The 71,466-nt window shown below is 41.7% G+C and overlaps 4 protein-coding genes across 6 annotated transcripts in view; 1 reads left to right on the top strand and 3 right to left on the bottom strand.

Moving 5' to 3' along the window:
• Positions 1-5,614, bottom strand: part of slc35g1 (solute carrier family 35 member G1) — an 11,440-nt gene extending 5,826 nt beyond the window's left edge. Inside the window, exon 1 of the mRNA XM_014179259.2 lies at positions 5,223-5,614. Coding sequence (XP_014034734.1) covers positions 5,223-5,514 — 292 coding nt within the window. The 5' untranslated portion in view covers positions 5,515-5,614. The remainder of the gene's footprint in view (positions 1-5,222) is intronic.
• Positions 5,615-6,283: 669 nt separating this feature from the next.
• LOC106589372 (leucine-rich glioma-inactivated protein 1) lies at positions 6,284-19,735 on the bottom strand. 2 transcript variants are annotated; one of them, XM_014179257.2, is made up of 8 exons: positions 19,193-19,732; positions 18,899-18,970; positions 18,193-18,264; positions 18,027-18,098; positions 13,690-13,761; positions 13,390-13,559; positions 7,884-8,048; positions 6,284-7,704 (listed from the first exon to the last, which is right to left on the bottom strand). In XM_014179257.2, the coding sequence occupies exons 1-8, from the start codon at positions 19,381-19,383 to the stop codon at positions 6,884-6,886; spliced, it is 1,635 nt and encodes a 544-aa protein (XP_014034732.2). In that variant the 5' UTR covers positions 19,384-19,732; the 3' UTR covers positions 6,284-6,883. The 2 variants fall into 2 exon arrangements, with proteins under 2 accessions (XP_014034732.2, XP_014034733.2); XM_014179258.2 differs by lacking the exons at positions 18,027-18,098; positions 18,193-18,264 and having other exon boundaries at positions 19,193-19,735.
• Positions 19,736-34,144: 14,409 nt separating this feature from the next.
• fra10ac1 (FRA10A associated CGG repeat 1) lies at positions 34,145-49,180 on the top strand. The gene is made up of 14 exons (XM_014179256.2): positions 34,145-34,254; positions 35,156-35,235; positions 35,337-35,429; positions 35,524-35,569; positions 35,838-35,914; positions 36,025-36,108; positions 36,188-36,272; positions 37,278-37,323; positions 45,292-45,405; positions 45,684-45,726; positions 45,868-45,995; positions 47,544-47,594; positions 48,152-48,239; positions 48,347-49,180. The coding sequence occupies exons 1-14, from the start codon at positions 34,225-34,227 to the stop codon at positions 48,387-48,389; spliced, it is 1,008 nt and encodes a 335-aa protein (XP_014034731.2). The 5' UTR covers positions 34,145-34,224; the 3' UTR covers positions 48,390-49,180.
• A 313-nt stretch (positions 49,181-49,493) lies between these two features.
• LOC106589370 (cone cGMP-specific 3',5'-cyclic phosphodiesterase subunit alpha') lies at positions 49,494-69,091 on the bottom strand. Of its 2 annotated transcripts, none has more exons than XM_014179255.2 (22): positions 68,456-69,091; positions 66,981-67,133; positions 61,508-61,597; positions 61,132-61,272; positions 60,913-60,987; positions 60,732-60,799; positions 60,555-60,621; positions 60,382-60,429; positions 60,030-60,179; positions 59,782-59,925; positions 59,457-59,522; positions 59,191-59,337; positions 58,641-58,748; positions 56,620-56,729; positions 56,399-56,486; positions 55,747-55,847; positions 55,527-55,634; positions 55,311-55,374; positions 55,085-55,159; positions 54,880-54,963; positions 54,366-54,510; positions 49,494-51,495 (listed from the first exon to the last, which is right to left on the bottom strand). In XM_014179255.2, the coding sequence occupies exons 1-22, from the start codon at positions 68,921-68,923 to the stop codon at positions 51,446-51,448; spliced, it is 2,550 nt and encodes an 849-aa protein (XP_014034730.1). In that variant the 5' UTR covers positions 68,924-69,091; the 3' UTR covers positions 49,494-51,445. The 2 variants fall into 2 exon arrangements, with proteins under 2 accessions (XP_014034730.1, XP_045566377.1); XM_045710421.1 differs by having other exon boundaries at positions 49,494-51,492.
• Between the last annotated feature and the right edge of the window lie 2,375 nt (positions 69,092-71,466).

Raw genomic sequence — 71,466 nt, 5'->3', positions numbered from 1 at the left:
GACCTTTTTTTGGAATTACATACATACAGTGCCTTCAGAAATGATTTACACCCCTTGACTTTTTCCACATTTTGTTGTGTTCCAGCCTGAATTTAACATTTATTAAATTGAGATGTTTTGAGGCCTACTGAGTGGTGCAGTGGTCTAAGGCACTGCATCGTAGTGCTAGCTGTGCCACTAGATATCCTGGTTCGAGTCCAGGCTCTGTCTTAGCTGGCCGCGACCAGGAGACCCATGGAGCGGTGCACAATTGGCCCAGCGTCATCCGGGTTAGGGGAGGGTTTGGCCGGGATGTTCTTGTGCCATCGCGCACTAGTGACTAAGGCACTGCATCTCAGTGCTAGAGGCGTCACTACAGAAACCCTGGTTTGAATCCAGGCTGTATCACAACTGGCTGTGATTGGGAGTCCCATAGGGTGGCGCACAATTGGCCCAGCATCGTCTGGGTTTGGCCGGTGTAGGCTGTCATTGTAAATAAGAATTTGTTCTTATCTGACTTGCCTGGTTAAATAAATAAATAAAAATAAAAACATGGAGGATTTCCAATGCCTTGGAAAGAAGGGCAGCTATTGGTAGATGGCTAAAAATAAAAAAGCAGACAGTGAATACCCCTTTGAGCATGGTGAAGTTATTAATTACACTTTGGATGGTGTATCAATACACCCAGCCACAACAAAGATAGAGGCGTCCTTCTTAACTCAGTCGCTGGAGAGGAAGGAAACCTCTCAGGGATTTCACCATGATGCCAATTGTGACTTTAAACAGTTACAGAGTTGAATGGCTGTAATAGGAAAAAACTGAGGATGGATCAACAACATTGTAGTTACTCCACAATACTAACTTAATTGACAGAGTGAAAAGAAGGAAGCTTGTACAGCATACAAATATTCCAAAACATGCATCCTGACTGCAACAAGGCTCTAAAGTAATATTGCAAAAAAATGCGGCAAGTTATTCACTTTTTGACCTGAATATATGTTTGGGGCAAATCCAATAAACACATTACTGAGTACCAATCTCCATATTTCCAAGCATAGTGGTGGCTGCATCATGTTATGGGTATGCTTGTAATTGTTAAGGACTGCAGAGTTTTTCAGGACAAAAAATAACTGTAATGGAACAGGCAAAATCAGGCAAAATCCTGGCCTTTTCTGCTTTCCACCAGACACTGGGAGATTAATTCACCTTTCAGCAGGACAATAACCTAAAACACAAGAATGTGAATGTTCCCGAGTGGACGAGTTTCCGTTTTGATTAAATCTACTTGACCTGAAAATGGTTGTCTAGCAATCATCAACAACCAATTTGACAAAGCTTGAAGAATTTTTAAAAGAATAATGGTAAAATGTTGCACAATCCTGGTGTGGAAAGCTCTTACAGACTTACCCAGAAAGACTCAAAGCTGTAATCACTGCCAAAGGTGCTTCTACAAAGTATTGACTCAGGGGTGTGAATACTTGTAAATTAGATTTCTGTATTTCATTTTCAATACATTTCGCAAAAATTTCTAAAAACATGTTTTCATTTAGTCATTATGGGGTATTGTGTGTACATGTGTGAGTGTCACGTCCTGACCATAGTAAGATGTTATTTTCTATGGTAGAGTAGGTCAGGGCGTGACAGGGGGTGTTTTGTGTTTTTCTATGTTTTGCATATCTATATTTAGGATCTAGTTTTCTATTTCTATGTTGTTGTTTTTTGGGATGATCTCCAATTAGAGGCAGCTGGTCCTCGTTGTCTCTAATTGGAGATCATACTTAAGTAGGTTTTTTTTCCCACCTGTGTTTGTGGGTAGTCTTCTGTCTTCTGTTTAGTCTATGTACCTGACAGAACTGTGCGCTTTCGTTTTTCTCTTTGGTATTTTTCCTTTAGTGTTTTGAGTTATAATAAATATTCATCATGAGCAATAAACACGCTGCGCTTTAGTCCCCTCTCTACGACAGCAGTTACAGTGAGGGGAAAAACATATATTTAAACCATTTTGAATTCAGACTGTAACACAACAAAATATGTAATAAGTCAAGGGGTATGAATACTTTCTGAAGGCACTGTACTGGCCGTAACGGGAGTAAAGGAAGATACAGTGGGGGAAAAAAGTATTTGATCCCCTGCTGATTTTGTACGTTTGCCCTCTTACAAAGAAATGATCAGTCTCTAATTTTAATAGTAGGTTTATTTGAACAGTGAGAGACAGAATAACAACAAAAAAATCCAGAAAAACGCATGTCAAAAATGTTATAAAATGATTTGCATTTTAATGAGGGAAATAAGTATTTGACCCCTCTGCAAAACATGACTTAGTACTTGGTGGCAAAACCCTTGTTGGCAATCACAGAGGTCAGATGTTTCCTGTAGTTGGCCACCAGGTTTGCACACATCTCAGGAGGGATTTTGTCCCACTCCTCTTTGCAGATCTTCTCCAAGTCATTAAGGTTTCGAGGCTGACGTTTGGCAACTCGAACCTTCAGCTGCCTCCACAGATTTTCTATTGGATTAAGGTCTGGAGACTGGCTAGGCCACTCCAGGACCTTAATGTGCTTCTTCTTGAGCCACTCCTTTGTTGCCTTGGCCGTGTGTTTTGGGTCATTGTCATGCTGGAATACCCATCCACGACCCATTTTCAATGCCCTGGCTGAGGGAAGGAGGTTCTTACCCAAGATTTGACGGTACATGGCCCCGTCCATCATCCCTTTGATGCGGTGAAGTTGTCCTGTCCCCTTAAGCAGAAAAACACCCCCAAAGCATAATGTTTCCACCTCCATGTTTGACGGTGGAGATGGTGTTCTTGGGGTCATAGGCAGCATTCCTCCTCCTCCAAACACGGCGAGTTGAGTTGATGCCAAAGAGCTCCATTTTGGTCTCATCTGACCACAACACTTTCACCAGTTGTCCTCTGAGTCATTCAGATGTTCATTGGAAAACTTCAGACGGGCATGTATATGTATTCTTGAGCGGGGGGACCTTGCGGGCGCTGCAGGATTTCAGTCCTTCACGGCGTAGTGTGTTACCAATTGTGTTCTTGGTGGCTATGGTCCCAGCTGCCTTGAGATCATTGACAAGATCCTCCCGTGTAGTTCTGGGCTGATTCCTCACCGTTCTCTTGATCATTGCAACTCCACGAGGTGAAATATTGCATGGAGCCCCAGGCTGAGGGATATTGACAGTTCTTTTCTGTTTCTTCCATTTGCGAATAATCGCAACAAATGTTGTCACCTTCCCACTAAACTGCTTGGCGATGGTCTTGTAGCCCATTCCAGCCCTGTGTAGGTCTATAATCTTGTCCCTGACATCCTTGGAGAGCTCTTTGGTCTTGGCCATGGTGGAGAGTTTGGAATCTGATTGATTGATTGCTTCTGTGGACAGGTGTCTTTTATACAGGTAACAAGCTGAGATTAGGACCACTCCCTTTAAGAGTGTGCTCCTAATCTCAGCTCGTTACCTGTATAAAAGACACATGGGTGCCAGAAATCTTTCTGATTGAGAGGGGGTCAAATACTTATTTCCCTCATTAAAATGCAAATCAATTCATAACATTTTTGACATACGTTTTTCTGGATATTTTTGTTGTTATTCTGTCTCTCACTGTTCAAATAAACCTACCATTAAAATTATAGACTGATCCTTTCTTTGTCAGTGGGCAAACGTACAAAATCAGCAGGGGATCAAATACTTTTTCCCCCCACTGTAGTTGATCAGTGAAACATATTTGGTGAGTACAGAACGTATTTTGATATTATAACACTTGCAGAGCTGGTGAATGGGAGAGCTTCCTGGGTGTTAGAGAGGTCTCTAACGCACATCAATTTTTGTCGTTTCTCTATGAAAAAGTGTAATATGAGAGTAAAAAACAGAAGTCCCATACCAGGATTTTTTTTTTTTACTGAAAACAGAATTTGGGAAAACACAGAAGATAATTTTATGGCGCCTGTCATTCCAAATGCTGTTTATTAGCCATTACACTGAGTGTACAGAACATTGCCCTTGGAACAGCCTAAATTCGGCGGGGAATGGACTCTACAATGTGTCGAAAGCGTTCCACAGGAATGCTGGCCCATGTTGACTCCAATGCTTCCCACAGTTGTCAAGTTGGCTGGATGACCATTGGGTAGTGGACCATTCTTGATACACACGGGTAACTGTTGAGCGTGAAAAACCCAGCAGCATTGCAGTTCTTGAAATACTCAAACCGGTGCGCCTGGCAGCTACTTATCATACCACGTTCAAAGGCACTTCAATCTTTTGTCTTTCCCATTCAGTGAATGGCATTCACCCTCTGAAAGGCACACATTCTCCGTTTTCTCAAGGCTTAAAAATGCTGCTTTAACCTGTCTCCTCCCCTTCATCTACACAGCTTGAAGTGGATTTAACAAGTGACATCAATAAGGGATCATAGCTTTCACCTGGATTGACCTGGTCTGTCTGTCATGGAAAAAGCAGTTGTTCTTAATGTTTTGTACACTCAGTGTATCTTACCAGGTATAACAGAGAGCACCTCTTGTTGCCTACACCAAGTACCCGGGGAAGAGTTGCAGGGTAGAGAAGACAAGAATGTTCCTATTTGAAAGCTATATATGAAAATATATATAAGTAGCTACTACAATTTTTTTTAAGTTGAAAAGGTTATAAAAAATGATAGAAAAGGTTGGAGACCCCTCCCTGCCTTTTAAATTATAAGTGAGAAACCCATGTTACATGTTTTTAAATAAATGGCGAGGTATTTCCTGGTGTAAAAACTGGGTCCACCATCCATCCTAGAGGTTTGAGCTACATAATATAATTCATCCTGGTAGGAAAATGCCTCGTCATCCAATTTGAGGATGATGAAAATGTTTCAACGGATTACCATTCAATAATTCATAATCAAACAGATTAAAGTGGGGGTGAAGCGGCCACAATGATGCAATATAGGCTATTAGGTAGTTTAATCTGAAAGAGTTTGTGAGGCAATATTTATTACCAGCATAGTAATTAGAGAACCACGATTACGTCCGTTACATAATGTGCTGCTACGGAGGTCGTCATTGGCTACTCCACTGGTTATAATTTCTCATTCCCATCTACCTCAGGTCACACACCTTTACCTAGATGGATGCAGATCCAGCCATATAATGGACTGTGTTAATAAACCACAAACAAGTGTGTTCAAGTGGTTATGTTGGTAGACCTCTAAAGATAGCTTGCTAAATTATATAAATGTTCTCTAGTTTTAGCTTGAAGGCTACCTTTGGCAACTGTGTCTCCTGCGTCCGTTGAGATGGGATCCCCGCCGCCGCCAATTCTACAACACAAGGGAGGACATAATCTTTGCTTCGCACTACTTTCCACTGTTCTTGTCCTTGCCTCTTCATTACCCCGCTCATCATGACTGTTACTTTTTAAATTAATCCTCTGAGTAGTGTGTTCATCGTCGTCATCGCCAATTTTGTGAAATACAACTTTAATGTCCTCCTGTCTAAGGGGAACGGCCGATAGAACTCTGTCGTCTATACTATTACTGTCCTTCAAATCCCCCATTGTAAAATGCAACTGCAACAGGTGAGCATGCCTTGGATGTATTTTACACCCTTAATGTCAGAGAGTGAGTGAGTTGTCACACCGGTTTAATATGTAACCTTAGTGGCCACTGTAGAAGCATGCAATAGTTACTTTAACCACGGGGGGCAGCTTCAGTGGGCAGCTCTCCAGGGTCATGGCTAGAAGGGATCCATCTTTTGTCAAATTAACCTCAGATTTGACTTTTAGTAGCAGGTTAGGAGAATTAGTTTGAGGCTAGGAAAAAAGTTAGGGGTAGCTAAAATGCACAAAAAAATACACTTTTGACGTTAATTTGACAAAAGATGGATCCCTTCTAGCTGCGCTCAAGCCAATGACATACCGGTAAGGGGCAAGCCAGTTGGCCAACCAAAACGTTACACTAAATGCAGGTCTAGTTCAACGAACGGTTCAACCTTCACCTTATTCAAAAAATCTGAAAGAATAGTGGACATTATTGGGGTACTTAACTAAGGTGCTGTTCTTGTTATAGAATTATCAAGATTTGCATATGTGTAGGCCTGTGGAGACTGGTGGGAGGAGCTATAGGAGGATGGGCACATTGTAATGGCTGGAATGGAGTTTTTGGAACAGGGTCAAACATGGTTTCCATATGTTTGATACTGTTCCAATTATTCCATTCCAGGCATTACAATGAGCCCGTCCTCCTATAGCTCCTCCCACCAGCCGCCACTAGTGTAGGCTAATGCAATTGTGGTGTTTTATTAAACAAGGACATGAAGATGACGCATTTATGGTTTTATGAAATGTGTTTATTACTAGCCTACTATACATAAAATACAGCTAAATTAAAAACAAAAGACACTCTTACTACAGATTAGAATACACATATTTTTTGTAGTATTGCAGTTACATATCTTGGCCTACATTAGGTTAAATTCAAAATGTAATTTCAAAATCTAAAACTAGCTCCATATGAAAGATATAACATGATTGGAGTGGTCCCCTCTACATACAAAATGCAGTATTGTATAAATTAATTGACTCATTATAAAAATGTAAACATCTTATTGGCAAATTGTTTGTCAATTAAATGTTAAATTTAACATTTGAGTTACATTTGAATGTATTCTCGTTATTTGCTTTACCTAAAGCACAGCTATTGCCGTAGTGTAGGGCTTAGTTGCAGTAAGTCAACAATTGCTTTGTCTACGAGGAAGAAAAGAGGAGAGTGCTGTGAAAGAAAGGGATACAGTAGATGTTTCTAGCAAGGCATTCATCAGGAATTCTTATTAGTGGACTATATCATGCATATAGCCCGATAGTATAGTCATCCCCTCCAGTGTTCACTGCATTTATCAACTACACACTCCTTAATTGTTTTCATTAATTAATTATTACTCAGGTCAATCATTAGGTGCTCGTATATCTGAGTTTTCCCTCTAAAGCTGGAGGCCAGCAGAAACTCTCTGTTGTCAATGGACACCAGAGAGAATGCCCTTGGTGCCTGGATGTTCAGGTCCTGGAAGTGAACAAATTGGCCCCTCTTCAAATCCCACTGATAGACCTGCGTCAGGGAGTAGTCGCTGCCGAGGATGGCGTACTGCCAGTTGCCGATGGAGACTGGCTGGAACACCATGGAGCCCCGCGAAGGCATTGTCTGTACCTCTTTGAACATGGCGCCGTCCCACCTCATCACCTTGGAGTCCCCAATAAAACGCGTCAGGCAGATGAAAAGTTCATTCTTCACCTTGAAGTGCTTGACCGCAAACACGTCCTCCATTTCGGGGATATCAGTGCGCCTGTCGAACTGCTTCAGACTCTTGCTCCACTGGTAGACGACAGGCCTCTGGGAACTGCTGGCTAGGATCAGATGGGGCTTACCAGAGATCTCTAGGTACTCCACGTCTGTGTCACGGTACCAGAGATGGAGGGACTGGTGAGAGTAGAACCCATAGCCGTTCCACTTGTACACTGTGGTATAACCGGCCTTGGAGCTGTCTGCGATCACGAAGAAGGACTCACCGTCTATGAGGAAAGTCTCAATGTCATTAGGTTTCCTGATTTTTAGGATGTCAATATCCTGGATTTTGATGAATTTGTTGGCTGAGATGTCCCGCTTGTAAATGTGAGAGCCACCAAAGAGCTGGGCTACGAAGATGAACAGCTGATTATCAATCACCATGGGTTTGCATGCCACAGTGGATGTACCTGTAAAACAAGGACCAAAAACAAAGTATTAGAACATAGGAACATGAAGTCAATATTCGTGAGAAACACTAAATACATATGCACTATCAATTTTAGGATCCACAAGATATAGTATGACACTGTATTCACACATGGCATATCATTTTGACATCTAGTGATATAAAACAAACATTGCTTACTTTGAATGCTGTCATAGGCTCTGAAAACAGTTTCAACGTGATCCCATTCCAGGAAGCTGCACGTTCCAGTAAAGGGCTGGGCAAACACAACAAATGTATCCATGCCAAAGGTAAAGGACTCCACTGAAATGGACTCAAACATCAGTGGCTGATAAGAGGCAAACTCTGCAATACAAAACAGATTTAATGTTTCAATGTTTATTCGCCACGTGCAAAACCGGTGTAAGACAGTACAGTGAAATTCTTACTTGAAAGCTATTTCCCAACAATGAAGCAATAATAATATAGATCATAGAAAATTGAATAAAGAAACACAAGAAGTATGATGTAAGTTGAACACAAGAATGCAAGTACAGTGCCTTCAGAAAGTATTTATACCCCCTGACCTTTTCCACATTTTTTGTGTTACAAAGTGAGATTAAAATGGATTAAATTATAATTTTCTTGTCAACAATCTACTCAAAATACTCTGTCAAAGTGAAAGAAAAATGGAATACCCCTTTGAGCATGGTGAAGTTATTGATTACACTTTGAATGGTGTATCAGTACACCCAGTCACTACAAAGATACAGGAGTCCTTCCTAACTCTGTTGCCGGAGAGGAAGGAAACGCTCTGGGATTTCACCACAATACAAAATTCAAAAGGCACTCGCACATCTGAGCTATCTTTTTTGAAGGTGCATGTACTGACAGTCATAGACCGTTTTGCCAACATGAAAGAGAGGAGGAGGCATTGGCATTCACAGGGCCGGCTACAGGCATAAGCAAAATAAGCGGTCGCTTAATTTTCATTTTTTTGGAACTCCGTCAGGGTCTCAAATTACTATTGAGAGTAAAGAATAGTAGAATACACCAGGTGCAATTTTATACATGTCGTTTTACATCCATCAGCAGTTTTTCTCTTAGTATGTCAGTCACTGAAAGACACTAAATTAGCCATGCCAGCTAACAATCTTTAGATTGGTAGTTAATCTGGCGTGACTATCTAAACTTGTAGTATTCGTGGCCGAATACTGAAGGGCACGCAGGGCACGTGCCCAGGGCCCTGACATCCAGGGGGACTCCATTGATTTTGTCAGTCATTCTCACTCAGATATGATATTAACATGGCATAAGTCAAAAGTTAGAATTGTAGGAAATTCATATTTTTCTCTCTGCCCCATGGTAAAATTAGTCAAATTTACTTTAAATCCTAAATGTTTCTCTCCGCTGTCAAGAGGGCCACTAAAATGTCTTGCCGCATGGTGGGTGGGGGGGGGGGGCAACCAACTCTAGTTTAAGGTACCCAAAAGGCTAGAGCTGGCCCTGGACATTCATCTAGTGTACATGTAGGGTGAGTCAACATGTTTTTTCTACTTGCTCGCACGGCGCACACACACACACAGAGAAATCAATACCATGGACCGCCACATGATATTTAGCAACGTTGATTAGACTAAATCGTTTTTGGTATCTTTAAGTTTGTTTTCCCTGTATTAGACCAAGCATAAATCAAATCATAAAATTGAATTTGTCACATGCTTCGTAAAATAACAGTGAAATGCTTACTTACGGGCCCTTCCCAACAATGCAGAAAGAAAAAGAGAAATAATAGAAAAATAATAACACGAGGAATAAATACACAATGATTTTTTGAAATGTTTGCAAATTGGCAGCAATTACAGCCTCCAGTCTTCTTGGGTATGACGCTACAAGCTTGGCACACCTGTATTTGGGGAGTTTCTCCCATTCTTCTCTGCAGATACTCTCAAGCTCTGTCAGGTTGGATGGGGAGCATCGCTGCACAGCTATTTTCAGGTCTTTCCAGAGATGTTCGATCAGGTTCAAGTCCAGGCTCTGGCTGGGCCACTCAAGGACATTCATAGACTAGTCCCGAAGCCTCTGCTGCGTTGTCTTGGCTGTGAGCTTAGGGTTGTTGTCCTGTTGGAAGGTGAACCTTCGCCCCAGTCTGAGGTCCTGAGAGCTCTGGAGCAGGTTTTCATCAAGGATCTCTCTGTACTTTGCTTCGTTCATCTTTCCCTCGATCCTGATTAGTCTCCCAGTCCCTGCCACTGAAAAACATCCCCAAAGCATGATGCTGCCACCACCATGCTTCACCGTAGGGATGGTGCCTGGTTTCCTCCAGACGTGAATCTTGGCATTCAGGTCAAAGAGTTAATCAGACCAGAGTTTCTCATGGTCTGAGAGTCCTTTAGGTGCCTTTTGGCAAACTCCAAGCGGGCTGTCATGTACTTTTTTTTGAGGAGTGGCATCCGTCTGGCCGCTCTATCATAAAGGCCTGATTGGTGGAGTGCTGCAGAGATGGTTGTCCTTCTGGAAGGTTCTCCCATATCTACAGAGGAACTCTGGACCACTGTCAGAGTGACCATCGGGTTCTTGGTGACCTCCCTGACCAAGGCCCTTCTCCCCCTATTGCTCAGTATGGCAAGGGCGGCCAGCTCTAAGAAGAGTATTGGTGGTTCAAAAATTATTCTATTTGAGAATCATGGAGGCCACTGTGTTCTTGGGGACCTTCAATGCTGCAGACATTTTTTGGTACCCTTCACCAGATTTGAGCCTCGACACAATCCTGTCTCGGAGCTCTATGGACAATTCCTTCAACCTCTGGACTTGGTTTTTGCTCTGACATCCACTGTCAACTGTTGGACCTTATATAGACATGTGTGTGCCTTTCCAAATCATATCCAATCAATTTAATTTACTACAGATGGACTCCTATCAAGTTGTAGAAACATCACAAGAATGATCAATGGAAACAGGATGCACCTGAGCTCAATTTTGAGTCTCATAGCAAAGGGTTTGTATACTTACGTGAATAATGTATTTCTGTTTTTTATTTTTAGTAAATAATGCAAAAATGTAGAAAAACCTGTTTTCACTTTGTCATTATGGGGCGTTGTGTGTAGATTGATGATAAACATAAATCGTTTAATTATTTTTTGAACAAGGCTGAAACGTAACAATGTGGAAAAAGTCAAGGGGTCTGAATACTACTAATGCACTGTAGGTGGGCTACGAGCTGGACTAAGGTGTCTGGGATGATGGAGTTGATGTGTGCCATGACCAGCCTTTCAAAGCATTTTATGATTACAGATGTGAGTGCTACAGGGCCATTGTCATTTAGACAGGTAGCCTTAGAATTCTTGGGAACAGGAATGATGGTGGTCAGCTCGAGACGTGGGGATTACAGACTGGGATCAGGAGAGGTTGAAAATGACCGTGAAGATGCCTGCCAGCTGGTCTGCACATGTTATGAGAACCGTCTGGCCCCGTGGCCTTGCGAGTATTGACCAGATTAAAAGCTTTACTCACGTCGGCCTCAGAGCGAGATCACCCAGTCCAATGGGATGGCGGGGGCCCTCATGCATAGCTTGGTGTTGTTTTTATCGAAGCGTGCATAAAATGCATTGAGTTTGTCTGGTAGAGAGGCATCGTTGGGCAGATCACAGCTAGGTCTTCCTTTGTAATCTGTAATGGACTGTAGCCCCTGCCACATACGTCGAGTGTCAGAGCCGGTGTAATAGGATTCCCATATTGTCTTTTTGTCTGTTTGATGGCTTTGCGGAGGTTGTAGCGGAACTTCTTGTACGTGTTCGTGTCAGCCATAGTGCCCGGGGTTGGCTGTGGTAGCCCTGTGTGTGCAATAGCTCTGTCCTTTATTTTAGCACTTACCTCAGTGTTAATCCAGGGCTTTTGATTGGGGAAGCAGCAAACCTTCACTGTGGGGAAAACGTTTGCAATGCGTTTCCTGATGAAGCCGGTGACTGAGGTTGCCAGCTCGTTGATGCTATCGGTGCAGTCCCAGAACATATTCCAGTCAGAGCTAGAAAAGCAGTCCTGCAGTATAGCTTCTGCTTTGGGGATCATTTATCTACCGCCATTGTAAATAAATGTCCACGGAATGAGTCACGGGTACTTCCTCTTTGAGCTTCTGTTTGTAAACAGGAAGCATGAGTATAGAGTCATGATCTGATTTGCCTAAGGGGGGATAATGGTGGGCCTTGTATGCTTGCTTGTGGGTTGAGTAACAGTGGTCTAGGACTTTATTGCCCTTAGTGGCAAAGGAGACCTGTTCATAGAATTTGGGAATCAAGCGTCTTAGTGACACGGAAATAAAATTACCGGCAACAAGAAAAGCATCCTCGTACAGTTCGCTAAGTGCCAGCTTGTTGTTGTGGTAGGCCTGGGGTGGAATATATACAGCAACTCTCTCGAGAGGTAGAAGGGTCTGCATTTTACCATCGTGGAAATTCCAAGACGGGTGAACAATACATTGTTGGTGATGAAGAGACATACGCCTCCCCTATTGATTTCCCAGAATACAATGTCCTGTACAATCAGTGAATGGAGAATCCATCGAGTTGGATAGCTGTGGGGGGTCTGAAAGCCATGTTTCAGAAAAACAGAATATTGCAGTTACGAGAGTCCCGTTGACAGCAAATCTGCGATCAGTCTTCCATCTTATTATCAAGTGGCCAATAGAATACAGGGAAGTGGTGCCGGTTTTCCCTTCGCCTTAGTCCCACCAGGATGCCCTTTTTCGCCTGCATTTCCTCTTGGGTAGCCCGAGAAGGCAACATTACTGGCATTCTTCCTTGGTGACTGTTTTTAGTGTTCTTTAGGCTACTCTAGGTACATACTCAAGAGTATTAGTGTTATCAATTTCACTTTATCCTGACTTGTAATTAATTTACCGTCTTTGAGTCTATTGTGTAATGGCCACTGCTGAATAGCATGAAACAGCCGTGGTTAAGGAAATTAACATTGCAAGGTGTGCATTGCATAGTCACTTTAACTCTACCTACATGTAGATATTACCTCAATTACCTCGACTAACCGGTGCCCAAGCACATTGACTCTGTACCGGTGTCACGATGTTTGCAACTGGTTGAAGGTAAGTCAGGTGCAGGAGAGCAGAGATGGGTGATAACAGGCGCACTTTATTCATGCCCAAGGAAAACAGCGATAACACCCAAAGTACACAAACGGTACAATAAACAAAACACACGGGTGAAACACATACCCGGTGCAAACCAGCCTGATGTGAACCACACATAACAAACAAACAATTCCACACACAGACATGGGGGGAACAGAGGGTAATATACATTTAGACAGATGAGGGCAATGTGAACCAGGTGTGCGGAAAACCAAGACAAAACAAATGGAAAATGAAAGGTGGAGAGGTGATGGCTAGAAGATCGGTGACGTCGACTGCCGAACGCCGCCCGAACAAGGAGAGGGACCGACTTCGGCGGAAGTCGTGACAACCGGTACCCCCTGTATATCACCTCGCTATTGTTATTTTACTGCTGCTCTTTAATTATTTGTTACTTTTATTTCTTATTTTTTACTTATCTATTTTTTACTTAACATGTATTTTTCTTAACTGCATTGTTGGTTAAGGGTTTGTAAGTAAGCATTTCACTGTAAGGTCTACACCTGTTGTCTTCGATGCATGTGACAAATAAAATTTGATTTGATTTTAAATAATTGCCCCAATCACCTGCAGTTATGCAGTCAAAAGACTCGGGCACAAGGTCATTGATCAGTTTCCCTTGGAAAAGCGGGGGCCCACTGCAGGGGATCTGATCAACCATCGCATTGGTGGTATGGATCCACTCCACCAGCCACTTTAGTTTGCAGTCACATTCCAGGTTGTTCCCTTTCAGATCCCTGGTAAAACAGGTTAACACAGTTAGCATAAATTAAAACCTGAATATTTTTGAATGAAAATTAAAACTTTTTTGTTTTACACAAGTACACTTTAGATCGTGGTTATGTGAAGAAAAGAAAAAATACTCACACTTTAACCAAAGCATCCATGCCCTTGAAAACATCTTTGGGTAATGTACCCAGGTTATTATAGGCCAGGCTCCTGATTAAAAAAGAGGAAAACATTGTGTTTTAGACCACAAAATACAGTATGTCCTGAATCAACACAATACATTGTGTCTGACTTCCAAAAAAAGATGTTCTTGGAACTCAGCATTATGTTTCCCCCTGTCACTGGGTGGGCCCCGACCGTCATTTCAGTCCAGACAGTATGAGTAAGGAGGAGAGCTTAAGGTTACAGAGCAGATATCATATTTTGTTTTGCCCCCCAGGACATATCGTTATTGGTTATAATTAGATTTTCAAGAGTACACAGTACACTCAGACAATCTACTGAAAATAGTGAAAAGCGATACATTCTTTGAATAATGATTGGGCAAACTTATATGTCCACTCATGTTTGTCTTTTTTCTATAGAAAGGAGTGTAGGGGAGACCGGGGATGGTGGTAACACGGGACAGTTGTAACACTTGCAATTCCTCCAATCAGGAGCGAGGTAGAATCATATGATTCACTGTGCACATGCTCAGTTTAGTCCTGAATCCTCATGTGAAAAAGCAAGTCACTGTGATAAACTCTGCAGATTCTATTGACAGAAATCAGATTTTGAGGTAAGAAAGTAATTATTTTGACCAAATATGTTTTTGTGATTGTATAAAAGTGTAGTTTCATTCACCAAACTTATATCAGGTTTATAACCAGCCTGTGTAGAGATATTTGATGCAACTTAGCAATGGTAAAGTTTTAACATTTAGCTAAAATGGAAGCTAGCTAATGGCTGCATGGGTCAGGGTTAGTTGTAACATGTTACAATTAACCCCGACTAAAACTGGATGTTTTTGGTACATATTTTCTTTTACTTTCAGCATGCCTAGATCATGGAAAAGAAAAACAGACATGGGGAGTACCTCTCCACACTATGAAAATAACGTAAAATGAAGTAACAGAGCAGGGGAAATCAATCAGATCAGTTGCAAAGTTGTATGGCATATGTCATGTGATGCTGTGCAGATTCTGCAAAGAGAGAAAGAAACCACTGCAGAAGGGGTCGAGAGAGCTTGTAGGCTACCGTAGTGGAAACAGGGTCTTCATTGACAAGCAGGAGCAGAAGTTGTCAGAGTATCTCTTGAGGGCAGCTGATTTATGCCCACTGTGCCCACTGCTATCCATACCCCCTCTCCAGCTGCCTCCCAGGCCACCTCTCCAGCTGCCTTCCAGACCACCTCTCCAGCTGCCTCCCAGGCCACCTCTCCAGCTGCCTTCCAGGCCACCTCTCCAGCTGCCTTCCAGGCCACCTCTCCAGCTGCCTTCCAGGCCACCTCTCCAGCTGCCTTCCAGGCCACCTCTCCAACTGCCTTCCAGGCCACCTTTCCAACTACCTTCCGGGCCAACTCTCTAGGCCAGGTGGAAACGCCTGATTACTCTTCTGATTTCAACCCAGTTGATGTACACCCATTCAAGCACTCAGAAGGCAAAACAAATGTTGCTCTCCCTAAAAAAAAACTGATCGAAAGAAGCAAGCCAAAACAAACCATACCGAACAACAACAAAAACTGTCCTGCTTCAGAAAAAAATACAAAATAAAGCAGATTGAATCAGAAGATTCAGATTCCTCCAATGAGGAAAACTTCTGCATTGTGTGCATGGAGCACTTTAACAATTCCAAGTCCAAGGAGGTCTGGTTGCAGTGCTAGGAATGCAAATTATGGAGGCACCAAGCCTGTACCACTGTCGCAACTGTGACTCTGATTAAGTGTCTGATTAAATGTCCAACATTCAATCACACACACACACACCATAAATGTTCAGGTGTTTAGTTTAGCCTAGTTGTCGTTTGGTTGAGAAAGACCATTTAGTGGAGGGTTAAATAACTTGCCAAGTTAAATAAAAAATAACAAAAATGAACATTTTATTATTATTTCTGCCAAACAAAATGTTAAACATGGCAATGTTGCTCTCATGGTCTAAATAAAGGTGTTCATGTCTGTAACGCCCTGGCCATAGAGAGGTTTTTTTTGTTCTCTATTTTGGTTAGGCCAGGGTGTTACATGGGTTGTTGTTCTATGTTTATTTTTCTATGTTCGTTTGTTTCTTTGGGTTGTCCGTGTGTGGCTCTCAATCAGGAACAGCTGTAGTTCGTTGTTGCTGATTGAAAGTCATATATAGGAAGCCTGTTTTTCCTTTGGGGTTTTGTGGGTAATTGTTTTCTGTCTAGGTTTGTGTTAATCCTGACAGGACTGTTTGGCTGTCGTTTCTTTTCGTGTTTTGTTTGTAGTGTTCATTCGTTTATTAAAATCCTTTATGATGAACACATCCTCCGCTGCACCTTGGTCTCATTGCGACGACGGCCGTTACAATGTCATGATTTATGCACTTTTTCAATCTGTTACAATTCACCCCAAGCACTTTTACAACTAACCCATATCATGGGGTAGAATGTAACACTTCACTCCTTGTATTTAAGACAACACCATGCATTTGCAGTTTGATTTACATATATAATAAAGTGTTACAACCATTCCCGTTCTCCCCTATGAGCAAATATTCTGATATGAAAACTGGAAGTATTCCCAGTCAGCGAGGTCACCAAGTTTACATAGACCCACCACAGTGTCCTTTGGCAACTTGATATGGCAGAAGTGAGGGAGGCTAACCTTGCTTAATATCACTGGAATGGGATTTGCATCGTATGCAGTTTTCACAATAATATAGTGGGCACAACTGAGGTACATTTGCTTAATATTTGAATGTACCTATAGGAGGCCTCAGTGAACAATGGTTTTGATAATGCTATGCACCACGGGAAAAGCAACAGAGGTGCGGACTAGAGTCACATGACTCTGACTTGAGTCTGACTCAAGTCACAAATTTGATGACTTGAGACTGGATTTGGAAACTCAAGACGTGGGACTCAACTTTGACTTGAGACTGATGACTTGAAATTATCTGGCCAGGTTGTGTAATGTTTTGTCATTCATTTTGTGGCACACTCACTCTCCATGCAGCCAAAGAGACTTTTGACCAATGACCAGACATCAGCATTGGGGAGCAAAGGCGGGCGCACATTTCCCGATTAGTGACCATAAAGTTTCATTTTCTCTGGTTTTGCTTGTCAAAAAGCTGAGTAGCCTGCGTTTATATTATCCATATAAAATACAGTTTAGCAATCTGCAACGGACGCATCATTGCCAGAACAATAGGCTACCTGGTGATTTAATTGATCATTTTCATATTTCAGATGATAGGCCTTGGGTGGGTGAATTATATTCCTCAGTGGTGGGTACTGGCAATATGTCTAAAGATAACTGTAACCTAGCACTGCCTTCAATACTTATAGGAAATCAGATGTAGCATATTAAATAAATTACGATATTTGTGAGGAACAAAAAGGCTACAGAAAGACCATGCTTTCCAACTGATCCTCAACCTCCGCTGCATAGCCTACAGGTAGGCGGTGACAGTGCAAACATGAATGACGTTCAGCTCAAAATGCTGGTGGAAAACCTCGTTTATTTCTTTATATTGCGTTTAAAAAATGCATCACCGTGTACGGATGTAACGACAGGCAACATTCGCGCAGTGTGCGCGCTTTGCATGTATGGCAATCCTCTCCCTACAAAACTTGACGTTTGCGCCGCACCCGATCCTATAGCTGTACAGCAAATCAGCAATATGTTCGCTAGTTCATAGGTTCCCAAACTTTGATCCGCAACCTCTAAAAATGACCGTCTCAAAGCTTGCGGGTCAAAAAGTTTGAGAACCTATGATTTGATGTACAGCTATAGGATCGGGTGCTTCAAATTGTAGGGGTTGAGGATTGCCATATGCAGCTCTAAAAATTATTTGGTGATCAAAAATATTAGGCTAACTGTTTACTTTGCAATCTCACCCGCAATGTGGCTTCAAGCAACATTTACTAGCATAGGCCTACTGTTCTTTTGGTCAATATTGCTTGAAATTCATAATTTACTTATGAAGCTTGCATTTGGAATATGTTGTTAAAAGGAATGATTAAATCATCAAAATGTGTTGTAGACAAAATAATGATAAGGCTGTCTGGTAGCCTCAATTGACAAATATTTGTATTTGAACAAGTCTTTGCATGTATAGATATATATATTTTTTTACTTGATTTGAGACTTTCTACTTGGGACTCAACTTGAGACTCAGACCTTGAGACTAGCTTGTGACTCAAAAAATGTTCAAGTATGGTTAACACAATATGCAAATGACACAAGGCCATTGTTCTAACACATTTTCCATGATTTCGGATTGTAATTAAGTAAAAAAGGACATTCTTATACTTACAGGTGTATAACTGCTTTTAGGCCCCGGAATGCATATTTTGATATTGATGCAATTTTGTTGTTTTCGATAAACCTGTGAATGAGTTAACATTTAATAACATATTTTGAGATTTAATCATCATATGATGCATTTCAGGATCTTATCCATTAGAGAGAGTACAACTCACAGGTACTCCAGATGTGGTAGACCTAGGAATGCGTCCTCATCAATTGAGTCAAATGTATTGGCAGTGAATAGGCTGTTAAGAAATTAGTATACATTCCATCATTTCAATAACATTTTTGCTTTTATTACACTTGAATATAAATAGTTCACATTGTGGTTGAGTTTCCAAGCAACCCACTGCTAAAAAATGTGAACCACTTCATTTTCACGTAGACTAATCCTTCAGTTCACACTTGTAATGTTTTCTTAATCTGAGTTTCAAAAACAACTCTGTTTCACAAGCCAATAACAATAACATATGTGGTCCCCCAAAGAATTGTCATAACATAGCCTATTCAGTATTATTAATATTGCCCACAAACTCATTTTGCATCATTAGGCATGAGGAAAACCACCATGCCAAGATGCATGTTTTCCTGAAATGTTTTCACACAGTAGCCTATCATGGTGAGATATGGGTGGGTCCTCAGACAATCGATTTACTGCAGTGGAGTAACAGTATTCCGAGAAAAGTTTTTGGTTTCATTTCATTGAGCAGTTTTTATTTCAGCTAAGCAGCCAGTATCGTACGCCCAACTGAGTTCATGTTGTGTGTTATTACATAATCCTGCTCTTCCTCTGAGGGAGCAGAGCTGTGCTTTGTTATTGCCCATGGACCATCATGTCAACATATATTATAAAACATCGTTTAGTAACGTCAAACTCACAGAAGATGTAGCGCTGGAGAGTGTAAGAAGCTTCCTCCAGTGATTTCGGTGAATCCTGATTTGAGAAAAGATCTGAATAGAAACATGGTACAAAAGATTCATGTTATTGATAAGATATCAACCATTTAATTTGATTGTAGCCCTACATTATTTCAATTAGGTGCTTTATTTGTGGTGTTCCATTCAACATGTTCCTAATACTCAACAAAGAGAGATCATACGATATCCCCATCGTAATGTCATTGCCAATATTATTATTTAAATAATTTACAATATTTAATTCCAAGCACTTACAAGGAAAAGACATCAGGTGGAAAGCTGTGAGGGACCGATCTTATATTTTCACACAATGCATTATCTTTGGTGCACGTACAAGATGCGGGGCATCTAGGTTGCTTCACTCTTCTGCTCTCCGCTAAAAGCAGGATGGTGGCGACGCAAAGCAAGACCGTGCATTCTTTCAGGGTTTTGTTTCCATATCCCATCCTTTTGGTGCTCTCTGGTGACAACCAGTCCGTCGAAGATTTCTGAACATGAACCTCAATTAAATATCCAAACTTAAAATGTTTCAATGTCAAATCCTGAATGTCTGTATTTGCTTCGAGTTATGCAGTGATGTATGCAGCTTGTATCTCAATGACCAGGCACTCATCCAAAAGATTCGTTCTGCAAGGCGCAGTATGTAAATGCAGGACAGGGAAAATAAGACAAACGTCACCGATCCTTGGATGGATTAAAATCCTACAAAATACGTTGTCATTCCAAAAGTGAAAATGTACACAATGTAGGCTACACAATTTTATATTGTAATTTTTTGTAACTAGGTTGGCTCTGTGTTTTATTATGAAGCTCTGACTGAGCATCTATTTGGCTTGTGCATATATAAGAAACGATGAAAGCTTCAGTCCCTGGAGAGAGAGCTCAGAGAGCTGCGCTTATTTTATGACTAGGTGGTAGGAGCCCCACAGTGGAGGTGTCACAATACCCATAAAATTATTTGTCAAACAGGAAAATGGTTCCAATTGTTTTTCCACCATTCATTTTTTCCATAGGGGACTTTAGAAACACTTAAAACAAGGGCTGTGTTTCATATAGGCTAACCCTGGCGTAACGTTTTGATAACCATGTACATTTCTCTCGGACAAGGTTACTTATCAATATAATCGGCTCTATATACACTCAGATTCGAAAATGCTAATTAGCATCGACTTCACACAAGACTACAAATCCCTGCAAGCTACTGCACGTCATATCTAGCTGACACCTTTGCTAACAGGTTTAATCAATTTAAAACCTGCACAAGACAGTTCAGTTCAGTCCATTTAAAGAAATGTAGCCAATTATTCTTTACTACATTTAGCTAAAATTAGATCGTTAATACAGAGATTCTTACCTTTGCCTCGATTCAGCAGTCTTCTCCAGATCATCATGGCATTTGTAGTTCTTTATGATAGCCACATTAGCAGCCAATTAGCATTTCATTTTTGGGGGGTAAATACAGGCGAATATATTGATAAGTCACCTTGTCCTAGAGAGATTTACACGGTTATCAAAACGTCACTCCAGGGTAAGCCTACACGTTACACACATTTGAAGTGTTTCTAAAAAACTCTATGGGAAAAATGAATGGTAGGTTTTATGGGTTTTTCTGTGTTCAAAACAACTGGGAATTCGGAAAAAACAAGCGCTGACTGGGAAAAATCGATTTGATCAGTCATCCAATTCGGAATTCCAACTCGGGAATTCTGGCCTCTTTCTAGTGCTTACGACATTCCGACCCGAAGATCACTGACATCATGATTTGACTTCATATTTTTGAGAGTTCCCAGTTATCGTAGCAAGTTAGGGAAATGAATGTAGCAGGATAGGATAATTAGGTTAAGGTTAGGTAAAGGGTTCGGGTTAGCTAAAATGCTCTCCTAACCAGCTACGAAAAGTCACTTCAAGTCGTAGCTGTACTCCTAGTCACAACCGGGACGCAGGCTATTATTAATGCTCGCACGAAATCCATGAATGTTTAATGCGGAGCGGCCTATTAATTAGGAGGGTCTGTGGAAACAGTCAGTGGGACATCCCTACCGTAAACACTAACTTTAACCCCTACCCTTACCCTAACCATCCTTGGGACATCCATACCCTACATAAGTGACGCTTGTGGCATTTACCTTACGGTTGATGAGGATCTCCATACGGCAAATGGACGGTCCCTTACTAGAAATCCTCGGGTGTTATTAAAATAGGCCGATGGCCACAGGTCATCCCCCAGGGCCCGGTCTTCCGGGAAGTCATCAAATAAAGTTTCCAGGACACATCGTTTCCACGATATAACATTTTTTACTTTTTCCTGTTGTTCCGGAAAATTCCACCAGATGGTGAATGGCTGTAATATGGCAAATGGACATCACCAAATGGACATGGCTGTTTCTCGGAAACGGAACAGACTTCGAAGACGAAACTCAGTGAGCACAGGGGTGGTCAAATTTACTTTTAGCCCAGAAACAAGATGGCATCGAGGCCACAACGCTCTTTGAGTTAATGCACATTTTGTGGGATTAAAGGTCAAAAACGGTAATTCAGCGCTTGTTTGACCGCTTCACGTCAAAGTACATAAACCTACGGTGTAAGGAAAAATAGAATCAGATATTTAACGATCGTACAATGTCCATTTCGTGATGGTCAAACTTTTTTTTAAGTTATAGATCCAGTTGAGGCAGGTTTCAGAGCTCTATGTGATTTCTGTGATTTTCTGTGTTTTTTGTACACACACACACACACACACACACACACACACACACACACACACACACACACACACAATATGGAGAGACACAGAGTGGGGCTTACAGACACACAGAGCCTGCAATAGTTACCTGCGTTCAAACCATCAAAGAACCAGCTCTGAAATATGTGATAGTTGGCTTCTAAACGAGTTGGACAAAGTGGGTTTGGTGTCAGTATGTATCAGTTTGGTGTCAGTATGATATCTTATTGACTGATGGATGGCTGACTTGATGGCTGACTTATTGTCCATTTCCAATAAGTTTAAACAGTGATGAACCAACACCAAATTAACATGCTGAAATCAACACTGAACGTGTTGGCAAATGGCATCACCATAGTCTCTAGGCCGTGCCGAGTTCAAGGAGATGCCCCACTTGACTGTAGCTCACTTGGTCTGACCGCAGCGACCGTGCAAATAGTAGGCCCGGAATGAAGCCTGACATGTAGCTGGTACATGTAGTCTGACACATCTGAGTTTCTCCCTAAGGATAACATGGGTTTACAGGTTAAGCTCCAACTCTGCTTCTGTGCAGGCAATTTTCAAAATTCCTTTTGCCACCTGTTCAGGGTCACCTGTACCTCTACAGATATCAACATGAAAATATTGAATGGTCCCCTTCATATCCTAAAGGGGAAGTATGAACTTCACCATCAAATAAGGCTGAAATCCCAGAATGTGCAGGCTTAAACCATCACAGAAAGGGAATCAAATGGCATCAACCTAGTCTCTAGGCCGTGACAAGTTCAAAGAGATGCCCCACTTGACAGTAGCTCGCTCGGTCTGACCACAGCGACCGTGCAAATAGTAGGACCGGAATGAAGCCTGACTAGTAGTGATTTAATGATGCTTTAAAAATATTGCGGCCTCTGGGTCACACAGAGACACTCCGTTTTCGATGGGCTCATCAGGGGGTGGTTGGGGCGGATAAGCCACAGAGTTATTCTAGCTGCGCGTGCCAGTTCATGTAGTCTGACACATCCGAGTTTCTCCCTAAGGATAACATGAGTTTACAGGTTATGCTCTAACTCTGCTTCTGTGCAGGCAATTTTCAAAATTCCTTTTGTCACGTGTTCAGGGTCACCTGTACCTCTACATCAACCTAGTCTCTAGGCCATGCCAAATTCAAGGAGATGCCCTACTTGACCATAGCTCGCTCGGTCTGACCGCAACAATCGCGCAAAAAAGTAGGCCAAAAATTAAGTCTGATCTAAATTTTAGGTGCTTTTGGGTGACAGCGGCAGAACCGTTGAGGCTAGAAACACAATTCAACCACAGGGATGTTCCTAAGGTCCTCCCGATCTGTGCAATCCTAAATTGGGGTCATGGGGCTGTTTCGAAGGGTTAAAAAGGTCACATCTTTCCAAAATTTCATATGTGTGATTAGGCACCCCACGTGAACTGCCGTACATAATAGAAAACCAGGTTTTTATCCCTGTTTTTTTGCCCTTTTTGGAAGACTTACAAGTTCCATTTAGGTAGTGCTACGTATCCATGTATAGTCTGAATTTTATATATTTCCAGATTATGTTTGGGGGGCATATAAAGAGCCACATATGTGAAGAGCAGCTGTCTCTAACGTTTTTGGGGTAATATATTGACATCCAGAAAGGTCATAGCACAAGGCCCAAAATGAAGCCTGACCTAAATTTGAGGTGCTTTTGGATGACAGTTGTAGAACCATTAAGGCTAGAAGCACAATTCAACAACAGGAACGTTCCTAAGGTCCTCCCGATCTGTACCATGTGGAATTAACCCTTAACAGTGAAAACATGGTGCTTTCTTCTAATACATTGCCTGCTCCCCTAACTTCAACCTGATGCCTATGTGGGTTATGATTGCCATATCAAACTGTCTTCAATGACAATCCATCAGGCCACTATGAGGATTACCTATGTTGATTTTAAGCTTCCTGGAGCAACCGAAAGTGGTTCAATTGACCCTACAAGTGGTTTTAATTTCACAACCTACAGTTAGTGAAAAACACTGCATTCAACCCACTGTAAATCAGTCAGTTCTTAATGTAAAGACTTGAAAACTTAAAAACCTGCCCCAATGAGTATATGTGTTTACTTTCAGCTTCCTGTGACATCCTGAAGGGCTTTAAATTGGGGTCATAGGAAATGTTTCAAAGGGTTAAAAAGGTCACACATTTCCAAAATGTGTGATTAGGCAACCCTCATGAACTGTAAATCAGTCAGTTCTCCAATCAGATGTCCAAGAAAAAACTCACACACACAGCCAGGATGGAGTGACACAGTGTGGGGCTTACAGACACACAGAGCCTGCAATAGATACCGATGTCTGAACCATCAAAGAACTGTCAGACCTAGAGCTCTGAAACGTTATAAACCTGTTCTAGAGCTTAAGTTGGTAGTGCACAGTAACTTATGTGGCTGTAGAAGGTTCTCAGGCCGAGAAACAGCCTTGTCCATTTGCAATGTATTCAATTCGTCTTTAACATCGCAAAAATTATGATATTTAGAAATGTCCCAGAATCACAAGACTAGGTGCATTGAAACCGCCTTGACCCATAGAGACTGACCCTACACATTACCCCCGAAATAAGTGAATTCTCAGCATTAATTAAGGTCGCTGCTCGGGCTCCGAATGACTTATCAACCGAAAACTCGGGATTCGGGGTCGCCTCAGCTAGGCCTACACATCATGTCAGAACTGGACCAGCAGCTCAAATGTAACTATGTTTTGGACGTTTTTTTATGGCATTAACTGAAGGCACTATGAATTGTGGGCTGGATCTGAAATATGTTATAGTTGGCTTCTAAAAGAGTTGGACAAAGTGAGTTTGGTGTCAGTATGTATAAGTTTGGTGTCAGTATGATATCTTATTGACTGATGGCTGACTTGATGACAGTATAATATATTGGCATTGTACATTTTATATTGCAAATGGACAGTGTACATTTCCAATGTATTTAATGAGGGATTTATCATCACCAAATGGACAGGCTGAAATCAACACCAACGAGCGGTGGAGAGGAACCACTATCACTGCTCGGCCATCCCGGGTTCAACGAACCAGTAAATTGGGCATTTCTGCAGTATATTAGAGCCTGTCCAATCCGTGTTGGTAAATGCCTATTGTAATACATTGCAAATGGACAGTGTACATTTCCAATGTATTTAATGAGAGATTTACCATCACCAAATGGACATGCTGAAATCAACACCAATGAGCGATTGGACAGTGTCCATTACACATATAATATATTGTCAGTGTGAACATGCTCATCTGCAAGTTGACAGTGTCCATTGCCAATATATATCCATAAGGACTTCCCATTACAAAATGGACATGCTGAATCAACACCAACGAGAAATTCTGACTTAACATAGTGATCTACAGTTGAAGTCGGAAGTTTACATACACCTTAGCCAAATACATTTAAACTCAGTTTTTCACAATTCCTGACATTTAATCCTAGTAAAAATTCCCTGTCTTAGGTCAGTTAGGATCACCACTTTATTTTAAGAATGTGAAATGTCAGAATAATAGGAGAGAGAATGATTTATTACAGCTTTTATTTTTTTCATCACATTCCCAGTGGGTCAGAAGTTTACATACACTCAATTAGTATTTGGTAGCATTGCCTTTAAATTGTTTAACTTGGGTCAAACATTTTGGGTAGCCTTCCACAAGCTTCCCACAATAAGTTGGGTGAATTTTGGCCCATTACTCCTGACAGAGCTGGTGTAACTGAGTCAGGTTTGTAGGCCTCCTTGCTCGCACACACTTTTTCAGTTCTGCCCTCAAATTTTCTTTGGGATTGAGGACAGGGCTTTGGGATGGCCACTCCAATACCTTGACTTTGTTGTCCTTAAGCCATTTGCCACAACTTTGGAAGTATGCTTGGGGTCATTGTCTATTTGGAAGACCCATTTGCGACCAAGCTTTAACTTCCTGACTGATGTCTTGAGATGTTGCTTCAATATATCCCCATATTTTTCCTTCCTCATGATGCCATCCATTTTGTGAAGAACACCAGTACCTCCTGCAGCAAAGCACCCCACAACATGATGCTGCCACCTCCGTGCTTCACGGTTAGGATGGTGTTCTTCGGCTTGCAAGCCTCTCCATTTTTCCTCCAAACATAACGATGGTCATTATGGCCAAACAGTTCTATTTTTGTTTCATCAGACCAGAGGATATTTCTCCAAGAAGTATGATATTTGTCCCCATGTGCAGTTGCAAACCATAGTCTGGCTTTTTTATGGCTGTTTTGGAGCAGTGGCTTCTTCCTTGCTGAGTTTATGTCGATATAGTACGTTCATCTCTAGGAGACAGAATGCGTCTCCTTCCTGAGTGGTATGACGGCTGTGTCGTCCCTTGGTGTTCATACTTGCGTACTATTGTTTGTACAGATGAACGTGGTACCTTCTGGCAGTTGGAAATTGCTCCCAAGGATGAACCAGACTTGTGGAGGTCTACAATTTTTTTTCTGAAGTCTTGGCTGATTTCTTTAGATTTTCCCATGATATCAAGCAAAGAGTCACTGAGGAGTTTGACGGTAGGCCTTGAAATACATCCACAGGTACACCTCCAATTGACTCAAATTATGACAATTAGCCTATCAGAAGCTTCTAAAGCCATGACATAATTTCCTGGAATTTTCCAAGCTGTTTAAAGGCACAGTCAACTTAGTGTATGTAAACTTCTGACCCATTGGAATTGTGATACAGTGAATTATAAGTGAAATAATCTGTCTGTAAACAATTGTTGGAAAAATTACTTGTGTCATGCACAAAGTAGATGTCCTAACCGATTTGCCAAAACTATAGTTTGTTAACAAGAAACTTGTGGAGTGGTTGAAAAATGAGTTTTAATGACTCCAACCTAAGTGTATGTAAACTTCAGACTTCAACTGTATGGACGCGACATGTTTGACGTTGGTCCATTCCAGCCATTCCAATGAGCCGTCCTCCTATAGCTTCTCCCACCAAGCTCCACTGCACAGTATGTACCTACAGTATGTGTCCTCTATTGTTGCTTGCCTTTCTTTGTTTGCTGAAATCCAACCTTTTTAAAGGGATAATCCACCCCAAACCACAAATTCCTATGTTTAACAGTGTTGAACAGTGTTAAATAACACTATTATGTGAAAACAATATTTTTTGTGTAGGGAGATGGGGTGGAGAAGTAACCATTAATCATATCTGCTACCTGACTGTACTTCTGTGTGCTCATAGATTCCAGTAAAGATTCCGTTATAGATCAGTTATGCCAAATGGGAACAATAGATCTCTTATTCTTCTGAATGCTGTAATTGAAGTCCTCGGAAAATGGTGGGATAGTAGGAGTGAACTTTTCCAGTCTTGAACAGAACTCCACTGTTATTGGGGTTGATCCCCTATTAAAGTCAACAAAAAGACACAGCATGTGATTCAGTATGTTCGTTGAGAGAGCTACAAAGAAAAAAACATTTGGTTGAGCACAGAAATGTAACTGGTAAGTAAGCCCCCTGGGAACAAAACTGATTAAAATAAGATCTGTGGGGAGGATAATATATTTAACTGCATCATATTACATAGGCTATTACAATTGTATTCCCTGTAGCTCAGTTGGTAGAGCATGGTGTTTGCAACACCAGGGTTGTGGGTTTGATTCCCACGGGGGGCCAGCACAGGAAAAAAAATGTATGAAATGTATGCATTCACTACTGTAAGTCGCTCTGGATAAGAGCGTCTGCTAAATGACTAAAATGTAAATGTAATGTATTATTATTATGATTTTGATTTGGTTTTTGATTATATTGTTATTGACCTACTATAAAACTTCAATTAAATCGCTGAGTCTCAAATAGCCTCATGTCCCTTTTTATAGCTGCGCAATGGCACACATTTCAGCAAATAAACGCATGTATCAAATAAATGTTGGGTCTAAATTAATTGTTTACCAGGTTACCATAAATTATCATTAGTTATTTACAAGGATTAATGTTTGATTTAGTAATTAATTCAGTAATGACTCAAAAAATGATGGCAATCATCAGTTTTTAATGCCAGTCAGAAACTGCTAGCCATTGGCTGCAAACAGCTGAGAACTGCTAGCTAACTGGCAAGCACAAAAACAGTCAACCACTTCAGGAGTACAGAACCCATTGAAATCGGTCAATAACCCTCTAGTGGCGAAAGTATAAACACAGAAAATGCACAGTCAAAGAGGAGAATAATTATTCTGTCAAGGAAAAGTTTTTGCTGTCGTTGAAATAGAGGGATACTAAGACAAAATAAATGTGACAGTGTGTAAATGATAACACAGTGCAGAAAATGAAGAAACTGAATAAAATGCTGGAAGTGAATGCTGGATTTAAACAATGAACTATGCAAATGGTCAAAAGACGTGACATCCTTGGGATGTCCCTACCCCATTCAAGTTTAAATTTGAAATGGTTAAGATTAAGTAAGGATTATGGTTAGGGTAAGGGTAGGGGTTAAAGTTAATGTTCAGGTAAGGGATGACCCCCATGAAATGGACAAAAATGAATGGCATCTTATTGGCATTGGGCGAACCCTATACACGATCGCAATACCACTCAAACGGACGGCAGATCATCAAAAACATATTGCAACCGGAACATTGCAAATGCCAAGCGTCATAAACCAAAAATCCCATTGAGGGGCGAGCGCGCACCAGCGTAGGATTTCATATGGGAAATGGTCACAAAGTCAGGTCTCAAGGGTGAAATGTTGTCAATTATATATATGTAGTAACCGTATGGACATACATTTGTCTTATTTTATTGAGTTTGTCCATAAGGCCTATGTTTTGTCCATTTGCCATATATGATCATAGGAAGTCGGCTCCCGAACCCAAAAGTCAGTGAACCATGTCCAAATGGCATAAGAAATGTCCAAACGGCAAATATAATTATTGAAAGTACCAGATCAGGATTTTATGTCCATTTGCCATATATGATCATAGGAAGTCAGCTTCCGACACCCAAAAGTCAGTGAACCATGTCCTAATGGCATAAGAAATGTCAAAATGGCATATATACTGACCAAATTATATACAGTTGAAGTCGGAAGTTTACATACACTTAGGTTGGAGTCATTAAAACTCGTTTTTCAACCACTCCACAAATTTCTTGTAAACAAACTATAGTTTTTGCAAGTCGGTTAGGTCATTTTTTTAAATGTATTTTATTTCACCTTTATTTAACCAGGTAGGCTAGTTGAGAACAAGTTCTCATTTGCAACTGCGACCTGGCCAAGATAAAGCAAAGCAGTTCGACACATACAACAACACAGAGTTACACATGGAATAAACAAACATACAATCAATAATACAGTAGAAAAATCTATATACAGCATGTGCAAATGAGGTAGAATAAGAGAGGTAAGGCAATAAATAGGTCATGGTGGCAAAGTAATTACAATATAGCAATTAAAGACTGGAATGGTAGGATGTGCAGAAGATGAATGTGCAAGTTGAGATACTGGGGTGCAAAGGAGCAAGATAAATAAATAAATAAATAAATACAGTATGGGGATGAGTAGATTGGATGGGCTATTTACAGATGAGCTATGTACAGGTGCAGTGATCTGTGAGCTGCTCTGACAGCTGGTGCTTAAAGATAGTGAGAGAGGTAAGAGTCTCCAGCTTCAGAGATTTTTGCAGTTCGTTCCAGTCATTGGCAGCAGAGAACTAGAAGGAGAGGCGGCCAGAGGAAGAATTGGCTTTGGGGGTGACCAGTGAGATATACCTGCTGGAGCATCTACTGTGTGCATGACACAAGTAATTTTTCCAACAATTGTTTACAGACAGATTATTTCACTTATAATTCACTGTATCACAATTCCAATGGGTCAGAAGTTTACATACACTAAGTTGACTGTGCCTTTAAACAGCTTGGAAAATTCCAGGAAATTATGTCATGGCTTTAGAAGCTTCTGATAGGCTAATTGACATAATTTGAGTCAATTGTAGGTGTACCTGTGGATGTATTTCAAGGCCTACTGTCAAACTCCTCAGTGACTCTTTGCTTGACATCAGGGGAAAATCTAAAGAAATCAGCCAAGACCTCAGAAAAAATATTGTTCACCACCACAAGTCTGGTTCATCCTTGGGAGCAATTTCCAAATGCCTGAAGGTACCACGTTCATCTGTACAAACAATAGTACGCAAGTATTTTACCAGGTAAGGTGACTGAGAACACATTCTCATTTACAGCAACAACCTGGGGAATAGTTTCAGGGGAGTGGAGGGTAATGAATGAGCCAATTGTAAGCTGGGGATGATTAGGTGGTCATGATGGTATGAGGGCCAGATTGGGAATTTAGCCAGAACACCAGGGTGTTAACACCCCTACTCTTACAATAAGTGCAATGGGATCTTTAATGACCTCAGAGAGTCAGGACACCTGTTTAATTAACATCCCATCTGAAAGACTGCACCCGATCACTGCCCTGGGGAATTTGAGATATTTTTTAGACCAGTGGAAAGAGTGCCTCCTACTGGCCCTCCAACACCACTTCCAGCAGCATCTGGTCTCCCATCCAGGGACTGACCAGTACCAACCCTGCTTAGCTCCAGAAGCAAGCCAGCAGTGGGATGCAGGGTTGTACGCTGCTGGCACAGTTCTATTTTTGTTTCATCAGACCAGAGGACATTTCTCCAAAAAGTACGATCTTTGTCCCCATGTGCAGTTGGAAACCGTAGTCTGGGTTTTTTTATGGCGGTTTTGGAGCAGTGGCTTCTTCCTTGCTGAGCGGCCTTTCAGGTTATGTCGATATATAAACACCATGGGGCCACGCGGCCGTCATACCGCTCAGGAAGGAGATGCGTTCTGTCTCCTAGAGATGGTGCGAAAAGCGCAAATCAATCCCAGAACAACAGCAAAGGACCTTGTGAATATGCTGGAGGAAACAGGTACAAAAGTATCTATATCCACAGTAAAATGAGTCCTATATCGACATAACCTGAAAGGCCGCTCAGCAAGGAAGAAGCCACTGCTCCAAAACCACCATAAAAAAAGCCAGACTAAGGTTTTCAACTGCACATGGGGACAAAGATCGTACTTTTTGGAGAAATGTCCTCTGGTCTGATGAAACAAAAATAGAACTGTTTGGCCATAATGACCATCGTTATGTTTGGAGGAAAAGGGGGGAGCCTTGCAAGCCGAAGAACACCATCCCAACCGGGAAGCACGGGGTGGCAGCATCATGTTGTGGGGGTGCTTTGCTGCAGGAGGGACTGGTGCACTTCACAAAATAGATGGCACATGAGGAAGGAAAATTATGTGGATATATTGAAGCAACATCTCAAGACATCAATCAGGAAGTTAAAGCTTGGCCACAAATGGGTCTTCCAAATGGACAATGAACCCAAGCATACTTCCAAAGTTGTGGCAAAATGGCTTAAGGACAACAAAGTGAAGGTATTGGAGTGGCTATCACAAAGCCCTGACCTCAATCCCAAAGAAAATTTGTGGGCAGAACTGAAAAAGTGGGTGCGAGCATGGAGGCCTACAAACCTGACTCAGTTACACCAGCTCTGTCAGGAGGAATGGGCCAAAATTCACCCAACTTATTGTGGGAAGCTTGTGGAAGTCTACCCGAAACATTTGACCCAAATTAAACAATTTAAAGGCAATGCTACCAAACACTAATTGAGTGTATGTAAACTTCTGACCCACTGGGAATGTGATGAAAGAAATAAAAGCTGAAATAAATCATTCTCTCTCCTATTATTCAGACATTTCACATTCTTAAAATAAAATGTTGATCCTAACTGACCTAAGACAGGGAATTTTTACTAGGATTAAATGTCAGGAATTGTGAAAAACTGAGTTTAAATGTATTTGGCTAAGGTGTATATAAAACTTCCGATTTCAACTCTATATACAGTTTGATACCATTCAAATCAATTCAAATGTTATTTGTCACATGCGCCGAATACAACAGGTGTAGACCTTACAGTGAAATGCTTACTTACAAGCCCTTAACCAACAATGCAGTTTTAAGGTGGGGGGCAATGCAGTCCGGGTTGCCATTTGATTAGTCATTCAGGAGTCGTATGGCTTGGGGGTAGAAGCTGTTTAGAAGCCTCTTGGACCTAGACTTGGCGCTCCGGTACCCCTTGCCGTGCGGTAGCAGAGAGAACAGTCTATGACTAGGGTGGCTGGAGTCTTTGACAATTTTTAGGGCCTTCCTCTGACACCGCCTGGTTTTGAGGTCCTGGATGGCAGGAAGCTTGGCCCCAGTGATGTACTGGGCCATACGCACTACCCTCTGTAGTGCCATGCAGTCGGAGGCCGAGCAGTTGCCATACCAGGCAGTGATGCAACCCGTCAGGATGCTCTCGATGGTACAGCTGTAAAAGATTTGAAGATCTGAGGACCCATGCCAAATCTTTTCAGTCACCTGAGGGGGAATAGGTTTGTCGTGTCCTCTTCATGACTGTCTTGGTGTGCTTGGACCATGCCAGTTTGTTGGTGATGTGGACGCCAAGGAACTTGAAGCTTTCAACCTGCTCCACCACGGCCCCGTCGATGAGAATGGGGGCGTGCTCGGTCCTCCTTTTCCTGTAGTCCACGATCATCTTCTTTGTCTTTGAGGGCACTATGGTGTTGAACGCTGAGCTGTAGTCAATGAATAGCATTCTCACATTCCATTTCATTCCAGCCATTACAATGAGCTCGTCCTTCTATAGTTTCTCCCATCAGCCTAATCTGGTACACGATAAGGGTTTAAGAATTTTAATTTATTAAGTATCGACTGCATATCGAATCAAACGAGTCAGAAGTTCATAAAAAAAGCTACTCTGTCCTCAACTCTGTGGATTTCTCTGTGTGTGCATGTTCAAAATAGACTAGGGGCCTACTGTATTTAGATTTGTCTTCATATTTGCTGCTTCTTTTTTTCTTCTCAAAAACAACTGTTTTTTATTATTAAAATCAGCACCTGAATATCTGATGTATCTTATGTATTCGGTATTAGGCTATGGTTTCATTCCAGCATCACATTTGTTGGAAACACTTTGGTTGTGGCCAATGGTGTTTATATATATCATTGGTTGTGACAGTTCACTGTTAGAAAGACATTTAATCCACCTTTCTTTTTGTGTGACACACGTTCTCCAGGCCATGTAATGAGGAATAAGAGCTAGAATTGAATAAGATCTCTATGCTCCAGCCCCTCCAATCATAAACGTTCTCTTATACATAATCAATACGCGACTTTGCCAATACGACACCTGTTGAGGCATTGCAGCTGGATAGTGGGGAACTGCCACTGGGATAAGGCGGGACAAACTTGCATTATCGTACTGGGCGAGGTTGAAATAGTTCAAAAGGACATCCTGCGGCCACGGAAACTGGGGACTGCTGGGAGCGAGGAGTGGGTAAGCAGAGGGTGTACGGGTAGACAATTGGGCAGAAAGTGGTAGAATATGGACTGGGGGAGAGAGAGATAGGGCCGGCAATTGCATTGGGGAATGTTCCTCTGTGGCTGTTTACGAAACCACGTGTAGATGTGGATATGATTGAGGGTAGGAGAGAATGGGATGAGGATGTGAGAAGGTGTGTGGAGAGATATATATATACTGTAGAGAATCGTTTTTATTCGTTTTTAAGGATATATACAGATGGTTCAAAGGATCCAGTTAGTGGTAAGGTGGGGGCAGGGGTGTATATCCCAGATTTCAACGATAGAGTATGTAAGCGGTTAACTGGTTATGTGTCGGGATATGCAGCCGAGTTAATGGACATGATTATAGGTTTGAGATGGGTGGAGAAGGTGAAACCACTGAGTGGTGATTTGCTGTGATTCGGCTGCAGTATTGAGTAGCGGGCAGGTCGGATAGGGGAGACTTGTTTGTGGAGATGATAGTGCTGTTAATGGGATTGGAGGGGATGGGAGTGGTGGTAAGCTTTTGCTGGGTTCCCGCCCATTTGGTTATGGAGGGTAATGAGAAGGCTTGATGTTGTGGCTAAGAGTGTGGTGAGGAGAGAGGGGGTAGATATTCAGGTCCCGCTGGGCCGCAGGGAAGTTAAGTCCTTGGTCGGGGCAAAAGGGCTTGATCTTTGGCAAAGGGAGTGGGATGCTAATAGTAAGGGGAGGCTATTTTATCACGTGCACTGGTCAGTAAAGGAAGAGGTGGGGAGCATGGGATGAAGAAGAGAGGAAGTTGTGTGGAGTAGACTATGGTTTGGGCACACAGGCTTGAATGCCACGTTGTGGATGATAGGGAGACATGAAACCGTGCTGTGTGATGAGGGTACGGTGAGCATGTGTTGATATTTTGTGAACTGTATGACATAGAGAGGGAGATATTGTGTAAAAAAAAGTTAGAGAGGTTGGAGTTTGGGTGGTGTAGTGGGGGGAGGGAAGTGGTGTCTAGGGCTCTATTTCAGTTTCTTAGAGGAACAGGACTAATGAAGATCATTTCATGTAGGTAGGCTGTGACTGGCCTCCCACTCCAGTACAGTAGGTGGCGGTGTATGCACCTTAAACGTCGAATGCGATCTGTCAACCCAAAGAAGAAGACTTTCCAATGTAAACAAACCGTAGGCTAATCGTGAGCATGGCGAGAAATATGGACAGTCTCGTAAAGGTAGTTGTATCTCGACTTTATCTTAGGTCAGACAAAATGGACTACTTTATAGTGTATTTATACTTGATCCATTTGTTTCATCCGTATCACATATCTAGCTGTATCTGGACCTAGTCAACACGCTAGCTTCAATGCTAGCTAGCTTCAATACTTTATGGCTATCTGCACATGTTACACATTGTGTGCAACTTAGGAGACAACGCTAGCTACTTATATACTGTACCTTGCCCTAACAAAATGCGTATTGTCGACAGCAATGGCCATGGTCAACAGCAGCAAGTAGCTAAAGCTAGCAAGCAAGTTCCCTGGTTATTACATTTGGGCGAACGTTCACTCTCTAGCCAGAGTCAAAGTAAAGTGAGTGCCAATTTCTCTCCAAATTATCAATTCCTTGCTATATGTTACCTAACCAATTCAGCCCCACATCCTGACCTTCACGTTGCAGATGTTGACAAAACAGCATCCTAACCAATTCAGCCCCATATTCTGACTTTCACGTTGCAGATGTCACTGCAATGCACCCCTGGTGTGATGTTTCATCCAGTCTACTGAGATGGCCATTTGATAAAACCGACCAAATTCTTATTTACAATGACTGCCTACCTGGGAAACAATGGGTTAACTGCCTTGTTCAGGGGCAGAACAACAGATTCTTACCTCGTCAGATCGGGGGTTCGATCCTGCAACCTTTTGGTTACTAGTCCAACGCTCTAACCACTAGGCTACCTGCCTCCCACGTCCAAAACAATGAATATTTCATAAGCTACCTTTCCTATTTCTGTAGATTTATCCTACCTGAGCTTGATGGCTAAACAATAGATTATAGGCCTACTATCGTGAGGGCCTAACAAGCTCTCACAAGCTATATGGCATGATGAAAGAAAGATTACTTTTCTTGCAGGTCCATGGAGGCGGAGGGTATGACTCTGACTTCAGTGATGACGAGGCCCAGGGGGAGACGTCTCAACGTGGAGTGAAAAGGTAAGGGCCATATAGCAATCTAAACTCAAATCCAAACAATTAGCCTACTTCAAGATACTACGTGCCATTTTTTTTTTTCCTTCATTAATGTTGACCTGCAGGAAACGTGAGGATGATCTACTGCGGAAGCCCTTTCAGAAAGGAAGACACACAAAGGTGGCACATAGGGATGTTGCCACCCATGAATACGACAGGTACAGTATCGGTCTCTTTCATAATGAAGCATCGTTGCCTGACGTCAATTATGTTTTCTGTTAGTGACTGCAAGTGTTTTGTGTTGCCACACAGGGAGGAAGCTAGAAACCGACGTCATCACCTGATATCAATGAATGCTGTATCCTTCTAAATTGACGATGAAGAGTTTTCACAAGTAAGAAAACGATAAAAGGTCCCCCGTCGCAAGTTAGAGTGCATTGTGATTGAAGATTCATGTTTGGGAGTGTGTAGCTGCCAGAATAGCAGCAAAGTTCCCCCTGAATGTGCTTCACCCAGCAACAATGTTCAATATGTGTTATTTTTTTCCCCAGGATGCAATATTAATTCAGTTCCTTATTTTTATGCATGATTTTAATATCATTGATTCCCTAACCATTTACCTTCAGTTTGAGAGACATAAAAAGTTTGTCAGTGACTACATATTATATTATGGTGGGAAAATGGAGGATCTCAGACGCTCCACGTAAGTTTTGCTTTTGTTTTTAATGTTGCCTAATATATGGAGTAGAGATCTTCATAATGATACATCTCTGTGTGATATGAATAAATGCTGACACGTCATTGTAAACCTAGGGCCAATGATAAATCGGACCTGGATGTGGTGCGTGAAAACCATCGCTTCCTGTGGCGGGATGAGGATGAAGAAGAAATGACATGGTAAGTACTGTTAAACAAAATACTTTTCTTTGCCACTCTTGGAAATATTGGTCACCAATAGCTGCTCTTTTATTATCAGGGAGAAAGAACTAGCAAAGAAGTACTATGACAAGCTCTTCAAAGAATACTGTATCGCTGACCTAAGCAGATATAAAGAAAACAAGGTATGTGGTATTTTTATATAGACAGTACCATTCAAAAGTTGGGGTCACTTAGAATTGTCCTTGTTTTTGAAAGAATAGCACATTGTTTTGTCCATTAAAATAACATCAAATTGATCAGAAATACAGTGTAGACATTGTTAATGTTGTAAATTACTATTGTAGCTGGAAACGGCTGATTTTAAATGGAATATCTACTCAGTCATACAGAGGCCCATTATCAGCAACCATCACTCCTGTGTTCCAATGGCACGTTGTGTTAGCTAATCCAAGTTTATAATTTTAAAAGGCTAATTGATCATTAGAAAACCCTTTTGCAATTATGTTAGCACAGCTGAAAACTGTTGTACTGATTAAAGAAGCAGTAAACCTGGCCTTCTTTAGACTAGTTGAGTATCTGGAGCATCAGCAATTGTGGGTTTGATTACAGGCTCAAAATGGATAGAAACAAAGCACTTTCTTCTGAAACTTGTGAGTCTATTCTTGTTCTGAGAAATGAAGGCTATTCCATGTGAGAAATTGCCAAGAAACTGAAGATCTCGTACAACGCTGTGCACTACTCCCTTCACAGAACAGCGCAAACTGGCTCTAACCAGAATAGAAAGAAGAGTTGGAGGCCCCGGTGCACAACTGAGCAAGAGGACATTAGTATATTAGAGTGTCTAGTTTGAGAAACAGATGCCTCACAAGTCCTCAACTGGCAGCTTCATTAAATAGTACCCGCAAAACATCAGTCTCAACGTCAACAGTGAAGAGGCGACTCTGGGATGCTGGCCATTAAAAATCAGCGGTTTCCAGCTACAATAGTCATTTACAACATTAATGTCTACACTGTATTTCTGGTCAATTTGATGTTATTTTAATGGACAAAGAAATTGCTTTTCTTTCAAAACAAGGACATTTCTAAGTGACCCCAAACTTTTGAACGGTAGTGTTTATGTAAGTGTGCATACATAGTATTCTATTGGTATTATGTGATTAATGAGGATGACTGCACTTTTCCTCCAGTTTGGGTTCCGATGGCGCGTAGAAAAGGAAGTCGTCTCTGGCAAAGGTAGTCTTTATTACATTTTAAATTCAGAGACATTTATACATTATAAATGTATACATTTGTTGTTTATTCAGTTAATTGCTTATACAGTTCACCATTAAAATGCCAATACCTGGAGTCGAGGACATACGTTTGTACCTATCAACCAACAGCTTTAGTCAGAAATAATTCGGAACTCTACCACTAGATGCCGATAAAGGTCAAGACGTGCTTACTTTGACTCAGCTTTCAGGGGTTGACAAACCTGTTCTTGTAATACCACATGGCAGGCACGTAAGGTTTTTAGTTTACCTCTTTGGATTTCGACTGCGGGAGAGGAGGGGGGAAATGTATCCAACCACTAAGAATAGTCAGTAAGCTTAGTTGGTGAGCTGATTTCTAGAAGTAGGTGTGGTATCTGGTTGGAACAAAACTCTATGGTACCTGCGGCGCTCCAGGATCAGAGTTGACCACTTTTGGTTAACATTAATCTCGGAAACCCAGAAATAAAATCGACCGTAATTGTGTCAGACGCTCGACTAGTTTCTGGGGGAGATGTATGAGAAAAGATACTAGATACTAACTAAACTAGCGAAGTCTCAACTCCCCTAAATGGAAACTCTCAGCCAAAGCATGGATTGGTCATTGCATCCCATTATGTTGAAAATAATCCCCAGATAAATGTATTTCCCCAAAACAAATAGATGTGTGATGTCTGCCATTGATGCTTCCAAATAAATCTCCTTCTTCCCTGGTACTCAGGAAGTAACTACACAAATAGAGTAGCCATTCAATTATCCACTTGTAAATGATTTTAAAAAGCTTTGTGGGTGATAGCAAGTATAAATAGAATAGGTTATTGGGAAATGCTACAAGGTGAGTGCACTGAGACACTTTAAGTAATGCATTGAACAGAATGATCTATTCTTGCCACTCCGAGAAAGCTGAATAAGCCAATATGCTGTACCAGATTAAGTCACTCTAGCTAATCCCGCCCTTGTATTTTCGTTTACTGCTATTCTGTAGGCAGTGCCATGGGATTAAAAGGCTGACTCAGATCATCAAAGTTCACAGCCGATGCTCTGTACTATCATTACCTCTTCAATGGGATGCAATGACCAATCCATGACCTCAAATCCGATCAGAGGCCAGTCATGTTCTCTCTCTGGCCAATGCTAGTCATACTTTAGTGTCACAGGTCATGTTGCTTTGGGTTAGGTCAAGTATTGATCTAATGATGTGTAATGAACGTTAGTTACCCGTTTTGGCCATACCGGGAAAGATTCATCAACAGCACTTTCTTACTATATACAAGGTTTTATAGCAAGCCTTTTACAGCTGTTGTTTTGCCAAAGGGGTCCTAAAAAAATTTTTCACCCTCTATACAGCACGGCATTCATTTGATAAGAAAAGAACCAGATGCTTTTGTTAGAAGGACCGTCTCTCCTCAGCCTTATGTTTCTGTCTTCTCCTCACTGGTGGCGGTGTCAGAGGAAGGCCCCAAAAATTGTCAAAGACTCCAGTCACCCAAGACCTAGACTGCTCTCTCTGCTACCGCACAGCAAGCGGTACTGGAGCACCAAGTCTAGGTCCAAAGGCTCCTTAACAGCTTCTACCCCCAAGCTATAAGACTGCTGAACAATTAATCAAATGGCCACCTGGATTATTTACATTATTCCCCCCGCCTTGTTTTTACACTGCTGCTACTCGCTGTTTATTATCTATGCATAGTCACTTTACCCCTACCTACATGTACACATTACCCCGACTAACCTGTACCCCCGCACATTGATTCGGTACTGGTACCCCCTGTATATAGCCTTGTTATTGTTATTTTGTGTAGTTTTGATTATTTTCTCAATTTTTTGAACTGCATCATTGGTTAAAGGCTTGTAAGTAAGCATTTCACAGTAAGGTCTACACCTGTTGTATTGGGCACATGTGACAAATAACATTTGATTTGTTCTCGTGTCTGCCGCTGGAGCGCTAGGGCCCCTAACCCTCTTACCGTCTGAGCCTTAGCATACTGTCTACATGCCATCTGTCTTAGCTAAGACCATGTCTGTCCATCCCCATATGGCAATGGCGTTTCCGCCTACTTTAGCATGTGACAATGTGTGCTCCTTGAAACCTAGTTGACACGATTCAACAAAGTGTGTCCTAAGTCAACGCTGTTGCCAACCAAGCTGGTGTTTGGAGAATCCCCCAGTCTGAAGTACGTAGGGCCTACGTCATGATGAGACGAGTGTAAACCGTAGAATCTGTCGAGACTGAATGGGATGCGTGGGATAACAAGTAGTTCCGGTGTTTGGGTTTTGGTCACTGGTTATTTGGATGTGTCAGTATTGGGTTTGGCTGAGAGTTTCCTTTTGCAAAGGCGGAGACTTCGCAAACCATAACTCTCCATTTGTAACACGTATAGACCCAATTACGCAAGATTTTAGTTCTGGGTTAACCGAGATTAGTACACATGTGAAGATGTATTGATCAAGCAAGGTCAGTAGTTCATCTTTCGACATGTCTGTCTGCAATCAGTTTGTATTTCCATGAGTTGGATACTTTCTGTTCAAAGGTCCCAGACATAAAAACATGTATGTTTATATAATATTCTAATTAGTTTATTTTGCTCACTTTGAAACGGCAGATATCTTTCAATATTGTAACGTAGACCCATGGAGTCAGGAAACCGGTGCAAATGGTGAGTTTAATAATAGCGAACATGGAGAGTACAAAACAAGAAGCATCCGTACATAAAAAACTGAACCAATACTGCCTGAAGAGAGATGCTAGGGAGTGTTAGATAAAGGGGAAGTAATCAGGGTAGTGATGAAGTCCAGGTGTGCCTCATGATGAGGCGCAGGTGTGCGTAATGAGGGTTGCCAGGTGTGCATCATGATGGGTTGCCAGGACCGGTGGTTAGTAAACTGGTGATGTCGAGTGGGAGTAGACATGACAAATATGCAAAAAAAATAAAAAATATCGGGCAGACCCCCAATTCTGAGTGTTGGGCCACTTAATCACTGCTGACTCAAGTAGCATCAGCATTGGTTTTTATAAACAATATTTGTGAATTACTTATGACATAATCATCATTTATCTCTATGCCGAGAATGTTTAGACCATTGCGCTACTCGGGAGGCTGTAACCATCCACATCTGATGCCGCTGGCCAAAGGCGAGCGATTAACTCTTTATGAACTACAATCCAGAAGCTGTGTTTGAACGTTTAGAAACGTCAATAATAATTTTTTGCGATGCAGCTTTCAAAACATATGGTCCTTGTCTTTTGTCTGCGAGAAAGAATCCTTCAAATAAAAAAGCTACACTTACTGTAGCAGTTTTGCACAGATCCATACAGCTGTGAGTGCCTCTGTAACCGATGTGAAATGGCTAGCTAGTTAGCGGTGGTGCGCGCTAATAGCGTTTCAATCGGTGACGTCACTCGCTCGACCTTGAAGTAGTTGTTCCCCTCGGCTTTTGTGGCGCGATGGGTAACGATGCTTCGTGGGTGTCAGTTGTTGATGTGTACAGAGGGTCCCTGGTTCAAGTCCAGGTTGGGGCGAGGAGAGGGGCGGAAGCTATACTGTTACACCTCCATCCGATGAAACTACAAGTTACGCTTATACACAGGTGTTTGGCACATGCTAGATGGCTAATTAGCACAGGTGGTCGCCTCTGTCTTCTGTCTGTCTTCCGTTAACAAGCGCTGTAACATGGAGATGTCGTGTGGCAACCCTAACTCTGTAAAGGTGTGTTTCAATTTAACTTTTTAGTTTTTTTGTAAATGATTTCTTGCTGATATGAAAGAGAAGGTCCTTATGCTTCCAAAACCGTACCGCAAGTGATGCGGCGCGTCAATGTTCAGACCAAGCGTCGAGGCTCTTAACAAAACTCCCCCGTACAGAAGACGCCTTCGTCCAATGATTCTTAGGGGGTAATGTAATGGAAGTGAGAGTCGTGATCAAGGGCTAGTTTTGGGAACAGTTGTTGGTGAAACTTTACAGCATGTTTTGGAAAGTCAAACCGCAAAGAAGCCAGCTACAGTGTGTCCAAACTAAAAGGACACAGAGACCCAAGTCATGGATCCATTCCAGTGAGGGCATACACTGTATCTCTAAGAAGAGGCCTCTCCCTAGAGAGTAACTCCCTTTTCATTGCTTATCATGCTTTATAATCACAGCTACCAGAGTCATTCCACGAAAAGAGTGCCTTTTGGGTAGTGTAATTCTTAAAAAAAAAAAGTTTATTTCACCTAATTATAATATTCTTACATAAAGAGCACATGTTCCACTTCATAAAAAAAAAACATGTTTTCCTATCTCAAAAGGTCAAAATAAGAAAAATTACAATCAAAGTAACAGGAAAAGGGCCAATTAAAGATTCAGTCGACCGTAACAGGGTTGATGATTTTATCTTAAATCAGACATAACTCCAGGGGGAATGGAAGCATGTTGTCTACAACAGGGAGGGGCAATTGAAAGCAAGCGTAACAAAAATGTACTTGTTTAAAAAAATAGTTTCTTGCCCATCTATTTATGGGTAACAGGGTTGATGTGTTATGCTCGACTCTCCGTTTTCTACCACAAAACAACAAGAAAATGGAAAATGGAATCAGCTCACCTTCTTTTACACTATGATTTGACTATTAGATGTTCAATGTTTTTGCTATTAAAACGAGAGTTCAATTTACGTGACAGGGTTGACCTTAAAATGAAGGACAAACGTAAATGAATCCCTTATCGTATGAAATAAACATTAATCTTCACAAATTACTTAGTCGAATCAACAACATAGGGCAAAACTATGGTTTTACAATGATGGTGAAAACTTGGAGAAATTTTGGGGTTAAGTGGGTTAAAATCTTCCACGAAGTCAGAAAAAACATGACGTGGAACATGCCAGAATGCAGATAGTTTTTTGCATAATTTATTTTTTGTTCATATAAAAAATGTGATGTATTAAATGTTCCATGTGATTTTATATGAAAGGTCACTTCATTTAATATAACAGGCTTTTAAAAGTCAATATTAGTGCACAATTCCATTTTCTACTATTGATAAAACAACTCGCCAACATCCGGGAGAATGGAGCCTTATCTGGCAGATAAGGTGTTAATTAACCTGCACGTGCAGCTCATGGCATGTAGCCATCTCCAGCGGCCTAAAGTCATGTTGACACTGTCTCTCTAGAAGTGACCTCTATCTCTTGTTGCTTATGCTTTTCCATTGGTAAGTATAATCACAGCTGTCAGCATCGGAGAGAATGGTCTCTATTCTGGCATATAAAGCGTTAATTAGCCTGCATGTGAAGAAGGCAGCTCATGGCATGTTGCCAGCTCCAGCAGCCTGGGGTCAGGTGAGGTCTAAGGACTCCTAAACAGCAGGATGACAAGAAAGAAGGGGAGAACAGTCCTGACCGCTCATGACACTTTTCCTCCTGGGCAATCTGGAGGATCCATCATTAAGCCTGCTAAAGCTAAACCCAGGCTGTTGATGGTCAATCAGGGTTAAGGCATGGCCACTGGCCAGCTCCTGCTTCATGTCTCCTGCTGCAGGAGGAGAGGACTAAAATGAGCCCTGGTGGTGCAAAATAAGATTAGACCGCAGCAGTAGGAACCTCGGCAGGTCAACCACGGCTCTTGACTGTTGATAGGAATGGAGGTGTCTTCTGACTAGTCACATCCTATATACAGTGCCTTCAGAAGTAGTAAATACCCTTGACTTATTACACATTTTGTTGTGTTACAGCCTGAATTAAAAAATGATTAAATATATTTTTTCTCACACACTACCCCATAATGACAAAGTAAAAACATGTTTTTTTCGAGATTTTTGCAAATTGATTGAAAAGGAAATACAGAAATATCTCATTTACAGAGTCAATACTTTGTAGAAACACCTTTGGCAGCGATTACAGCTTTGAGTCTTTCCACATCTGGATTGTACAATATTTGCAAATTATTATTTTAAAAATTCTTAAAGCTCTGTCAAGTTGGTTGTTGATCATTGCTATCCAACCATTTTCAGGTCTTGCCATAGATTTTTAAGCCGTTTTAAGTCACAACTGTAACTAGGCCACTCAGGAACATTCACTGTCTTCATGGTAAGCAACGCCAGTGTAGATTTGGCTTTGTGCTTTAGGTTATTGTCCTGCTGAAAGGTGAATTAATCTCCCAGTGTCTGATGAAAAGCAGACTGAACCATTGCTAGGATTTTGCATGTGCTTAGCTCTGTTTTATTTTTTATCCTGAAAAACGTAACAATTAGAAGCATACCCATAACATGATGCAGCCACCACTATGCTTGAAAATATGGAGAGTGCTACTCAGCATCTGTTGTATTGGATTTTCCCCAAACAACAATTTGTATTCAGGACAAAAAGTTAATTGCTTTGCCATATTTTTTGCAGTATTACTTTAGTGGCTTGTAGCAAACAGGATGCATGTTTTGGCATATTTTTATTCTGTACAGGCTTCCTTCTTTTCACTCTGTCAATTTATGTTAGTATTGTGGAGTAACTACAATGTCCTATCACAGCCATTAAACTCTGTAACTGTTTTAAAGTCACCATTGGCCTCATGGTGAAATCCCTGAGCGATTTCCTTCCTCTCCGGCAACTGAGTTAGGAAGGAAGCCTGTATCTTTGTAGTGAATGGGTGTATTGATACACCATCCAAAGTATAATTAATAACTTCACCATGCTCAAAGGGATATTCAATGTCTGCTTTTTTTTTTTACCCATCGACCAATAGGTGCCTTTCTTTGTGAGGCATTGGAAAACCACCTGGTCTTTGTGGTTGAATCTGTGTTTGAAATTCCCTGCTCCAACAGGAATTTTACAGATAATTGTATGTTGGGGTATAGAGATGAGGTAGTCATTCAAAAGTAATTTTAAACTCTATTATGGCACAGTCCTTGTAATTTAAGCAAATTGTTACTCCTGAACTTATTTAGGCTTGCAATAACAAATACTTACTGACTTAATATAGTTCAGCTTTTCATTTTTTATTAATTTGTAAAAATGTCAACAAACAGAATTCCAAATTGCCTCCTGAGTGGCGCAGAGGTCTAAGGCTGTGCCACTAGAGATTCTGGGTTCGAGTCCAGGCTCTGTCGCAGCCGGCCGCGACAAATGGGGAGACCCATTTGGCCCAGCGTCGTCCGGATTAGGGGAGGGTTTGGCCGGCAGGGATGTCCATGTCCCATCGCGCACTAGCGACTCCTGTGGTGGGCCGGGCGCAGTGCACGCTGACACGGTCGCCAGGTGTACGGTGTTTCCTCCGACACATTGGTGCGGCTGGCTTCCGGGTTAAGTGGGCATTGTGTCAAGAAGCAGTGCGGCTGGGTTGTGTTTTGGAGGACGCACGGCTCTCGACCTTCGCTCTCCCAAGTCCGTACGGGAGTTGCAGCAGTGAGACAAGACTGCAACTACCAATTGGATACCACGAAATTGGGGAGAAGGGGTAAAAAAAAATCTAACATAATTCCACTTTGACATTATGGGGTGTTGTGTGTTGGCCAGTGACAAAAAACGACATAATCCATTTAAAATTCTGGCTGTAACACAAGAAGGTGTGAACTGTAGAGATACAGCCATGTTTATGCACCTTTCCTCCAAATGAGAGCTAATTTGACTTGATTAGTAGTGACATATGTGATAATGAAGTGCACAGGGGAACACACTTGTTGAGCTTTACATTGGCATTTCTTGCATTGTATTCAGACTATCCTATGTGTATAATTTGCCTTAAAATAGGTATAATACTGGGTGACTTCATATACTTTAAAATATTTCCCCCCCAGTCTGTTATCTTTAATGAAACCTGCCCAGATGCAGGTTTCCAAGGGTTTGCAAAAACCTGCAAAATGCAGGTCATCATGAGAGTACATTGAGTAATACTCTGTTTAGTGTAAAAACAATCACTCTCTATTGCTCTACTCTGTGTGGTATGGAAATGCAGTTGAATCCTGTTTCTGTTGTATTGACACTGTAGGCCAGTTTCTGTGTGGGAACAAGCGCTGTGAGAAGGAGGATGGCCTGAAGAGCTGGGAGGTGAACTTTGCCTATGTGGAGCAGGGAGAGAAGAGAAACGCACTGGTCAAACTCAGTAAGAGCTCTGTTGTTTACTGGCCGTCTAAGCTAGGGCTGGGACTTTAATCCTTGCTCCAGTATCATGTTGAAGCAAATCGCATTCGTAAAGCCAGAAGAATAACTCCCTTCTCTCATTGTGATCCCTGAGGAAACTCCGACATGCGATATAAACTTAATTTACTTTTGCTTTTAAGTAAACTTAGCGATATCAAGCAGTCTGTCACAATAATAATTTCCTAGGTCATATCCTCGATTCCAGTTGTTTGCCATACTGACAGAGATGGTATTTTCTAGGACTCTGCCCAGAGTGCTCCTTCAAACTCAACTATCATCACAAGTAAGTTGAATCTCTAATTGTTCCTTGTCAGTTTATCATCATCTATTGAACACGTGGGGTCTCTGGCCCCTTTTTGTGCTGTCAAGATGTCACAGTTAATGTTTGACGATTGGCAAAATTGAAACAAATGACTTTTTTCAGGAGAAAGGAGGTGATCGCCAAGAGAAAAAGACCTAAGTCGTCTGAGGAAAATGAAGTTGAGCCACAGTCAAAGAGATCCAAGAAAGGCTCCAAGAAACACAAAAACAAACATAAAAGAAGGCACAAAGGCAAGACTCCACCGTTTCATATCTTTGTACAACTATGGTTATAGGTAAACAAAAATAACAGGCCATGGTGATAAAATTAAAAGTGCAGGTGTTTGTACTAATGTCTTGATGGTGTAAAAGTAATTAGGATTTGCCGACTCACACCCATGAATAACTTGCAGTGAGTATACCAAACATTAGGAACACCTTCTTAATATTGAGTTGCACCACTTTTGCCCTCAGAACAGCCTCAATTTGTCAGGGCATGGACTCTACAGTGTTGAAAGCATTCCACAGGAATGCTGGCCAATGTTGACTCCAATGCTTGCCACAGTTGTCAAGTTGTCTGGATTTCATTTGGGTGATGGGCTATTCTTGATACACATGGGAAACTGTTGAGCGTGAAAAACCCAGCAACGTGGCAGTTCTTGGCACAAACCGGTGTGCCTGGCACCTACTACCATAACCCGTTCAAAGGCACTTATATATTTTGTCTTGCCCGTTCACCCTCAGAATGGCACTCATACACAATCCATGTCTGAATCTTCTCGAGGCTTAAAAATCCTTCTTTAACCTGTCTCCTCCCCTTCATCTACACTGATCTGAATTGGATTTAACAAGTGACATCAATATGGGATCATAGCTTTCACCTGGATTCACCTGGTCAGTTTATGTCATGGAACGACCAGGTGTTATTGTTTTGTACACTCAGTTTTGTACACTCGGGGCTCCCAAGTGGCACAGCGGTCTAAGGCACTGCATCTGTGCTAGAGGCGTCACTACAGACCCTGGTTCAATTCCAGGCTGTATCACAACCGGACGTGATTCGGAGTCCCATAGGCCGGCGCACAATTGGCCCAGCGTCGTCCGGGTTTGTACGGGTGTAGGCCGTCATTGTAAATAAGAATTTGTTCTTAACTGACTTGCCTGGTTAAATAAAGGTTCAATACAAATAAATCAAAAATAGGCCTACTACAGTGTTGAGATATTAGGGCAATTCCATGTTAACAGTGACACTGAGACTCAGATTTTTCACTTTTAAAATGCGTGTCAAACAAAAACCAATGAAGTTAAAGAAACCATACAACTTTATGCACAAGGGCTACTTTTTAAAAATGTCCACTGAAAACTTTACAAAACACATTTAATGGAAGAATTGTGCAGATGCAAAAACAGAATGATGGTACAAACAGCACAAACCATCATTCTGTTACCAAACTTTTCATCTGCGCTGTTCTTAAAGTACATTTGTTTTTGTGAAGTTTTCTGTGGAAATTGTGAAAAGTAGTCCTCATACACAGAGTTGTATGGTTTGTTTAACTTTGCAAACATTGGTTTTTCGTTTGACATTTTAAAGTGAAAAATCTGACTCTGTTACTCTTACTGTGGAATTGTCCATTACATAATAGCTGAGATATTACATAATAGCTGGCTGAACACCTTTTGCTTATTAATGACCCTTCAATGGTGATGTTGCTTTTTTTTTACTCAATGTCAACTGCGAATAGTTGGCTGTCCAAGTTAAACTGACTGATCCCTTCCTCTGTTTCCCCCTCTCTCCCCTTGCAGACCACTCCTCCCCCAGTAACTCTGAGGACGACTCCCAAGAGTCAGACAAAGGTACCGTTCGTTCTCACTCTCCACCTCCCTACCAAGTCAAGCGGTGTATTATCTTACACCTTCAGAGCAAGCAGAACAGACTGGCCCTAGTGTCGACATCCATTACAGGAGCCTTTAAATACATTTTAAAACATGTGTGCAAGCTTGGCCCTTAAGCCTCAGGGGAGTCCTCCCTGCAGCTCCGCAGAAAGTCCGACAACGGTCATGCTATTATTGCGGCTTCGATCCGTTCACATGGTCAGCTGCACTTGAAGTATGGGCCTGCTTACCCTTGGTTGTCGGTTTAACATAAATAAAAGCAGTCGTTGCACACGAAGGCCAAACTCTAAAGCCAAGGTGCAGACCAAGGGCCAAACACTCTTATAAGTTTAAGTCGGGACTTGACTCTTCAGACCCTCTTCAAACCTTAAGCGCTGTACCTATTTTTTTTATATGCTGCAGCAAAATGTTTATGTTTATGAAAGCATTATGAAAGCATTATGATTGAATGTAGTACATGAAAATCTCTTGATGAATAAAATTTTTCTGATTTGTATGGTCTCCTTCCTGCCCTGTAGCAGAGGGAGAACACAGTGAGGAGCCAGATAGCCTGTCGGAGGCAGACCACTGGAAAGGCCCAGCCCCCACTATGGAGGAGAAGTCCAGGTGAGCTTAGCACTCTCACATTAGCTCACCTTTACAATATCCTGTTAGGCCTTTGGCCACTATTGCCAGCCATTTAAAGTCTGACGTGACTATTTTCTGTCTTCCAGGGAGGAGAAGTTTGACGAGTACTTTGAGGACATGTTTCTTTGACCACCCTGGCCTTGGATTTCTGCCAGCAAGAGTCTACGTGTCAGATCATTGATGTAATTGATTTGGTGTTAGAAGTTGCCCTTGTTGAATATTTGAGTTTACCTGAAGCTAAATAAAATCTCCGTTTTTTTGTCATTATAACTGAAATAAAGTCTACAATATGCATAGAGTGCCATGTAAAACCATGAAGGACTCCCAAGAAAGATCAATATCAGAAGAAAACTAGAGGAAGCAAAATATTCAACCATGGTAGTAGAGAGACCAAATAAAAGCCAATGCATTGGAAAGTGCATGTATTAACACATCATTAATGTTCTTCCTGTAGGGTAATAGATGTCCAAACCATATGAACCAATGTTAGTTGCTGTAGCGCTACGATTAGGAAGCTGTGAATTATGCCTGAAGTGGCTCGTGTGCTCTTTTCGTCAGGAAGTTCAGTTGCGTGTCTGTTGCCCAGGGATTAGACACAATGGCTTTAATCGTCAGTAATTACTCTCTCTTCTTTCGAAAGGAGTCCACATATACACTGAGTTAACGCATGATAACCGTTCATGCAGGTTAAAGAGGAAGTCAACCATAGTACCTATTCTACTTTGATCAGTGTTTCTCTGTGCTAATAAATATGCCCTATTACCCAGTTAAAGAGTTTGGATCTCATATTACAATACTCTAGGCCTATGTTGCCACAGGTCACAGAAATAAGATTGCATTGATTGAATAAACTTTTGCTCTGAATTGTCCTTGATTGAAAAATGTATACTGTAAAAAAATAAATAAAGTGCTCTATAACAGACGGATGACACGGGATGATAAGGATCAGGAAATACCTCATGCAGACATCGCTCAAGGTGCTTACTCAAAGTGTGTCAAAGTGCATTGGTCTTGACAGCAACGCAATTGGCTGATCTTCTTTTCCCAGGGCTAATCCAGCTTTATAGGGTAATCTCCATGCACGATACAGGAGTCATGAGGACTGTCTATCCCAAAGTGTTTCAGGTTAGTCCTGTGTCTACTGTATATCAATGTGCTATTCCATTTCAAGGGTAGTGGGTGAAATTGTTCAATTCAGTGGGCAAGTTTAAAGAATGTGACAAGAATCCCACAGACTTTGATGAATGCCTTTATTTTGTTAACATGTTACATCTTATGACACGTACATAAGTAGAATTCGTTTCATCAGACATCAAATGTCAAATTCTAATCTCTCATTGATAACGCAATAGAATTAGTAGATATACATTTTGTGTCCTTTAAACGTATGCGCAGAATAGATTGTCACTTTCCCACACTGCTTCTCATACTGTTCGCCTTATCCCATTGTGGAGCCCAAATCCAAGCAGCCTGCCCTGCCTAGCAGCTCTAGGAACAGAAATTCAGAGAATCCATTTGAGATGTAGAGTGGCTGTCAAAGCCAACCTCATTGGATTACTGATCTTGATTGATTTTTCCATTGATTTAGCGAGGGCACGTTGCATAAGCAAGGAAGTCAAACTTTGCCCTGTGTTTCCTGCTTAGGGCTACTATCGGATGTCTCCGCAGATGTCTTGGTCACCTGTTACAGTAGGTCAAACGGAGCTTGCTTGGCAGGATTTCTAAGGAGTTTTTCTTAATGGAAATCCCGTTGCAATTCAGTTGGCTTCATCAATTCACTTTCTCACTGTTGCTTTAAATTAATTTTACACCGGTCCTCAAATAAGCCCCAAATGGTCAAACGAAGAGAAGAGGAACTTTGGCCTGACTGAGGCCACATTGCAGGCTTGTCCCCATCAAACAAACATGATGCCTTTCACACACACAGACATAAGACTTCGGGTAGCCTGCTTTATCTACAGTAAGTAGGGTATTTAAAGTTTCAAGCTGTGCAGATCTCAAAAGCCGACTGACAAGTAAACTCAATCCCATCAAATCATCTTATGGTCAGGTACCTGAAGATATTTACGACGCTGATGGGGCGTTTCCAAGGATTGCCTCCTAATAGCAAGCAAAACAATTTGGGAGGGGGGATTGTAGGTTTCATTTTCACATATTTTACACTTATGTGATGAACTACATTTCTTTCGAGCATAAACATACATGATACAGTAGCATAATCTCCATTTTTTTTTTAAGGTTATTGAATTGCAATTTATGATACACAAATATATTATCGTCATATATATTACATTTTCAAGTTATTGGGGAAATGTGCAGTTTACAATTGTACACAAAGTTTGCAATGGATACCTGATGCTCAAATGTGACTTCGAACCATATCAGTCCATACAATCTAAAGACTTAGGCTTTGAACTGACTCAGCTCCACTCTTAAAATACATGAAGTAGAAAATCTCTGACAATCAAAAAATATATACTTTGCATATTAACATAAATGTAACCTCACAAGGCTCAGGAGTGTGTACACATTTTGAGCATCGCTATTATTATTAGCCCTCGGTAAAGTCAATTGTCATTTGCTAAAACAAGTTTAAAGTTTGAGTTATGGGAAAAGGCTTGTGCTCTTACAGTAAATAATTCTAAATGAACAGTGACTGCCTTTCAACAGAATTTGTTGGTGTTATTTCCCACTCATATTTGTTCTTGAAATGAGTTTTCCTGTTCTAATAAAACAGCTCAGTCAGAAAACTTTGTCCACTGAACTGTCCCCCTAATATCTTTATGGATCATCAGAGTATGGATAAGCATGTACAGGTAGATATTTCCCAAAGCAGAATACATGTCTAAATAAATTAAAATACAGTATATGACAGATGTTAAGATGTAATGTTTGTTTCATTACTTGGATTATGTTAGTTGTCGATAAAGTCGTACCTATAGTGATCTGTGAAAGATAAGCTCTACTTTAAGTGCGCTGTCAAGATATGGTAATGCACCAGCTGCTGGTACATCTGCCATGAGTGTGTTGATCCATCAGGATTGGCTTATCAAGTCCTGAGAATGAGGGGAAGTGATTAAGTCAGTCCACACAGGGACACATCTTCACACGGTCTCCCCACTGACTGCTTGCTGCGCCCAGGGATCCTCTCACACACGGCCAGGACTGGGGCACAATCCAGGAGGTTAGGCGATGGTGCAGGTCTTGGACTTTCCAACCTCTGCTGCCTCCTCTACTGTTCAAACAGAAAGCAAGACAGCAACAACATGCATAGCAAGACAGCAAGCAGCAAGATAAAGAGTAAGAAGGTGGTCTTAGTTTGATGATAACTTAACTAAGGTAACCTCAGGGGCGGACTGGCCATCTGGCAATTTGGGCAAATGCCAGATGGGCTGGTCCATTTTCAGCCCTGTCTGACATGTCTAGCCCAGGCCTGTCAAAAAAAACTGTCCGGTGGCCTGCTGTGCCACTGGTGGCTTGGCATCTGTGTGCATGGACAAGCCTCAGGCACTGTGTCTAAAAGAATGGTAGGCTATTTACCAGTGTTCCCATTTCTTGGGAGATTGAACAATAGTGTATCTTGCAGGGTTGGGTCCATTCTCCAAATAGCCCTTTAATTGTAATTCAATTGTTGAATTAGAAAAAGAATTGGCCACAATAGAATGTCATTTATATTAAAGTGGCAATCAGCACTTGAAACAATGGCAAAGCGTACACCTCGCCCCTGTTACGGTAAAAAGCTGAGGGACGGGGCTGGAGAAATGTTACCACTCTGAAATTCATTAACAGAGCTATGGATGCAAGGACTGACTATCTATGATATCACAATTATACTTTTAACCATGTTTTGAGGCTAGGCAGTGTTTGTTACATTTACTTTGTTTACAAACATTGGAGCAAAGCCAGCTTATATGTTGGTTTCTGATGGGGTATAACAGTTGAACTAAGCTCATAGGGCATTTATAAGTTATATTCTTCAAGAATCAATGGCTATATATCATTAATTTATAAGTCCACAAATGGTTGTAGCAACTGCAAATTTAATTCAATAAATATCACTTTATTAAGCACCTTTTGGGGGGATTAAAAAAGTACTATACCACTTGATCAAAAGTATGTGGACACCTGCTCTTCGAACATCTCATTCCAAAATCATGGTCATTAATATGGAGCTAGTCCCCCGTTGCTGCTATAACAGCCTCCACTCTTCTGGGAAGGCTTTCCACTAGATGTTGGTACATTGCTGAGACTTGCTTCTATTCCGCCACAAGAGCATTAGTGAGGTCGTCACTGATTTTGGGCGATTAGGCCTGGCTCGCAGTCGGCATACCAATTCATCCCAAAGGTGTTCGATGGGGTTGAGGTCAGGGCTCTGTGCAGGCCAGTCAAGTTCTTCCACACCGATCTCGACAAAGCATTTCTGTATGGACTTTGCTTTGTGCACGGGGGCATTGTCATGCTGAAACAGGAAAGGGCCTTCCCCAAACTGTTGCCACAAAGTTGGAAGCACAGAATCGTCTAGAATGCCATTGTATGCTGTCGCGTTAAGATTTCTCTTCACTGGAACTAAGGGGCCTAGCCCGAACCCTTAAAAACAGCCCCAGACCATTATTCCTCCTCCATCAAACTTTACAGTTGGCAGTATGCATTTGGGCAGGTAGCATTCTCCTGGCATCCGCCAAAGCCAGATTCGTCCGTCGGACTGCCAGATGGTGAAGCTTGATTCATCACCCCAGAGAACGCGTTTCCACTGCTCCAGTCCAATGGCGGCGAGCTTTACACCACTCCAGCCGACAGCTTGGCATTGTGCATGGTGATCTTAGGCATGTGTCGGCTGCTCGGCCATGGAAACGCATTTCATAAAGCTCCCGACGAACAGTTCTTGTGCTGAAGTTGCTTCCAGAGGCAGTTTGGAACTGAGGACCGACGATTTTTACACGCTCCACGCTTCAGCACTCGGCAATCCCGTTCTGTGAGCTTGTGTGGCCTACCACTTTGCGCCTGAGCCATTGTTGCACCTTGACATTTCCACATCACAATAATAGCCCTTACAGTTGACCTGGGCAGCTCTAGCAGGCCAGAAATTTGACGAACTGACTTGTAGGAAAGGTGGCATCCTATGATGGTGCCACATTGAAAGTCATTGAGCTCTTCAATAAGTCCATTCTACTGCCAATGTTTGTCTATGGAGATTGCATGGCTGTGTGCTCGATTTTATACACCTGTCAGCTACGGGTGTGGTTGAAATAGCCGAATACACTAATTTGAAGGGGTGTCCACATACTTTTTTAGATATAGTGTATCTTATCTTATACAAATGATTATTTTTTTGAGTGCACATACACTGAGTGGACAAAACATTAGGAACATGTGCTCTTTCCATGACATAGACTAACCAAGTGAATCCAGGTGAAATCTATGATCCCATAATGATGTCACTTGTTAAATCCACTTCAATCAATGTAAATGAAGGGGAGGAGACAGGTTAAAGAAGGTTTTTTAAGCCTTGAAACAATTGAGACATGGATTGTGCATGTGTGCCATTCAGAGGGTGAGCATTGGGCCAGTAACCGAAAGGTTGCTGGATCGAATCGCTGAGCTGAGCTGACAATGTAAATATATGTTGTTCTGCCCCTGAACAAGGCAGTTAACCCACTGTTTCCTGGTAGGCCGTCATTGTAAATAGGAATTTGTTCTTATTAACTGACTTGCCTAGGGGGTAGTAGGTGTCAGGTGCACTGTTTTGAGTGTGTCAAGAACTGCAATTCTGCTGGGTTTTTCATGCTCAACAGTTTCCCGTGTGTATCAAGAATGGTCCCCCACCCAATGGACATCCAGCCAACTTGACAAAACTGTGGGAAGCATTGGCGTCAACATGGGCCAGCATCCCTGTGGAACATCCCTTTCGACACCTTGTAGAGTCCATGCCCCAATGAATTGAGGCTGTTCTTAGGGCAAAAGGGAAGGTGTTCCTAATGTTTTGTGTACACTCTTGTAAATTCAATTCAAAATACAATTTCAATTCATGGGTTGAATTGAATTTCATTCAAAATTGACTCCAGCCCTGATTTCTTGGCTGAGACCTGACTGTATTTCAAATGTTACCTGCTGGCGCTTCAATCTTCTTTTTCTCTTCTTCAATGGCCGCCATCTTGGCGGCGTGGATGTCGGCCAGCTCTTTCCAGTTCTTTAGGTTGTTGTTCAGCCCATCAAACATTGGGGTGATCTCTACGTGGAACCTCGAGAATTCCTGCACACATTTAGGCCCCATTATTGCAAGCATTCCCGTGCCCGGGACAGTCACTCAACCTGACATATTCCTCACGGTGCAATCATTCCTGCTGTGGAGTTCAGCGGATGCAAACTTGGAGATGGATAGGCCTACTGGTCACTCATGGTGGTCTAAACTGGATGACTTCCTCACTGAAGATGACAGTGATGGTTCACAGAGAAACTGATCATCTATTTTTCGAAGGATGATTCCGTTTCCAAAAACAATTGATGGAACATTATACCTAATGACAAATAACACAAGCTGAGTTCTTTCTAAATCAACAGATCCCAATGAATTAAGACACAAAACATGGCTTGGTTGAGCTTCAACCAGCCAGGCAGTTACCTTGTATACGAACGAACACACAAACTGAATGAAACCGCACTGCATCTTGGGTAACTCCGCTGCACAGTTTCTGTCCATCATGGGCTGAGGATCAATGAAACGAATGGGGAAGATCAACTCAAACAGAGAACTAACAAAAATGTATGATTACTCTATAAACACACAGTATATTGTAAAGAAACAGAGGTTGTCTTCACAAACTCACAATGGGTTGCTGATCGAGAACGGTCCTTTCCAAGTCACCTTGCTCCCAGAACTCAGCTGCGACCATTAGAGCCACCTAGGAGGTAGAGAATTCATAGAAAAGATTGTATCAGTACTTACTTAAACATCAGAGCATCCTGTGGTCTATATTGTCTTGAGGGAACTGGGATATATATTTTTTTTGCTGTGTTTTGTTTCAAGACATGGTGGACAGATATAGTATCCACCTTGCTCTGGACCTCCCATGGTTTGGTGATGGCAGACAAGTCACAACCTGTCATCATCATGGCCCTGATACACAAGAAGGGACAGTATTGTTATATTATTTCATACTATGTAAGAAATCCCGAGAACTGCCACAATGTGCACTTTAAGAAAAGTGGACAACTGCCTCAAGTGTAGCAAATCCCTGAGATGGAGGAAAGAAGAACATTCCTACTCACATGATAATTTCCTTCCTGATGGCGTTGTTGGAAATATGCTCGATTTTGTCCTTCTCGGTTTCCATTGGCTCAGTGGCGTTCACAATATTCTGGAACATTGTTCTTTTTCTGGGGGCCAGACCAACAGTCAAGTTAGAACATTGCACACATGAAAAGTGATACTGATTCAGTATACTTAAAAGCAGCTATATCAGAGACCATAACAATTGTAAAAACCCACTTGAAGTACAAGGCCAGATCAGTGGCAATGATGCAGACGTCAAACAAGTGCTGTACAGTCTCAAACTGACGCTTCTGGAGATTCACAAAGATGTTCAGGCTCTGAAGGGGGAGTAGAGAAAAAGGTAAGAATTCAACTCCCACAATTACCTTGTATGCAAACGCTGGCCAAAAGTAGTGCGCTATGTAGGGGTAGCGGGTAGCATAGCTTTGCCATGCTTGCTTTGCTCTGACTTCCCTTATTTTGCTCTGCTCTGCCTTGCATGCTACCTCAGGGAGTGACTCCCCTGCCCCACGCGAATCTCGGGCTCAGCTGGCTCTGGCTGACAGCACCCGGTTAGGGCCCCCACCCAGGGTTACAGGAAAATATAGGGTAGACTGGGCTCTCAAACCCTGGTGTGCAGCCAGTCTAGGAGATGGACAACTCCAATTACAAAGCCACAAGTCCTCAACGGCTGGCAAGGCGGATACAGGAGTCCTATCTCCCAAACGTCTGGAAAGGTGGATGAAGGCGGCAACTGATAACTGGCAAAATTGTATGCACTCACTACTGTAAGTCGCTCTGGATAAGAGCGTTTGCTAAATTACTCAAATGTAATAGGGAACAGGGTGCCATTTTGGCCACAGCCGTAACAGGAGTCTGGGTCTCGAACCTCCTCAGCCATGAGCGTCTTGCTATATTCCAGATGGTGCCTCTCCATGATGGAGGATCCGTGCAGTTTGGCTAAAGGCGATCCACTCCTGCAGGTCAGAGAGAGGGGGTAACACAATCGTTAGACCCCAAACAACACCTTCCAAACCAAGAGCAGACAACTAAACAGTGATTATTTAGGGAGTGGTTTGAGTGCTCATAGGTAAACGGAGGGGGTCTTACTTTGTCTGATATAAGTTGTTGGTCCCCCTGTGGTCAATATCGTGGCAGAATGCAGCAGCCACCATGGCAAAGGCATCCAGGTCAGAGTAATATTTCCTCAGCCTGCCAGTCTGTGAAGCAAAAGGGTGGGCTGATTCATTATCAAACAAAATGGGAGGGGTGGGGTAATCCACTATCGAACAAAATGGGAGGGGTGGGGTAATCCACTATCGAACAAAATGGAGGGGTGGGGTAATCCACTATCGAACAAAATGGGAGGGGTGGGGTAATCCACTATCGAACAAAATGGGAGGGGTGGGGTAATCCACTATCGAACAAAATGGGAGGGGTGGGGTAATCCACTATCGAACAAAATGGGAGGGGTGGGGTAATCCACTATCGAACAAAATGGGAGGGGTGGGGTAATCCACTATCGAACAAAATGGGAGGGGTGGGGTAATCCACTATCGAACAAAATGGGAGGGGTGGGGTAATCCACTATCGAACAAAATGGGAGGGGTGGGGTAATCCACTATCGAACAAAATGGGAGGGGTGGGGTATTCCACTATCGAACAAAATGGGAGGGGTGGGGTAATCCACTATCGAACAAAATGGGAGGGGTGGGGTAATCCACTATCAAACAAAATGGGAGGGGTGGGGTAATCCACTATCGAACAAAATGGGTGTGTGAGGTGATAGATCCATTATCATTAGTGGGCAGCCTGTAGTTGGCAGCATCAATGTTTCTCTAAACAATTAGGAACTTTGAACTCTTCTTTTGGGGATTTAATGCCCAGTTATTCTGCACAATCTACACTTAGCCATGCACAATGCTGTGAAAAAGTATTTTCCCCATTTCTAATTTTCTCCACTTTTGCATATTTTTTTTATACATAATGTTATTAGATCTTCAACCAAAACCGACTATTAGGTAAAGGGAACCTGAGTGAACAAATAACACAACAATTACATATTTATTTCATAAACAAAGTTATGCAACACCCAATGCCCCTGTGGGAAAAGGTAATTGCCCCCTTACACTGGTTGTGACACCTTTAGCTGCAATGACTCCAACCAAAGGCATAGTGGTGCTCATGTTGTCCAAAAAGTTATACTTTTGACTCATCTGTCCATAGAACATTCTTTCAAGGGTCTTGATGATCATCCAGGTGCTTTTTGACAAACTTGAGTAAACCTTTTGGATGAGATGGGTCCCATTATGTCTGGCGAAAACTAAACACTGCATTCCACAGTAAGAACCTTATACCAACGGTTAAGCATGGTGGTGGTAGTGTGATAGTTTGGGGATGCTTTGCTGCCTCAGGACCTGGATGACTTGCCTTAATAGAAGGAACCATGAATTCTGCTCTGTGTCAGAGAATTCTACAGGAGAATGTCAGGCCATCCAATTGTGAGCTGAAGCTGAAGCACAGCTGGGTCATACAGCAAGACAATGATCCAAAACGCACAATCAAGTCTGAAAATGGTTAAAAAGTAACAAATGTGAAGTTTTGCAATGGCCTAGTGAAAGTCCAGACCGAATCCCAATTGAGATGTTGTAGCAGGACTTGAAACGAGCAGTTCATGCTGGAAAACCCATAAATGTCGCTGAGTTAAAGCAGTTCTGCATGGAAGAGTGGACCAAAATTCCTCCACAGCGATGTGAGAGACTGATCAACAACTACAGGAAGCGTTTGGTTGCAGTCATTGCAGCTAAAGGTGGCACAACCAGTTATTGAGTGTAAGGTGGCACAACCAGTTATTGAGTGTAAGGGGCACAACCAGTTATTGAGTGTAAGGGGGCAATTACATTTTCACACAGGGGAATTGGGTGTTGCATAACTTTGTTAATTAAAAAAATATATATATATATTTTGTAAACTCAGGTTCCCTTTATTTAATATTACATTTTGGTTGAAGATCTGATAACAGTTTCAAAAATTTGAAAAAATTGAGAAAATCAGAAAGGGGGAAAATACTTTTTTATGGCACTGTAGGTATCAGGTGATATTATTGGTACTGTAGGAGTAAAGGGACTCACCTGTAGAAGACAGAACATGGTCTGGCCCACATTGAAGCCGTGTCTCCAGTTGTGGTAGGTGATGTCACGGTAACCTTTTCGGACAGTGTACATCCATCGGGTCAGGGTCTGGTTGTACATGTGGAGAGGAAACAATTAGACATGAGGGACACTTCACTAATGATCTATATCAGTGGTTCCCAACCTTTTTTGGTTACTGTACCACCAACAGAATTTGGCTCTGCCCGGAGTACCCCTGAAGTACCCCCTCATGTGCATTTTACCAGTAGGCCTATGGTCTCATGAGTCTTCTCAAGTATCCCATGTGGATGGTCCTAGTGCCCCTGGTTGGGAACCACTGCTCTATATGACCAAACCAGTAGGACATGGCCTTGTATTTAGAAAACATTAGGCTCAACAAAATAAATTAGATACCGAAAAGGCAAATGCTTTGTTAATATATTGAGTCATGCATTCTGGGGACATGTAATGTATAATGCTGAGGTTACAACAAAATAAATACTTCTAAATGAACATGATTGTTTTACTAGTCAGGGGCTTCATGACTGACCTCTGCGGGCACTTTGAACTTCTCCACCACGTTCAGCTCAAAGAAGCAGCGAATTCCACACATGATGAGGCCGTGCTCTGTCACAGGGAAGTCACTGAAGGAGAACAGCAGCAGGTCTACATCTACGGCCACAGGGCAGTTTGATCTCTACAGAAGGGCAAAATAATAACCATATATTTATTGATTGATCCTTCAAACACCACTCTGGGCCACATTATCGTTGTGTCTCTACCCACTTTCACTGACAGTCTTATACATGGTCTTACCAAGAGTTTGTACATCTCTTTCTGGTCACAGTCCTCTGGTTCGGCATCAAACTTCTCCTTTGTGTTCTGTGGAAAGAGAAAAGAGTCAAATAAAAAACACGAGCTGGTGCACACCCAGAGAAAATGATTCTATGTAGAGGTACTGACTAACGGCGGATAAACTATAAGCTATGAAAATAAAGAGAGTCGCACACTAATTCTATTTATATTTATTTTTATAAGCTGAAAGAGAAAAGAGTATCAAAGGTTTGTCCCATGAGGCTAGTTTCCTCTGTGAATCTCCGCTGTCTTTAAGGTCTATGGTCTAACATGTCTCAGGGCTCACCAGGATACTCTGCATTTCAGTGTTAGTGCATCTGGTCTGACACATGAGCATCTCCTGGGCGATGTCCTTTCTCCACTCCATCCTGTTTAGTCTGTCGTACGTGTCGCAGTTGAGCACCGACCATCCCAGGAACTGAGTGAGGGCCTGGAACAATGCAGACAGATATTTACCACCTCTTGCATTCACATGTAACCCATGACAGAATTTATGAGTGAAGTGGTTGATATGACTGATGTCTATGCACTCACCTCAGTGATCTGTTCGTCGTGCTCATCGAATGGTTTACCATCTTTCCTGTTGAAGAAAGTGGCAATACCCACGATTTCTTCCTTTTTGTTGACGATGGGAAGGGACAAGACGTTCTTGATGACGAAACCTGACTCATCCACAGCCTCTTTCTGAAAGACAAAGCAGCATGAAGTCGATTAGTGAACACTTTGAGAATTATCCCTAGAATATTGCATTTTAGGAATACAACATCAATCTGAGGGCTGGTGGTCCTCTTCAAATAGCACGTGTTGCTGAGGACTCGATATATTGTAACACCAAGGTCATCCTAAACTTAATACCATCCATCCAATTGGGGCCCATACTCCTCACCTGGAAGGTGAAGTACTCATCAGCGCCAACATTCATCATGTTACAAATCTGCAGGGGAAGAAGAGTACATATTTCAGTAAAATCCCTGTCTACAGTAGGCCCTACATGCTTGTGGATAGTATATCGTCTGTGGTTAATGTATGGACTACATGCACTTTTTCACATCAACTTACATAGCCATTCTCAGAAACATAGGTGGGGAGCCCACTGACCAGGGCCCAGTGGTCAATAGGAGGTCCCCTGCATGGAACAGAGGGAGAGAGTAAGAGAGTGAGTGATAGGTTTTTGTTCATTCAGAGAGCATAATAATAATAATTCATGATTTCTAACAAGAAGCTACTGGTATTTACGGTATGACTTTGATTTCCTCTTTGGGTCCTTCTAAGAGATAGTCAATAATCTTGTAGAAGATGACTTCCTGCAGACGCAACAGAACAACATTCACCGGCTGTGACTGTGCCATAGACAAGGCAGTAGAGGAAAGAGCAGAATGCTTGGTGAAAATCATATCAAAGGAAAATGTATGTTCACCCTTCCGTCGGGGGTCTTCGGTCCGCTGTATGGCGGTACGTCTCCCAGCTTCACTGGCCACTCATCGTAGAACTCCTGCATGAAGAGAGGGAAGACAGCAATAAGGACTTCAGTGTTCCCATTTAGAAACCACAGAGGGAGAAGATCCAAAATGGCACCCACATCAGGACAGTGACAAAACAGCAATATGCCTCAGAATATTATACACTAGTAACAAACCTTCTCTTTGGTCATGTCCAAGAGGCCTACGGAGTATCTTTCACAATTGAGGTAGATTCTCACAGTGTACAGAGCTTTGTGGAACTGTCTCTCAATGTCTGTCAACTCTTCAAACACTTTGCTGGCAGACCACAGAAGTACCTAGTGAAACAAATGGAGAAAAATGGATATTAGTTTTTTTTTTAGGGAAACTGTTATAATGGAATAACATGGCTTTACAGGAAACTTTAACTGATTTATCTTATCATCTTATTCTTGTGTCAGACACTAATAGAAAATTACCTTGGTGAACTGTGTCTTTGTATTCAAGGGCCAGCATGATTGACACAGTTGACGGACAGCTCATGTTGAATGATGGGGTTCACTGGGTTCTTACCTGACTCCTTCTGGATTCCACGTTGAACATGTATGCAGTGTGATGCTGCAGGGCAATGACGTGTGCAAAGACCATGTACTTGTTCCAGAGCTGAAAACCAAATCCAATGAAATCAATCATCAGTACAGCAGACAAGCATTCATCTGATGTGACATCCAGACTACTGATGTCCCACATCCCTCACACCGTGCTAACATTGACTATGCAGTATCGCCACCTCTCATGATCTAGAGAGCCCCTAATAGTTTTGTGGCAGTATCAGTGTGGCTTTTAAACAGTTGAATTATATGGCAAAACAATTATTTCCGCCTAAATAGACATACCAAAACGTAATTATTTTTCATGAGTTGGTCATAAACAAAAACTGGTAATGTTGCATTGATTTATAAAGGTCTGGAACTCACCTTTCTAGTAAAAATAGTTATTAATGGCTGTGGTGTACTCACTTTTTAGGACACAAGCTCAAGTACATAGTACAAACATTATGAAAATATGAAAAATCATACAGTATATGATTTTCTTCCTATTTAGAAAAAGTCGGGCATTAGGGCTTGAAATGACTGAAATGCTTTCTAAATATAGCAACAATCACATTATAAATGACTTAATATAAGATTTCACGTTTCTTATAACTGTAAAATAAATATGATCATAATTAGTGACAGTTAAGGGATTACTATTTTCCAGAAAATGGATCAAGTTTCTATACCAGGAATAATTCAATAATAATAATTTGATAATGGCGCCGATGGAGATGGCCGCCGTTTTACGATCCCGTAACTCTAAGATTGAATCGTACTACACCGGCTCTGACGCTCGTCGGATGTGGCAGGGCTTGCAAACTATTACAGACTGCGAGCTGCCCAGCGACACAAACCTACCAGACGAGCTAAATTACTTATATGCTCGGTTCGAGGCAAGTAACACTGAAACATGCATGAGAGCACCAGCTGTTCCGGATGACTGTGTGATCACACTCTCCATTGCTGATGTGAGTAAGACCTTTAAACAGGTCAACATTCACAAGGCCGCAGGGCCAGATGGATTACCAGGACGTGTACTCCGAGCATGCGCTAACCAACTGGCAAGTGTCTTCACTGACAATTTCAACCTGTCCCTGACTGAGTCTGTAATACCAACATGTTTCAAGTAGACCACCATAGTCCCTGTGCCCAAGAACACTAAGGTAACCTGTCTAAATTATTATCGACCCGTAGTACTCACGTCTGTAGCCATGAAGTGCTTTGAAAGGCTGGTAAAGGCTCATATCAACACCATTCTCCCAGAAAACCTACACCCACCCCAATTTGCATACCGCCCCAACAGAGCCACAGATGATACAATCTCTATTCCACTCAACACTGCCCATTCCCACCTGGACAAAAGGAACACTTATGTGAGAATGCTATTCATTGACTACAGCTCAGCGTTCAACACCATAGTACCCTCACATAGCTCATCACTAAGCTAAGGACCCTGGGACTAAAAACCTCCCTCTGCAACTGGATCCTGGACTTCCTCATGGGCCGCCCCCCAGATGGTAAGGAACAACAAATTAGCCACGCTGATCCTCAACACGGGGGCCCCTCAGGGGTGCATGCTCAGTCCCCTCCTGTACTCCCTGTTCACTCATGACTGCTTGACCAGGCACGACTCCAACACCATCATCAAGTTTGCCGATGACACAGCAGTGTTAGGCCTGATCACCGACAACAATGAGACAGTCTATAGGGAGGAGGTCAGAGACCTGGCCGTGTGGTGCCAGGACAACAACCTCTCCCTCAACGTGATCAAGACAAAGAAAAAGGAGGACCGAGCACGCCCCCATTCTGATCGACGGGGCTGTAGTGGAGCAGGTTGAGAGCTTCAAGTTCCTTGGCGTCCACATCACCAACAAAATAACATGGTCCAAGCACACCCAGACAGTCGTGAAGAGGGCACAACAAAACCTATTCCCCCTCAGGAGACTGAAAAGATTTGGCATGGGTCCTCAGATCCTCAAAAGGTTCTACAGCTGCACCATCGAGAGCATCCTGACTTATTTATACAAACAATGGAATTATTGATATCAAAAATGTGTTTCTCCATTGAATCCTGTGGGGAATTATCGATACCAAACATTCTTATAGGATTGTAGGATCTTGTCACCCCAATCAGAATCCTACTAGAACATATTTTCTTAATTGAACCCATTAAATGATAGTTTGTTGTCATTTGTTACAGTCATTTGTTGTCATTTGTTACAGTCATTGTTGTCATTTGTTACAGTACAAAACAACAACTGTTTTATATTAATTTCAGTTTTATTCACCACCACAATATGGGAGGTATTCAAGGCTGCAAGTTCATTTACAGTCTGACTACCAATACAGTACACCTTTTTCAACAAACTCTCCAACACTCACTTGAGTTATTTGATATGATGCTTATTCATGCAACTTCTTGTCTTTGAATTAGACATTACAATACTATAGACAACGTTACAATTACACAATATGTTTTTTTTGGGGGGGGGGGGGGTTCCCCTTAGAATATACAGAATCTTTACATTCCTTATATGCAAAAAAAGTAGAAGGAAAATAAATGTTTAGCTACAGTAGCACAAAGATAAGCATTTATTTCATTTGATATACAGTTGAAGTTGGAAGTTTACATACACCTTAGCCAAATACATTTAAACTCCGTTTTTCACAATTCCTGACATTTAATTCTAGTAAAAAATTCCCTGTCTTAGGTCAGTTAGGATCACCACTTTATTTTAAGAATGTGAAATGTCAGAATAATAGTAGAGAGAATGATTTATTTTAGCTTTTATTTCTTTCATCACATTCCCAGTGGGTCAGAAGTTTACATACACTCAATTAGTATTTGGTAGTATTGCCTTTAAATTGTTTAACCTAGGTCAAACGTTTCGGGTAGCCTTCCACAAGTTTCCCACAATAAGTTGGGTGAATTTTGGCCCATTCCTCCTGACAGAGCTGGTGTAACTGAGTCAGGTTTGTAGGCCTCCTTGCTCGCTCACACTTTTTCCATTTCTGCCCACAAAATTTCTATATGATTGAGGTCAGGGCTTTGTGATGGCCACTCCAATACCTTGACTTTGTTGTCCTTAAGCCATTTTGCCACAACTTTGGAAGTATGCTTGGGGTCATTGTCCATTTGGAAGACCCATTTGCAACCAAGCTTTCACTTCCTGACTGATGTCTTGAGATGTTGCTTCACTATATCCACATAATGTTCCTTCCTCATGATGCCATCTATTTTGTGAAGTGCACCAGTCCCTCCTGCAGCAAAGCACCCCCACAACATGATGCTGCCACCCCGTGCTTCATGGTTGGGATGGTGTTCTTCGGCTTGCAAGCTTCCGACTTTTTCCTCCAAACATAATGATGGTCATGGCCGAACAGTTCTATTTTTGTTTCATCAGACCAGAGGACATTTCTCCAAAAGGTACGATCTTTGTCCCCATGTGCAGTTGCAAACCGTAGTCTGGCTTTTTTATGGCGATTTTAGAGCAGTGGCTTCTTCCTTGCTGAGCGGCCTTTCAGATTATGTCGATATAGGACTCGTTTTACTGTGGATATTGATACTTTTGTACCCGTTTCCTCCAGCATCTTCACAAGGTACTTTGCTGTTGTTCTGGGATTGATTTGCATTTTTCGCACCAAAGTACGTTCATCTCTAGGAGACAGAACGCGTCTCCTTCCTGAGCAGTATGACGGCTGCGTGGTGGTGTTTAAGGTGTTTATGGTGTTTATACTTGCGTACTATTGTTTGTGCAGATGAACGTGGTACCTTCAGGCGTTTGGAAATTGCTCCCAAGGATGAACCAGACTTGTGGAGGTCTTGACTGATTTCTTTAGATTTTCCCATGATGTCAAGCAGAGAGGCACTGAGTTTGAAGGTAGACCTTGAAATGCATCCACAGGTACACCTCCAATTGACTCAAATGATGTCAATTAGCCTATCAGAAGCTTCTAATGCCATGACATCATTTTCAGAAATTTTCCAAGCTGCACAGTCAACTTAGTGTATGTAAACTTCTGAATTGGAATTGGAATTGTGATACAGTCAATTATAAGTGAAATAATCTGTCTGTAAACAATTGTTGGAAAAATTACTTGTGTCATGCACACAGTAGATGTCCTAACCGACTTACCAAAATTATAGTTTGTTAACAAGAAATGTCAACCTAAATCTATGTAATCTTCCAACTTCAACTGTATGCAACAGCTATGCATACAAAAAAGGGAACACTCCCTTTGTCCTCTTTATGTTGGGATAGGGAGAGGGAAATAAAAAACCTGAAGATAATTGAACCTCCAACTCCTTCCCAGGGTTGTACCACCCCCCCTCTCCCTCCATCCCTCCCTCCCTTTCTCCCTTTCTCCCTCCCCTCCGTCCCTTTCTCCCTCCCACACTCCCCGTGGGAAGATATTTGGGGATGGGGGTGCAGAGATCTGTCCTTGCGGACAATCTCAGTAAGTTTGACAATGTGTGATGCAGATGCACCAGATGCAAATGTTTCCTCCCGTTGTGTCCCTTGGACCTTGGGTGGCTGAGGCTGCACGAGATACAGTAGCTACTGGGTAGAGGCGACACTGCCGGCGGTTCCCCACTATAGGGTCAACATCTCGAGTGGCAAGGGTGGCAGTTCAATATTGGTTGCATGATGTTATTATAGTTCACGTGTTCACTGTCCGCCTTCATAGGTAATTGTCTAAGAGGTTTGGAGGGTGCTGCCAAGTTAACTATAGTGTATTAACAAGTTTTGAGGATAAATCCTTTAGAATGTAATGTAATTATCTATACAATCTATACAATTATCTATACAATTTATTTCTAAAGCAATAGAAATCGTATTGGAGAAAAAAACATTGAAATTCTACAGGATTCCAATACAAGGATCCAATTAGAATCTAATTAGAATCCTGTGTGGCTAACTTGATAGAGCATGGCACTTCCAATGCCAGGGTTTTGGGTTCGATTCCCACGGAAAATGTATGCACTCACTACTGTAAGTCTCTCTGGATAAGATTATCTGCTAAATGACTAAAATGTAAATAGAAAAATCCTATCTGATTGGGGAACTAGTCCTATTAGATAAAATCCTGTAGGATTTTATTTAGATTTCTAATTTGATTTTTTTATTGGAATCCTACAGGATTGTTTGAACAGGGGAGATATGGGGCTTTCTGACACTATAAGACATGGGACCCTACGACGTTCACAGAGCGATTTGTCCAACAAAATGTCAGTCGGAACCGGTCCAGAACCACCCAAATAGGGCCTTAACATCATGAATATTGATTACTGGGGTAATGTAGGCTATACAGTATCTGTATATGTCATGTGCTGTGTGAATTGTGCTATTATGTATTCATTGTGAAAAAAATACAGTTATTCCCATAATTACTAACACTGAGAAACCTTTCTAAGACTGGTATTTTTCTTTTGAGAGCTCATGACTTACTTCCTCGTCGGCTTTTGAGAATTCTTCGGCCCCAATTTTGTTTAGTGCCATTACAACACCAAGGCATTCTTTATCCGCCATGATGGGGTATGTGATCATGTTTTTGGTTTTGTATCCTGTCTGCTTGTCCACAAAGTCACTGAAGCGGTTATTCTGGAAGTGAAAAAGAAAAGAGTATATTGGATCAAGTCATTAGCTGCATTCACACTGCAATAAGCCCAGGGCTAACAGCCTCCTTAGCCCTGGGCTAAGATAATGCCATGTGAAAAGGCCTATTGAGTACAATTAACAGTCGCTAGACAAGAAACGCACAAAACGGATGTCATGTGAATGGCCCAATTCTATAACCATTGTCTCAAAAGTAATAAAGATGATTTTCAATCAATGAAAATATCATGGGCTAATCAAACGAGAAAAACTATGGACATACGCTGGCTAAAAAAACTATAGATTGAACCCCTTCTTGAATTCTGTAGTTAATTTATACATGTAATAGGGTGTTCATCCAGTAATCTACAGTATGTTGACCAATTGCAATTACAGATTTGTTTTAGCAGGTTGGCATTTCTTGTCATGAATCTTGTCCTGTAGGCATGTAAACCAAACCCCAACCTTAACCACACGACTTACACCAATGCCTAACCCTAACCTTACTGTAAATTAAGTCCAAAAAGCTCATTTTTGTTTCATGAATTTTTACGATATAGCCAATTTTGACTTTGCAGCTGGCCCATCTAGCAGACCTCGCTCAGTTCTGCCTCCGGGGCAAGATTCATGACAATAAATGTCAACCTGCTTTCTCTTCAGTCGTCCATACTTTAATTTAACATCAACAGCTTTGCAATCATACAACTGGACATTTTTGTTTTGAATATGATACAATATATTATCATGATGACTTGAATTAAATAATACAAATATAATAAATTAAAGTGTTCAATTAGCAAATCAACCAGATAATGACAGTTGTATAGCAAAAAAAATTATAATTCTGCACTACACAGGGGAATAACAGTCATTAAAATCATAATTTTATTGTAGAAACTAAGTGGTTAACATTAACATTTAGAATGAATTACTCATTCCATCATACTTGTAATTTCACTTATACTTGTTGAAGCTGACTTTACTGTAGACCAAATCAGACTATGAAGTTTGCCTTGGTCAGACTTCTGGATAATCAAAACTATTAGGCAACACCTTCAAGAAATTCATCAATTGAATTTAACAAAAATAGCTGACAGACAACAATCATTAAACTTCATGGACTTATATTTCTTTAATTATCTTCCCAAATCTGCATCAATTAAAATGTCTAACTTATGTGAGAAACAAATGACATTTTTAAGAATCTGACACGAACAATTGTGTGTAAATTGCGACTGCTTTTGGACATGTTATGGGTGCTTTGGTGACGCATGTACAAATTTTACGCGCACTTTGGCGGTTGGGCACCTGCTGACAAAGGCACTCACCTTGGTAACATCCGGAATGTTTTGCATCTTTTTGGAGTGCGCTGTGTATCCAACTACACCCATATCGATTGGAAACACAATCTCACCAGTGGGGTTGACGAGGTTCTCCTCAAATTTGGTGCTAGGAGTGACATTGAAGAGCATCGTTGTAAGCTCAGGTATTCCGTTTCTAGATCGAAGATCAAAGTAACTGCACCGGTCGGCGTTCAAAATCATGCAAACTCTCTGCAGGACCTTGTGCAATGCTTTTTCCATAACGATTTGCGATTGCATTTCTTTGACAAGGTCAAAGATGATGTTGGCCTCCTGAATTTGGGAGACATCTTTGAACGAAGTCGGATCTTTGATCTCAAGATTTTCTGTGAACGCTGTCGTGATTAATTCAGGGCGCAACTTTTTATCAAAGTACTCTTTAGCGAACTGGGGATTGTTCTCCAGGTACTTTTCCACACTATCCTTGTCTCCCATTTTGAATTGTTTGCTTTTCCCTCCCTTCTCTTACAGACGCATCACCCGGGAAAGTCGAAAGGGAAGTGAAAAAGGTGCTTAGTTAGAGGCCTCCGTTTGCGCCGACGTGCATTCTCTGCAGTGGTCCCTTACAAATCACCAAAACGTCCTGTACTACGCTACAAGCTGACAGAATGTAGTGGCTTACAGGCTGAAAGGATCAAAGTGTCCTCTAATTAATGTGACGTCATGAAATTAAAGCCCTAAGCTTTCTTAACCTACAAATCCCAACACAGATCATTTTATATTGGACAATCCAATCTGAGGCAAGGGAGGCAGGTTGTTGGAGCTCTGTCTCCTGCTGCAGCTGTGGTACATACAGAACGTTCATTTTGTGACAAAATGGTTGACTCATCAATAGACTATTTACCCAATAGGCCCACTGAGTAGGAAATAGTTGGACAGTTCATCTTGAACAATGCTGCAGTTCCCCACTATAGTTCCAAGCAAATATTCCAGCCGCAGAACTCTCTCTTACAGTGATGTGTGTTTATAAGAATTCCCTACGGTATATTTACAGTCAAAGTGAAGCCAAGTGAGTAATAGCATCAGTGAAGCAATTCAAAAAGAGCTCAATTAAATCAGTTCCCTCTATAATGTATTTAACCAGCTCATTTTAGTCTTGGTACGGTTCACGTGTGATAAACACACTGCAGAACAAAAGACACCTAGACATTATGTCCACAATGTTGGTAGAAGTATTTTATCTTAATTATCTTAATCTCACTGTCCTCATAGGGCAATCTGAAAGCCTTGCTAAGTGAGGACAATCAGAGATCTGTGAAAGATGGTGCAAAAAGGTGTGCTTTTATTACCCTATTACACTGTCTGGCAAGACAGGACGGACAAAGTTCCCCTGTCTAATTTCACATGTGGGATTAAGACTGGCTCATTTACGGCAGGGGCGGCAACAGGCGGCCCTCAAATCCGACCTGTGAGTGTGTTTTTTTGGCCCCCCCCTGCCCTCCCCAAAGATTTTAGTAAATGGATTTTAGTTTATAGTCAAAAAAGACTAAAATCACCAGCAATTCAGCTAAAAATTATTTTACTTCAGGAAATCTGTCCCCAAGTATTCCTACAAATAAAAAGACAGACATATGTAGCTCTGTGGGTGCAACATGTATTGACAATTTTGATACCTTCTGGAAACAAAGCTTGTTTTATGAGGATGGGATCCATGTAAATCATTTGGGTTCCTGGATCCTTTCACAGCATTATAAGGCTGAGTTGAGACAATGACTTATCAATGACCCAAGCCCAGCTCAGTTAATCCCTACCATTGTGTCTCTGAGTTGTCATAATACTTCAGGGGTGTTGGAAGACACAATGTAAGTAACCTAATTCATGTCCCTCTAACTGCCCTGAATGCCTCTACTGATCCAACAGCTATTGTATGTGGTAATCATGTGCCAATGAACCAGCATTATACTGTTAGCACTAAGGCAGTGTGCCCTACAGTGCCTTGCAAAAGTATTCACCCCCTTGCCGTTTTTCGTATTTTGTTGCATTACAACCTGTCATTTAAATTGATTTTTATTTGGATTTCATGTAATGGACATTCACAAAATAGTCCAAATTGGTGAAGTGAAATGAAAAACACTTGTTTAAAAAAAGGAAAAAAAGAAAGTGGTGCGTGCATATGTATTCACCCCCTTTGCTATGAAGCCCCTGAATAAGATCTTGTGCAACCAATTACTTTCAGAAGTCATAATTAATTAAATAAAGTCCACCTGTGGGCAATCTAAGTGTCACATGATCTGTCACAGGATGTCAGTATATATACACCTGTTCTGAAAGGCCCCAGAATCTGCAACCACTAAGCGGCACCATGGAGACCAAGGAGCTCTCCAAACAGGTCAGGGACAAAGTTGTGGAGAAGTACAGATCAGTGTTGGGTTATAAAAAAATATCCACAACTTTGAACATCCCACTGAGCACCATTAAATCCATTGTTAAAAAATGTAAAGAATATGACACAACAAACCTGCCAAGAGAGGGGTGCCCACCAAATCTCACAGACCAGGCAAGGAGGGCATTAATCAGAGAGGCAACAAAGAGACAAAGATAACCCTGAAGGAGCTGCAAAGCTCCACAGCGGAGATTGGAGTATCTGTCCATAGGACCACTTTAAGCCGTACACTCCACAGAGCTGGCCAGAAAAAAAAGCTTATTGCTTATGGAAAAAAATAAGCAAACACATTTATCAAAAGGGATGTGGGAGACTCCCCAAACATATAGAAGGTACTCTGTAAAGATGAGACTAAAATGTAGCTTTTTGGCTATCAAGGAAAATGCTATATCTGGCACAAACCCAACACCTCTCATCACCCCGAGAACACTTTCCCCCCAATCGGCAGGGACTGTAAAACTGGTCAGAATTGAAGGAATGATGGATGGTGCTAAATACAGTGAAATTCTTGAGGAAAACCTGTTTCAGTCTTCCAGAGATTTGAGACTGGGACGGATGTTCACCTTCCAGCAGGACAATGACCCTGTTAGGTGGA

Source organism: Salmo salar, chromosome ssa28 (assembly GCF_905237065.1).
Source record: "Salmo salar chromosome ssa28, Ssal_v3.1, whole genome shotgun sequence".
In the NCBI taxonomy this organism is placed as follows: domain Eukaryota; kingdom Metazoa; phylum Chordata; class Actinopteri; order Salmoniformes; family Salmonidae; genus Salmo; species Salmo salar.
The sequence above is the reverse complement of the archived record's forward strand: the minus strand, read 5'-3'. Positions and strand labels throughout refer to the sequence as shown.

Coding starts and splice junctions, on each gene's coding strand:
- LOC106589372 (XM_014179257.2), bottom strand. CDS start 19,383: ATGGGATATGGAAACAAAACCCTGAAAGAATGCACGGTCTTGCTTTGC. Junction 18,265..18,898: donor TCTCCAGCGCTACATCTTCT/GTGAGTTTGACG, acceptor ATTTCTTAACAG/CCTATTCACTGCCAATACAT. Junction 13,762..18,026: donor CTAAAAGCAGTTATACACCT/GTAAGTATAAGA, acceptor TTTTTTAATCAG/GAGCCTGGCCTATAATAACC.
- fra10ac1 (XM_014179256.2), top strand. CDS start 34,225: ATGGCGAGAAATATGGACAGTCTCGTAAAG. Junction 34,255..35,155: donor ATATGGACAGTCTCGTAAAG/GTAGTTGTATCT, acceptor CTTTTCTTGCAG/GTCCATGGAGGCGGAGGGTA. Junction 36,273..37,277: donor GCAGATATAAAGAAAACAAG/GTATGTGGTATT, acceptor CTTTTCCTCCAG/TTTGGGTTCCGATGGCGCGT.
- LOC106589370 (XM_014179255.2), bottom strand. CDS start 68,923: ATGGGAGACAAGGATAGTGTGGAAAAGTACCTGGAGAACAATCCCCAG. Junction 60,180..60,381: donor ATGAGTACTTCACCTTCCAG/GTGAGGAGTATG, acceptor TTTGTCTTTCAG/AAAGAGGCTGTGGATGAGTC. Junction 55,375..55,526: donor ATCAGGAAGGAAATTATCAT/GTGAGTAGGAAT, acceptor CTTGTGTATCAG/GGCCATGATGATGACAGGTT.